At 42.7% G+C, this 72089-nt stretch overlaps 3 protein-coding genes and 1 long non-coding RNA gene across 5 annotated transcripts; 3 read left to right on the plus strand and 1 right to left on the minus strand.

Moving 5' to 3' along the window:
• Window positions 1-10526: 10526 nt before the first annotated feature.
• Window positions 10527-18440, minus strand: LOC105894125 (isocitrate dehydrogenase (NAD(+)) 3 non-catalytic subunit gamma). 2 transcript variants are annotated; one of them, XM_031565671.2, is made up of 13 exons: window positions 18269-18440; window positions 17717-17767; window positions 17110-17115; window positions 16593-16690; window positions 15977-16092; window positions 15809-15869; window positions 15580-15712; window positions 15227-15360; window positions 15012-15114; window positions 14466-14612; window positions 14281-14375; window positions 13657-13717; window positions 10527-11613 (listed from the first exon to the last, which is right to left on the minus strand). In XM_031565671.2, the coding sequence occupies exons 1-13, from the start codon at window positions 18344-18346 to the stop codon at window positions 11512-11514; spliced, it is 1185 nt and encodes a 394-aa protein (XP_031421531.1). In that variant the 5' UTR covers window positions 18347-18440; the 3' UTR covers window positions 10527-11511. The 2 variants fall into 2 exon arrangements, with proteins under 2 accessions (XP_031421531.1, XP_012676053.1); XM_012820599.3 differs by lacking the exon at window positions 17110-17115.
• Window positions 18441-20077: 1637 nt separating this feature from the next.
• Window positions 20078-42245, plus strand: fam120c (family with sequence similarity 120C). The gene is made up of 16 exons (XM_031565644.2): window positions 20078-21510; window positions 22164-22410; window positions 22899-22981; window positions 23272-23400; window positions 23729-23831; window positions 24324-24397; window positions 24708-24988; window positions 25457-25703; window positions 27644-27815; window positions 29566-29815; window positions 30913-31027; window positions 32945-33154; window positions 33794-34028; window positions 34705-34843; window positions 35031-35097; window positions 36197-42245. Exons 1-16 carry the CDS (start codon window positions 20995-20997, stop codon window positions 36515-36517), a joined length of 3189 nt encoding a protein of 1062 aa, XP_031421504.1. The 5' UTR covers window positions 20078-20994; the 3' UTR covers window positions 36518-42245.
• Window positions 28850-29538, plus strand: LOC116220265. The gene is made up of 3 exons (XR_004163522.2): window positions 28850-28973; window positions 29029-29303; window positions 29359-29538. It is a non-coding gene; the product is annotated as an uncharacterized LOC116220265 (long non-coding RNA).
• Window positions 42246-44545: 2300 nt separating the features above from the next.
• Window positions 44546-48424, plus strand: hsd17b10 (hydroxysteroid (17-beta) dehydrogenase 10). The gene is made up of 6 exons (XM_012820603.3): window positions 44546-45323; window positions 45955-46119; window positions 46594-46758; window positions 46990-47118; window positions 47275-47383; window positions 47669-48424. Exons 1-6 carry the CDS (start codon window positions 45300-45302, stop codon window positions 47857-47859), a joined length of 783 nt encoding a protein of 260 aa, XP_012676057.1. The 5' UTR covers window positions 44546-45299; the 3' UTR covers window positions 47860-48424.
• Window positions 48425-72089: the final 23665 nt, after the last annotated feature.

Consider the following 72089-nt stretch of genomic DNA (forward strand, 5'->3'; position numbering starts at 1 on the left):
TAATGCACTTCAATTCAGGAAGTAGACATCTAGTTCCTCCCAAGCCCTAATGGCTGGCCTGCATTTTAGCTCTATTCGCTACTTTCACAATGTTCTTATTCTGTTTTATGTTCTCTATGTAGATTATTTTAATTATGTTTTTGTTCCATTTGATGGACGTTGTATGTTCTTTTAATTCTATTTTTATTTCTTCCTTTGTCCTTACCTTTCCTTTGGATGTTCCTTTTTCTCTTATTTATGCAAAGCATATTAAAAATGCGTCTCTGTGTGTGAAATGTGCTATATAAATAAACTTGCCTTGCCTACTGGAGGTGTGTGTGTGTGTGTGTGTGTGTGTGTGTTTGTGTATGTGTATGTGTATAATGTATGTCTGTCTGCTTGTGTTGTATTACCGTTTACTGCTTACACAAAATCTTTACATGTCACATGATTTCTGAAACCTGTCACTCAAAGAGCAAAACCCCACACCAGATCTGCAAAACTATAATGTAATTCAGAACTTTTCAGCAAATGAAAAATGACACTGGTTGTGATGTTACCAAACAGGAGGCTGGGTACTCTGGGTCTCTTTTTGTTTACAAAGAGTAGAAAAGGTCATTTTATGTATTGTGTATGATGCGTTTCCTCACTGAACCCTTGAACACACTGAAATGCTGCTTTGGTAATGCACTTCACAGCAAAAGGTCTTTGTTACTGTAACAACCCTCAGCCGCCTAAGTGGCCATGCATTTATGTGTTGACTAAATATACTTCAGTTTGCTGTACTGAACTTTCTTACATAGCAAACTATTTTTTTATGTTGTACATTGTAGCACAGAGATGCATAAGGGGCACCCTCTATCTGCAATGCTTCCGTCTACAGTGCTTAGGAAAATGTGTGTTTAAAATTGTGTGTTTATGTATTCAATCTGTTGTTACCAGTTTTGTGGTGCACTTTAACGCTGAGGGGCCTTGTCTGGCAGAAACGGCAACGCCATGTGCATGGTTGCTCACTTAGATTCCATGACATCTAACGCTATTTTTATTGCGATCGACATCGTCCATTTCACGGAGTCCCAGATAACATAGGAGACATATTGTGTGTGGCGATGCAAAAGAATGATCTGAAGCTTTTAGGCTCCTGCGACAGCATATTAGGTTCGTCTCAGGTAACTGTGGCATTCAACGTTAATTCGATTGAAATTTTATCCTTGGGCTTTGGCAGCGATGGTTTGTGATCGGTGCATTCAAATGTGTGTGTGTGTGTGTGTGTGTGTGTGTGTGTGTGTGTGTGTGTGTGTGTGTGTGTGTGTGTGTGTGTGTGTGTGTTGCCAAGCCTATAACCAAAATCCAAGCCTTGGGGGAAAATGTGATTTATCGCCCAATGATAATTCACCTGCCCGGGTGGAATAGGCTGATCCTGCCAGCCGCTTATCGTCGTTTGAATGCAGTGTTGCATTTCTCAGGAGATTTGAGGTGTTTTGCATTTTGTGTGTGTAGTTTTATCAATTGAATGTACAGTTTTAAATAACAGGAGTATGTCTATGTGTGTGTGTGTGTGTGTGTGTGTGTGTGTGTCTATATGGATAGGACTGTTTTAAGACGTTTCTAAAATTGAAGACTGCAGTTCTGCTGACATTTGACCTGTCCTGCTTTTCGACAATATTTGGGACATGTCTGATGAATATTACATGAGTCTGTCCAAACGTCTGTGTGTGTAAACCAGTGGGAAAAAAGGAGGACAGGACAAAGAGGAGAAGACAAACTGCGAGGAAGGAGAGGAGAGAGAGTGAGTTTTTTTGGGCAGGGTTCCTGGAACATGGAGCTGAACAACACTGAGAAGGATCCCCAAAGAGTCCCATGCTGACCTCAGTACGAGTCTCTGCCTGGAACGGAACTAATTCCAGGGTTCTTCGTCTGCGTTACGAATGGTCCCCTCGGTCCCTTGTTCGTTTGGCCTGTGTTAGGAGACGAGGGATGAGAACATGGGAACAGTGAGGGAAAGAAAAAGGTAGAGTTTGTTTACATACCTGTGGATTTCAATCCATTTTCATCACCTTGCTTGTGTGTGTGTGTGACTGTGTTTGTGCCTGAGGATTTCTACGTGTTTATGTGTGTGAGTATGTGTGTCAGTGTGTTTGTGCATGTCTGTGTGTGTGTGTGTGTGTCTCTGTCAGGGTGGGTCTGTGTGTGAGTGTGTTTGTGTGTGCGCGTGTGTGTGTGCGTATGTATGTGTCTGTATGTGTGTGTGTGTAGTGTACACGGCAAGAAGAAGAATGAGTCTAGAGTGTCTCTTTGGAGAGATGCAGCTTAACGGAGATTTGGCAGAGTTAGGCGATTAACCTGTCATCAGAGGCATGCAACATTCCACCTCCACCACTTCTCCGCCATTTATTCTGTCCATCTGAATTCCAACAAGGACTTCTTCTTCTTCACACTGTCCTTCACCTTAAATGCCATCTCTACTTTGGCTGCTGTGACAGGTAACCACTGGAAGACCCAAATGATGTGTACTGCCTCACGGTTAACTTTTCAAAACTCAAGATGCCTGTGTCTTTCAAACGCCAAGTCTGCTTTTCTCATTCAAATGTTGAATGATGTCCACAGATGATGTCTTTCTCTCTCTCCCTTTCTTTCTCTCACTCTTTCTTTCGTTCTTTCTTTCTTTCTTTCTCTCACTCTCTCTCCCTTTCTTTCTCTCTCTCTCTCTTTCTTTCTTTCTCTCACTCTCTCTCCCTTTCTTTCTCTCTCTCTCTCTTTCTTTCTTTCTCTCTCTCTCCCTGTCTTTCTACTACTCTCCCTTTTTTCTCTCACTCTCGCTTTCTTTCTTTCTCTCACTTTCTTTCTTTCTTTCTCTCACTCTCTCGTTCTTTCTTTCTCCCTTTCTTTCGCTCACTTTTTAATATAGTTTGCTCAGGGAGTATTCAGACCCCTTCACTTTTTTTTTTACATTTTGTCATGTTGCAGCCTCATGCTAAAATCATTTCATCTTCGTCAATCTAGACTCAATAACCCACAGTGCTGAAGTGAAAACAGGATTTTCCGATTTTTTTTGGAGCAAAAAGTGAAATATCACATTGAAATAAGAATTTAGACCCTTTACTCAGTACCTAGTTGACGCACCTTTGGCAGCGATTATAGCCTTGAATCTTCTTGGGTATGACACAAAAAGCTTTGCACACCTGGATTTGGGGATTTTCTGCCATTTTTCTCTGCAGTTCCTCTCAAGCTCTGTCAGGTTGGATGGGGCCTGGGATTGGGTTCAAATAAGTGCTCTGGCTTTAGCCACTCAAAGACGCTCAGAGAGTTGTGCCTAAGCCACTCCTGCGTTGGAAGGAATTGTCCTATTGGAGGGGGAACCTTTGGCCCAGTCTGAGGTCATAAGCCCCCCCACCCCCCCACAGCATGATGCTGCCACCACCACGCTTCACTGTTGGGGTGGTATTGGGCAGGTGATTATCGGTACCTCATCCTCCAGACATGACGCTTAGAATTGAGGACAAACAGTTCAAGCTTAATTTCATCAGACCCGGGAATCTTATTTCTCCCAGTCTGAGAGTCCTTTAGGTGCTTTTTTGCCAATGACAAACAGGCTTTCCAGTGTCTTACACTGAGGAGAGAGAGGCTTGCGTCTGGCCACTCTGTCCTAAAGCCCAGGGCCCGTATTATTCACAAAGCATTTTTATCTTACCACTAAGAAAAACACCTTAGTCGCACAAAAGGTTTCTAACTAAAAAATCTAAATCCTATTTACAAAGCTGCTGAGGAAGGAAAAAGGAGAAACCCCAAGCTTAGGGAAAGGCTCCATTGCTGTGGCTCAAGTCAAGTCTCATGCATGCGCTCGCCTTCAACGGCCCACGGTGATTGGCTGACAGGCCTGTGCCGCTGAGTAGGGATGCGCTTCACAGCCTGCCGCAAAGAAAGATAAATGAAGAAATAAATATGTGACAAGCTACACATTAAATAATGATGCTATTAATAAATATGCTACCAACGTACAGAGTATCTTTGCACCGTTTTCAAAATGCATCTGTATGATGACACGTTTGTGCAGACAGGAGTGAGTTCAATAAAATGTTACGTTTGATTTCTTTTCGGTACTGACTAGGTTGTTTCGGTTGGTTGGTTGGTTATGCATTGCATCCCTCACAAGCTCTATAGTTATTTCCATGTGATTGAGACGGTATCTTTTCAGTCATTCTGCATCTCATCTGCATCAGTCATTTGGACTCTTATCCCACCCCCACACCCTAAGTCTGTGTTACATTAACACACATTACATTGCATATTGCTCAATCACATTTTGCACTCTACTTTCCACTTTACTTTTTTTTTTATATTCATTGTCTATATATTTGTATCGTATATATTGTGTTTTTTGGTTCTTATGTGTAGTACTTTTCTTATGTGTAGTCACATCAGCAATAAATCCCATTCTGATTCTGATTCTGATTCTGCATCTCCATTTTAAAAACATTGCACCATGGACTGATAGAAACGGCTGTGTCTGTCCGTTAGTTTGGGAGTTGGTCTTCGTGAGTTTGTGAGACCTCTCAACATGCTTCTTAGTTTCTCCAAGACTGAGGTGCTACTTTTTGACGAGTCCCAAAGGTAGGACTGACATGCCCATTATTTTTAGGTAGCCTTTTTTTTGTAGCCTTCCCCAGATTAGTTTCCCTCAACGCAATCCTGTCTCTGGGTTCTGCAAGGCAGTTCCTTTCAACATTATGGCTTGGCGCAATCCTGTCTCTGGGTTCTGCAGGCAGTTCCTTTCAACATTATGGCTTGGCGCAATCCTGTCTCTGGGTTCTGCAGGGAGTTCCTTTCAACATTATGGCTTGGCGCAATCCTGTCTCTGGGTTCTGCAGGGCAGTTCCTTTCAACATTATGGCTTGGCGCAATCCTGTCTCTGGGTTCTGCAAGGCAGTTCCTTTCAACATTATGGCTTGGCGCAATCCTGTCTCTGGGTTCTGCAAGGCAGTTCCTTTCAACATTATGGCTTGGCGCAATCCTGTCTCTGGGTTCTGCAAGGCAGTTCCTTTCAACATTATGGCTTGGCGCAATCCTGTCTCTGGGTTCTGCAGGGCAGTTCCTTTCAACATTATGGCTTGGCGCAATCCTGTCTCTGGGTTCTGCAAGGCAGTTCCTTTCAACATTATGGCTTGGCGCAATCCTGTCTCTGGGTTCTGCAGGCAGTTCCTTTCAACATTATGGCTTGGCGCAATCCTGTCTCTGGGTTCTGCAGGGCAGTTCCTTTCAACATTATGGCTTGGCTTTTGCTATGATATGCTTTGTGAGCTGTGAGTGACCTTGTGTGTGGAAACATCTCAAAGATGATCAAGAGAAATGGGGAGCTGTATAATAAATAGCCTTAACATGTTACTAATAGGCTAATATATAAGTTTGTGCTCGAAATTGATGAGGAATATAAGTATATAATATTCAGTAAGTTAAAAACATTAGGCTACTTGAAGTTAAGGTTGAAGTCAGGTAAATTGGGACATGACGTGCAATTCATTCATTATTATTTTTTAATTATTATTATAATTTGTATTATAATGGGAGCGACAGTGGTACAGGAGGTAGATAAGTCGTTTAGAAATCAGAAGGTTCAATTCCCTGTCGAAGCGTCCTTGAGCAAGACACTGAACCCCTAATTGCTCCTGATGTGCAGTGTGCCATCAGTGTAAATGTAAAAATGTGTATACATCCTTGTAAGTCGCTTTGGATAAAAGCGTCTGCTAAATGACTAAAAAAAAAAAAAAAGAAATGGGAGGCACCTGAGCTAAATGTCAAGGGTCAAGGGTCAAGGGTCAGAACAAAGGGTCTGAATAATTATGTCAATGTGATATTACATTTTTTTTTTTAACTTTTTCCCCCCTTTTTTCTTTGTCATTATGGGATATTGAGTGTAGATTGATGAGCGAAATACTTCCTGAATGCACGGCATCTACTGTAAACCCTGAATATACTGTGTCAAGACGCACGTATAATATGTTAAAAAAAATAAGCTAAGTTTCATGTTTGCCCACAAGGTCACAGGTCACAGAGAAGGCGTTGAGTGGGTCTGAGCCTGTGTGCTTGTGAGTGTGAAGAGTAAAGAAAGTTTACAATAACAGTATCGTTCCCATGTCCTTAACCCTCCTTGTCTGACCCTTGTCTTTGATCTTCTCATCTTTTCCCTTCTCCATTGCCTCTGTAACATCCCATCTCTCTGTCTCTCCCCCTCTCTCTCTCTCTCACACACACACACACACTCTATCCCTCTTTTCCTGGCAGACGTAGTGCTTCCTTCCACCCAATTGCTTCCTCATTAGTAAAAAAGCTCAAATTAATCTGAAGAAACGGATGTTGACGTCTGCTCTTTTGAAGTCTTCCCCAGTCGTCCTGATGTCTCTATTTTTTTGGTCTTTCTGTCTCTCCCAGACTTCGTATAACCATAACGAATTCAAAATAAATTCCTCTGTTATGTGTCTCACCCAGAGATTTACGGCAGTCCATTTTTAATGATCAGAAGCCAATAGACTAGCAATACAAAATACTACTATGACAGTTATCACCAGCACCACCACTACCATAATAATAATAATAATAATAATATTATTATATATAATTCATTTTTGTGCTGATATTATATAACATAACATAACATAAGATAATATAATATGTCTGGGAAAATGTATGGTTCGTAGGTCTTTCTTGAAAAACAAATTCTGGGAGGACCCTGCTGGGGTGTTGAGATGGCCCAATCAGTCCAGTGGAACTTTCTGCAGCCTTCTGATGAGCCATAAAGCAAAATATAATATAATGCAATTACTGCCCCTCAGCAGTTCAAGTTGTGGGAAGATTAAGAAAATGCAGAGGGTTTCTGCACCGATGTGAGTGACATACTGTTCCGCCATTCAAACCCTTCTAAATCTATCTTCTTGGAACCCTTTTCTTCCCTGTAATTTGGTTATTGAATATTTGTTGCAGCCATTCTACGGGACCAAATAGACTCATAAATATTCTTTAGTCTGACCCGAATAGAAGCCCGTCCAAAATCCTCACATCCGAGATCCCCTGATAGCCACCCTTGCCAAATCTAGACAACAGAAAATATGTGGTGAAAAAAAAAAATTAAAAAATTAAAACTTCATGTCTCCATCAATCAGGAAATGAATTTGAGCCTTTTTGTTTTACTGGCGTCATAAAGATGATTGGTGGAGGACTGCAGGCCTGATAGCATGTAGTCATAGACATCTGTGGAATTAATTGCTTCCATATAGTTACAACAAAGCAATTATGTCAGTGAAGTATCTAATTTATGAGGGTAAGTATACTATGGCAGCTGATGTCCTACAAAGGATATCCTATATAGTCAGTGGTAGAACTTTTCTGTAATTAAAATGCCTTGTTTAAAGAGGCAAAATGTGAAAAAAATAATAATAAATGTCAAAGATAATGCTGCATTCTGAAAAGAGAATATTCCTTAAAGCAGCATTAAGGAGTTCCAAAACTAGTAAGCTAACTACCTAAAAGGCATGCAGAAACCTTGCAAACACCACCAACAGCTCAGCTGACACTGATATAAGTTTGCCAACACACTAACTGGTGTCTTTTGGCAGTATAGCTGGCAATGTCATGCTGTGAAAGCTTTTCTTGCATGCGTGTTCCAGCCCGGTACACAGAACTACATAGGGCATATCCTGGATGTTAACCAGCCGTGTTTTTCTTGTTGTAATTCTGCTTTCATTTTCATTAAGGAAAAATACATATTACTAAGGTAAATAGGCAAAGTCTATATGAGTAAAAAAAACTGTGTAAGTACTTTTTGAAGGTTGAAAATGTTCTGTTTTAACTTGGGTTATAAACACCTGTATGCAACAATTAAATGTGGCAAATGCATCAACAAACAACCCCTTTCAGCCCACAAGAACTTACCAGAAGAACTGCACACACACACACACACACACACACACACACACTTTATTACATTTCAGCCTTAATAAGCATCATGAGAAGACGCCCTTGTTCAAAACCCACCACTTGCTGATTACTTTTGCCACCGACGCAATTAAGTAGAAGTGCCTGTGAGTAGAGGGCATACTATTGTGCTATTGCCCCTGAGGGGAGACCCCGTGGCAGTGGTGATGCCTCGCTCACTCTGTACCGACACTCTTTTGTGGTGATTAACATCGTTTCATGGACAGCGTGTTCTGTGTGGTTCAATGTTTTACCAGAGGAATGTAATGTAATGATTCTGAGGTATTGTTTTAGCGTCGCAAAACGTCATTAGGGACGTTACGATTGCAGATATGATGCAAATAGGTTCTGAGAGGCACAACTGTGAAGTCTGGCAGACTATGATGAATGACAGGGCGTTACGTCAACAGCGAGGCACGAGGAGATTAATAGAGTTGCTAGAGTAAATGATTCACTTTAACTCTTTACACTTTAACAACACTCTTTTACCAAAATAAACATGTTCTATGTCTTAAACACAGACCCAGACACCCGCAAACGTATCAGGCGCTATATACATAAAACACATTTTCTGATGGTTTTAATGACAAGACACCCGCAAACGTATCAGGCGCTATATACATAAAACACATTTTCTGATGGTTTTAATGACGTCTTAGATCTAATATTGGGTAGGAATGTCAGTATAACATGCTGTTCTGGCAGTTGACATTGAGAGGTGTCATGACAATTACCTTAATAGTCATGTAATACCATTAAACATTATCGTTATCAGTACTCTTTCTCTTTCAGTAACTTTCACTATTTTTACTATTTCAGAAGGGTTTTATTACTTTTATTCCTTTTCTCATGATTTTAGTAATCAAGAAGCCTATCGGAACATCAGGTTCTGATACGATGTTGATCATTATTTAACTCCATGTATTGCTCTTGCTGCTTGCTTTTATTGATTTTATGTAAAGCACTTTGAACTGCAACTCTTGTATGAAATGTGCTATATAAATAAAGTCTTACTTACTTACTCTGATAACTCTCCTCATGTCAGATGCCATAATATTTATCTCATGACAACAAATGACTGGATAGTTGACATGCCTTGATATGTTCATGACATTGTTATATCACTCTTGTGCCTGAGGTTTCAAGAACAGAATGACAGTGAATGCCATTTAACAGTGTGTCTTACATCCATGTAAGAGTGATGTGTATGAAACCTTTACATCCATGTAAGCATGAATGTGTCTTACTGTACATCCATGTAAGATGATGTGTATGAAACCTTTACATCCATGTAAGAGTGAGTGTGTATGAAACCTTTACATCCACAGGTAGCCGTCCAACTACATGCCCGCTGGACCCCATCCCATCCAACATCCTTCAAGCCATATCGCCTGCCGTCTTACCGGCAATAACACTAATGCTTTAGTGCTTAATGCTTCATTTAATTCTGGAACATTTCCTTCTCTTTTCAAAGTGGCTCGGGTAACGCCGCTGCTCAAGAAGCCTTCTCTCGATCCCACAGTCTCCAGGTCGTGCCGCTTTGCGCTATACAACATCCGCAAAATCAGGCCGCACCTAACCCAGTATGCCACCCAGCTGCTGGTGCAAACCTTGGTGAGCTCCCGCCTTGACTACTGCAACGCCCTCCTAACGGGCCTGCCGGCTTGCGTGGTGAAACCACTACAGATGATCCAGAACGCGGCGGCGCGTCTGGTGTTCAACCAACCGAAAAGGGCACACGTCACCCCGCTACTCATCGAGCTCCACTGGCTGCCAGTAGCTGCTCGCATTAAGTTCAAGTCACTTATGCTTGCCTACAGAGTGCTTACTGGTTCTGCTCCCACCTACCTAAATGCTCTTGTAAGGGCAAATGTTACACCCAGGCAAGCACGGCAATCCAGACTATTTTCATTTGTAGTTCCACGTTGGTGGAACGAACTGCCTAGTACTACCAGAGCAGGGGCGTCCCTCTCTAGCTTCAAGAAGCTTTTGAAGACCCAACTCTTCAGAGAGCACCTCCCCTCCTAACTGGCACCTGACTAGCGCTTAACTTGCACTTCAGCAGTTACATTCCTGCACTTCTTTTTCCTTTTTTCTAATTCTCATGTAAAGTAGTATTTATTGTTACACAATGCTTTTTATTGCTCTTAGCTTGACTGTTCTCTCCCTTGTACGTCGCTTTGGACAAAAGCGTCTGCTAAATGACTAAATGTAAATGTAAATGTAAAATGTAAATGTAAGAGTGAGTGTGTATGAAACCTTTACATCCATGTAAGAGTGAGTGTGTATGAAACCTTTACATCCACGTAAGCATGAATGTGTCTTACTGTACATCCACGTAAGCATGAATGTGTATGAAACCTTTACATCCATGTAAGCATGAATGTGTACGAAACCATGTAAGCATGAATGTGTATGAAACCTTTACATCCATGTAAGAGTGAGTGTGTATGAAACCTTTGTGAAGATCACTGCTGACCTCTACTGGTAGGATCACAACAAGCCAAAATATCTCCTCACTTTTTTCATAATGACAGATATTTAGAAGTACTATCAGTGTTACCTAATGATACAATCATGGCTTCATTTTTTAAACAGTTTATTGTAGCAAGTCTTTATTTTCTAAGACTTCTAAGAATCTTTGTCCTGAGAAAATACAGAGTTTAATGGAACTACAAAAGGACACACACAACAACTACACGCCATAAACACAGGGCATTAATTAATGGCCAAACAATAAAATATCTTAGCAACTGTTCTGAACAAAAATTAACAAACTTATACAGTATAAGACTAGCGAATGATCTATGTGCTCGATGTTTCCTCGATCTCTGAGGTAATTTTATACTTGAAAAACTTTTTTTAAACGCTCCATGTCAGTTTGACTTTGGTCGGGTCGTGCTGAATCTGCTGAAAACCTGTATACAGTATCTAAAGGACGCAACAGCAGACCCAGGGGCTGAGTGCAGTAAATTAATGTCTTAATAAACACAAACTTGACATAACTAAAGCATACAAGCTTTTTTTTCCCCTTTTCCCTATTCTTCAGGATTACCATCTTTCACTTCCATCTCAAATTAATTTGTGAAGTTTTTATGCTACTATGAAACTAAAATGTTTAGAATATTTTTTTAATTGTCATTTTGCTTTTAGAAATGGAAATACAGAGAAATTCGCCACAATATTATGGCGATCTTACAAAAACAAATACCGCAAAGCATTTGCTTACTCTTCAAACCTCTTAACAAACTGCAGTAACATAAGATATTTTAGCCTGGAGGCATTGTTAAACTGCCTAGTGGCTCTCTAGAAAAACAAATAGGATAAAAACAACTTGAACATGCATTTTCACAAAGTGCCAATTACCGTGGAGCTTGAATTGTCCTTAGTCCTGCTACCACCAACATGCACTTTCATCACTATGTGTAGCAGCACATGTTGGGGGAGGCTTAGGAGACGGACATCTATTGTATTGCACCAATTAACAGCATATACCTGCTGCTGGTCTGGGACCGGACTGGACTTGGTGGGGGTGGGCGGATGGGTTAGGTTGGGTTCAGAGGTTTACTAGGGTTCCATGGTAAGAGGCCCTTTGCTCTCGATCTCCCTCATGATGGACTGGACCACTTCAGACGTGGTGCCCTGACCTCCCAGGTCTGCTGTGTGAAGCTTTGGAGTGTCCAAAAGAAGAAAGGCAAAGTGTTAGACAGTGGTACAGAGAGAGTCGTTTAGTAATCAGAAGGTTGCTAGTTCGATTCCCTGTCGAAGCGTCCTTGAGCAAGACACTGAACCCCTAATTGCTCCTGATGTGCAGTGTGCCATCAGTGTAAATGTAAATGTAAATGTGTATACATTGTAAGTCGCACATATGTAAGTCGCTTTGGATAAAAGCGTCTGCTAAATGTAAATGTAAATGTAGACAGACACTGTGATAGCATTACCGTACTATCCTATTGAGATGGGGTTAGTAGCACACAGGGAGCCGTGCTAATGTGGCTAATTGCTATCGGCTGTGATTTGAGTCGAAATCTGAATCAGTGAAATTGAAGACTCTTTAATGAACTGCATATGTACATGTCTGTGAAGGTTACAGTGTCATGCATCTCATACAAAAGTCATAAAAACAACACCAGGCAACACATCCTGTGCGAATTTACATGTTGGTGAAAATGTCCTTGTTTCCTGGGAAATTTCTTGTCTTTTTTTTTTTGTATGTGGGCACTGGATGAGGAACCTGTTCTATTTTGGCCAACAAATACTAGCCACAAAGGCTTAAAACTATGCCTGAAAAAATGTGATTAAGCAGGACACATGGGATAATACAAAAACAGCAACAAAGCATAGATTTACTAGATGGATTTCCCTGCAAAACACTCCTAATCATCATAGTAATAATAATAGTAAGTCCTAATTGTGTGAACAATTAAAATGTTTTATAAAATATATATAAGCTATATATAAATATAGTTGTCCTATGGTAAAAACTACGTAACAGACTTATGTCTTCAATCCTAATCCAGTTAGAAAAGATGGTATTGCCAGGGTAGGGCATGGATAAACATGGATCACAGTCTCTCCAGGATCTTGTGAGGATCTGTTGTGATTGTCCTTTTAGTCGGTACTAAATCCACTCTACTCAAAGTTGACAGTTTTTCCCTCTCAATTGACAGCTCCATAGTTTCCCCCTCCCCCCAGGTAAAGAGTCTGGGTGTCATCGTCGACGGCTCACTCTCCTTCAAATCTCATATCAACATCTCCACCCGCACCGCCTACTTCCATCTCCGTAACATAAATCGCCTCCGTCCCTCCCTCACCCCCCACACCACCTCTATTCTTGTACATAGCCTTGTCACCTCCCGTATCGACTACTGTAATTCTCTCCTCTTTGGTCTCCCCCAGAAATCCCTCCATAAGCTCCAACTGGTCCAGAACTCAGCTGCCCGTATCATCTCCCTCACCCCCTCTTTCCACCACATCACCCCCATCCTACAGCAACTCCACTGGCTTCCAATTCACTTCCGTATCAACTTTAAAATTCTTCTTCATACTTTTAAAGCCATCCACAACCTTGCCCCTCCTTACCTGTCTGACCTCCTTCACACTGCCACCTCCACCCGCTCCCTCAGATCCTCCTCTTCCATCCACCTAACTGTCCCCTCTGCCCGGCTTACCACCATGGGGAGCAGAGCTTTCAGCCGCTCTGCTCCCAAACTCTGGAACTCACTCCCACCTGACATCCGAAACATTGACTCCTTCCCTCAGTTCAAATCCTCTCTCAAAACCCACCTTTTCAGGATTGCATTCTCACTGTAGTTGCCATGCTGTTTTTACTTGCACTTTTAATTTTAATTGTTTTGTTATTTGTTTGCTCCTGTTTTAAATTGTAAAGCGTCCTTGAGTGACATGAAAGGCGCTGTGAAATAAAATGTATTATTATTATTATTATTGTTGCAGCCAAAAGTGACTGAATTTGCTGCAGTAATTGCTGCTGCAAAATCTGTGGTTCAAATTGTGGTGATTTTGAGTCCAATAAAATCAACTGCAAATAATGCAGAAACTCCATGACTTTGCAGGGTTTTTTTTTGCGGTAATGAGTGAAAACTGCAACCCACAACTGCAATTGCGGAGAATTCTTGAATTTGTGTGAATTTGTGAAAATGCAAGGGTTTAGTTTAGCAGTTATGTGATAGAATGGCTATGATGCGCTCATACCCGTGTCTCTGACAGAGTGGTGTTCACAGCTTTCCGGATCATGCTAGCATATGCATGAAGCCTGAAAGGAAGACATGAAAAAACTCAAACAGGGAACTTAAACAGAGAATATACAGATGACTTTGTGATAGTCTTGGTTAATGTCAAGCTGTCATTACAAAGACATCCCAAACTATGTGAACTTTGCAGTATACATGACATAATTGAGAGAATGACACTTAATGACAACAGTCATAAACATTCATAAAGACTCCTTTATGTTCATGTCAGTCTTATGCACACCCCTTCAGGTAAAGTGTCATAATATTAAAATATTTTGTATATGAAAACCATAAAAAAGCAGCAGAAATCATGTAGACAGTCGTGCTTTAACCATGACAACAAGTATGTAGTAACAAATCATAGAACACTATCTGCTGCTGCTTATTTCTCTGAAATGTTCGAATATTATACCCAGTAATCATATAAATATAAACCCGTTTTTATCTAAATCAGTTGTGATGTACTGTATAAGTGTGAGACAAATAACTTGTCTTGAACATGAGAAAATTGCCTCCCTCTCCAGTATGACATGAAAGTAACTTTCTTGTACAGCGACCGACACAAGGACAAATAAGGACTTACTCCAAGTGATCGAGCATCAGACAGCCAGCCAGCAGAGTCGCAGTGGGGTTGGCGATGTTCTTGTCAGCGATGCTCTTCCCCGTGTTCCTGGTGGCCTAGAAATCAAAGGCGGAACATGGGCTCTCAGAGGATTCCACACTTCAAAGCGTTGAACTCCGGCCAAATGTCCTCCCCGAGTCTCTTACCGTTTCAAAGACGGCGTAGTCCTTGCCGTAGTTGGCGCCGGGTACCAATCCCGGACCCCCGACTAAGCCAGCGCACACGTTGCTGACCACGTTCCCGTACAGGTTGGGCATCACCATGACGTCAAACTGATGGGGCTTGGACACCAGCTGCACGTATGGGGGAAATGGAAAGGATAAGTCTAAGCCTGGGCTAATGAAAGATTCAAGTTCACAGTTCAAGATTCTGGTGAAAGGTTGTCGATATTTGAGCTCAACAGCCAATCAAATTACACCCCTTCCTTCCGTGCTCCTGAGGTGACGTGCTGTATGGCTGATATAGGTCATGGCTAGGGCCGAACCACTTTCTTGTTTGATCATTTACAGAGCCAGGACTGTGTACAAACACACAGAATGGACAGCTACAGACGTGAGGAGCAATTGGCTGAATTTGATAAAAAGGTGTACTGGATTAGAATCACAAATCCCATTTCCTCCTGACATTTATTGGCTGAAAGTCATGCTGTAATGATTTATTTGTTGTTGCATTCATACATTTGTTTTGTAAACCTGCATGGTGGTGTTATCAACGATCATGCTGTCAAAGGTTATGTCTGGATATCCTGCTGCCACCTCGTTACAGCACTGGAGGAACAGGCCATCGCCCAGCTTCCTGTGTGGGGTTTTAAAACAGCAGATGATAAGCGTGTCTCAGATCAAAGGATACAATCTTTCCAGTCAGCTGATCTTCACGGTAAGAGTAGGAGCTGGGCAGAAATACTTACATGATGTTGGCCTTGTGCACGGCTGTGACCCTGCGGCGACCTTTCTCCCGTGCTAAGTTGAAAGCGTACTCAGCGATTCTCAAGGACTTCCTGCGAGTGATAATCTTCAGACACTCAACCACTCCGGGTACACTCTGAGAGAGCGAGAGAGAGAGAGAGAGAGAGAGAGAGAGAGAGACTTATAAAGAAAACGCGCACACACACACACACACACACACACACACACACACCACACACACACACACACACACACAGACAGACACACACACACACAACACACATGCACACACACGCACGCACGCACACGCACGCACGCACGCACGCCACACACACACACACACACACACTCCTACCTCATGCTCTAGGCTGCTGTACTCTCCCTCTGTGTTTTCTCTGATGATGATGATGTCGATGTCTTTGTGTCGAGTATTAACACCAGGAAGGGAATGGCAGTGCATCACATTGGCATACAAATCCAGATTTGTCCTACGAAAAGAAATCTGACTTCCATCAACAGACAATGAATGGGCAGACTTACAAAAAATACTTACAAAAAATACATGCCAGTCAACTAAATCCTACCGAAGCAGATTGTTCCTGGATTTGTGAGAGGGCGGTAAGTTGTGATTGGTCTCTATGTTACCTAAAAATAAGAATCAACAAAATTAGGGAGTTAGACTAAGTGGAAGGTGTAAGATCGGTAAGAAACGGCAAACGCACACACCAATACCCTGACTCTCTCGTGCCTACCCTTCAATGCCACTCCGTTCCGCTTGATGGCAGTGATGGCATTGTTGATGTCATCCTCAGAGGTTACCGTGGAGTCCACTTTCACAATCTCAAAATCCACAGGCACGCAGCAGAACCTGTGGGAGAGTGGTGAACAGAAACCCAACAGATGAATAACTCAGTTCAGTGCCTATATAGTGTGGTCAGGTGTAGCGAGATGGACTCAGTTCAGTGCCTATATAGTGTGGTCAGGTGTAGCGAGCTGGACTTTGTCTCCCAACAGCTTTGCAGTGCTATGACCACTGTATTTCACAACGAGAGGCTGTTTTGATTACTAGTTACGCTATTCAAGGATAAATCAGATGTCAATGTCTGGAAAGGTTAAATGTAACCACAATGTACAGTGTTACTTGATTACAATGTAACCCCCCCCTAGAAACGAGGCCATCCTGTTTGTGCTTCATTTGTTGCATATCAGTACAGCTGGTTTGTAACAAACCACAATGTACAGTGTTACTTGATTACAATGTAACTAAAACAGAGTTACACAAAGGTGATATGATGCACCCCCTGTCCTGATAAGTTGCTCCAGATTCAGTGCTAGAGGGAGCTGGCATCAGGGCGCGATGTGTCTAACCTGAAGAGTTCTCTGACGTGGTTGAGCAGCTCAGGTCCGATGCCATCTCCAGGAATCAGTGTGACCGTGTGTCTGCCGCCATACTTGGCGGGAGGAGGCTGGTGAACGGAGAGAGAACAGGCTGACACCTCATGGGACCCGTTATGACACGCAACACCCATCACCTGTGACTCACCTGTCCCGACATCACTGCACACTTCAGCACACAGTCTAGCTTGAGATAGATACACATATTCAATCTAAACATGCAGAAGGTTAAACTAGAGTGAAAGTCAGTTGCTTTACATCCCAAACATGTTTTAGGTCCTAAGAGGTCGTGACCTTCTCGTTACCACAACCTCTTAGCACAACATCAATCTCCAAATTGTATTTTTTTTTTTTGCACAACTTTCTTTTTCACTCTGTTTAATGCAATACAAGTATACTAATCATATGTTATCTATGAACTATGGGACTATAACTTCTATCCAGCTGGTGCTAGTAGAGGGGTCTTCTTCAGTAATATCCTAGTACTTACAATAGCCTGGCCCATGTTGGAGGGATTAGAAAGTCAGAGGGAGAGAACAGGGATGGTTAATCATTGGGGAGAGAACAAGACATCCCTAGTCTTGTGTTAACGGCTTATTCATGCGTGGTAGACAGTAGGAAAGGGTGCCTGTTTCAATTGTGGAGACATTCATTGTTTCCCCTTTTGACACAAAATTGCAGGTGGGATTGGATTTTGACAGGGGACTGTCTGGCTGGGGGAAGTTAAATGGTTAGCCCCGTTGGCAAATTTGAGGTTTGGATGGAAACAGCCAGTAAGATAATTAGATGGATATTGTTAGTAACATTAAAGAGAGGGTTCATCTTGTTTTGATGGTTCAAGATGTTCAGATACAAATAAAGGAACACCTGTCCAAGGACTGGATGACGTCTAAGTACAAAATCTGGTGCTTCACGTTATAAACTCCATGACATTGGATATGAAGCTATAATATTGAGAGAAACAAAAATGACCAGAAATGTTTAATAATATTTACATATTGTCAATATGGCATTCACACAAAGCCATAGTGCCATTACAAGCTGTCACCTGTCCACCTTTGCGTGTGAAGTGTTTGTTTGCTGAGGGTGGCACTTACGGTGTAAGAGGACTTGGTCCTCTGGCCGCAGATAGAGGCTGGTCGGAGTACCTATGAGTAATAGTAGAACAGGAAAGACAACCGACCAATGCGATCAAGTTACAAGCAACCAAACTGGCTTAAAAAAGGAAATTATCTCCTACCTTCATGCATGACAGACCGAGATATGTGTAGATATGATCACCCTGACACCTGCCCTCTAGAAGTCATATCTTCTACACCAGAGACGTGGTCTACACTCACCTGACCTGTTTAGATTAAGCGTTGTAAAACAATCTATCAGTAGTAACGTTATATTTACAAAGACTTGATAATTTACATTAAACACTTTCGGAAACAGACTATCTCAGCGGCTCAATAAATGGTTTAATAATTGAAACGTCGCTAACAAGCTAGCGTTGACCTTGCATGGTTTAGTTCGCTGCAGGATGAATAGCATAACGTTACTTCGGCAGCCTGCAAGGTTTAGCAACCACCTACGTGAAAAAGTGGCTGAACGAACACCTTCATTATAAATCACAGGAAATGCAGAACATATATTTGTATGCTTACATTGTTCGTATTTCGCATTAATCCGCCCCATGTCGGTTTTAGTAACCGGGATACTGTCAACACTGTTCTGGGAGACATTTTGTATCCAAATGTATGAAGTAGCTAGTCTATCAGTAGCCTAATGCCTTTGCTACGTGCACGATGGAGTGGGCGGTGTTCCTGATCGCAAATCAGCCAAACAAACTTCGTCCTGGTTGGCGTTGCGTTCGATTCCATGCCACCAGTCGACCAGGATCAGTGGTCAAATCAGGATTTAAGCCGCTCTAGACATTTGTCTGTAGCGACATCTATCGTTCGCTAAAAACATGGCTACAATGTTCGTATGCCAGAGACAGGTATGAGATTAGAAAGGGTTGGAAAACAGTAATTATTTCGGGCCTTCTGTTTAGAAAATAGTGCGGAAGGGGAGAATAAGCACAGTTCCAGGGCAAGCACAGTTCCATCTTAATCTTCTTCTCACTACAGCATGCTTTGGAGGGCCACAGACAAGCTGTCATAGGCCATAGGTCATAGGCCATATTTCTCATATTTCTTTTTCATTATTTAAGTAGGCCTAGGGTAAAAAGCAGGAATTTGGTCTATCTATAATGTTGTAATAAGGGAATAAATGGGGGGAAAGCAAAACAAACAAACAAACAAACAAAAATGGAAATACAGAAAGAAATGACCCAAGATAATGGGGATACTTTCATAAAACTGTCCTTGTTCTGTAATACATTTCTTTCTGATAGAGAAATTGTTAGAATCAATATTCAAAGAGGAAGGAGAGAGAGATAGTACGGTTTCACACGCTGAATAACACAAGGCTAATTTTCCACACTGACAGATGGGCAGACTATCGTCTAACATTGTCCAGGCAGAATGTTAACTGATATGTGGGATAGACACCAGGACAGATGAACCCTCTGTCCGTTTTTTCATCTCCCACTATCTTTCCATGCAAAATGCTGAGTCTGTGACAGAAGTATGAGACCTTTGAAAGCAATGCATAGTCCAGCAGCTGTTGAGCTAATAGTGCATTGTTGAGCCACAGAAGAGGTGCCGTTATCAGGCTTCTTACAATGTTACAAAACCATTATTGACAAGACTTGTTATCCATCTCACTGTTGTAAAAGAAAACCAAATCCAAACACCTGTAGCCTAAATGGTATGTGATTGCAGAATATAACACACCCCATTCCAAGCCCTTTTCTTCAACCTTGTATCATGCATTAAAATGTCAATGCCTTGAATAAAAGATGTTACCTGGCTGTGGTGGAGAGCTTGTTAACTGTAGGGTTTATAATGCAAAAGACTAGTCTGCATCCCTTAACAATATTGCATGAATGAAACCTTTGAGTGTGACGTAGGACCAGGGAGGAAGCATCACTGCTATGGTGTAATGGGCCTATGACTTGTCATAGCTTGTATTTCAAATGAATCCTGATAAACAGTTGACATCTTAAAATAAGGTAGAATTAATGTTTACTCCGTTACTGAGGCTTGCCAGCTGTTGTGGCCAGGTTGTGGTAAAGGTCTCTAATATAATTAGGCTAGCCTGGAAGAAAATACTTTATTTTTAGCTAAAATATTATGTATATGGCACCGACAGCCTATTTATTTGGTTAGTATTGGAAAAGAAAAATGTTTGATGTTGATGTCACAAATCAGTGCCAATGCCTTGGATTTAAGTGTTTCAACCTAGCTGTCAGTGTGGTTACTATCTTGGTACTTGAAGTTTTCCATTAGACCACTTATATATTCCTAAAGGAAAAATATGGGAAATAAAAAATACAACTCCCAGTTCCAGAACCTCACCCCTCCCACTCTCCTCCTCTTGATACCTCCTCCCACTTTTAGTTAGTCCGCGAGGAAGTCGCAAGATGGCCGACGTCGCTTGAAAGTATGTTCCTCTCCTCAACATGAAGTCGTGAGTGAGAAAGAGAGCGAGGGAGACAAAGTTGGGGTTTTATTTTTATTTTATTTTAGTTATTTTACTTTATTTTTTCTTAATCACCCATCTCATTCCGCATCGCGTCTGCCCCCAATTTGTCTTTGCTAGCGAGCTAGTTGACGCGTCAATCACGCCGGGACCTTAGCTAGCTAACCAGCTAAGTTAGCTAGCTAGTTTGTTACTAGCTGAAGGCATTTACCTAACGTTAGCTAGTCAGCCTTCAACATCATCGTTGTCGATACACAAATGGTTAAATAGTTTTCTTTAATATCAAGATTATCGTACTATTGTAAACGACTCAGCTATGTTTGGGAACAAATGCGTATAAATTGCTTTTCAAATGTGTGACCAGTTTGCTAGCAAGTGGGATTATATTTGTGGTGTTTGAGACATTGTCGAAACTAGCTAGCTTGCGCGCCGTTACTAGTTATTGTAACACTGTTGTGCAAGTTTGTATTTGTTCGGCTAGCAACACTGTAATTGATCGAACAAGTTTAATCTGGTAGTTGTGCTATAGTCGTTCTGGCAGCCCACCAAAATATATCGAAAGGAATGGACACACCATTGCACTCTTACGACCAAATTTGAAAAATTGCTACAGTTATTCAGCTGTAGTTGGCAAGGTACTGGTCAACGTGTAACTGGCTGTCAAGTTTTGTGACATAGTTTGCAAATCGTCGTAAAGGTATTCTTTGAAGAAGACAAGCATTACTACGTCGGTTACTGCATCTCCCACTTCACTTTGCACGACCGCACATTTGATCGCTTGCACAGAATTTAAGTAAACATTGCAATGGGAATTCAAGGTTTCCAGGAGTATCTGGAGAAGCGTTGCCCAGGCGCTGCTGTTCCCGTAGACCTCCTTAAACTCGCCCGAACAGCAGCCCGGCAACCCCCTCACCACCACCATCACCACCACCATCCCCATCACCCAAGCTCTCTGCCTCCGCCACCCCCGCCAGCTCGGATTCTGGTGGATGCCGACTCTGGCCTGCAACGTCTGTACGGCGGTTATCAGACAGATTGGGTATGTGGAGGCGAGTGGAACGCGATGCTCGGTTATCTGGCGGCTCTCTCGCAGGCCTGCTTGTATCAGGGAGGCCTGGAGCTGGTAGTGATTTTCAACGGCACACTTGGAAAAGATCGCTGGCCGGAGTGGGCGCGGCGGTCGCAGGGGCAGCGGCAGACTGCGCAGCTCATTGTCAACCACGTCGGCAGCAAGGCCACGCCGCCTCCGCGGGCCTGGTTCCTGCCCCCGGCCTGCCTTAGCCACTGTGTCCGCCTCGCCATGTTCCGCTTCCGTGTGCGGGTAAGTCCAATATGGCCATCATGCCTCACGATAGTTTACCCAGACTCATGTGTGAACACGAATACAAGTGCATACCCTATGAGCTGAATACTTTACCCATTTTTGGTGTGGGCTGTGTCCATGCAACTGAGGCCTGTATCATAAACACATGCATGTATTTCTATTGCTGATTTTTACCGTAACCAGTTGCATGTGTAATATAAATAATCAAAGTGCATTTACTTAGTCGTTTCACCGTATGGTTCAGTATATTAGGACGGTGTGATGTTTCAGAAGTGTTAAATCAATAATCTCTGCTCAGGTCGTTATTTTTTTCACCTGAATTAGCAAATGCAGCAGTGCGTTTATGTGTGTTTAATATTTTCGTCAGATTTAGCTGCTGCTGGATTATTTGCAATCTGTGTTCTTTGAATCCCAGCCCTCCCGCATAGGCCATTAATAATCACACTTGCCTATGTTGCAATCTAAACTGATGCATTAAAGTATTTGTAGACTAATTGGTCTGCTTTATTACAATCATTTGCAGATGTTCTGTCCATTTTGGGTACAGAAGGTAGAACTAGTGTCTGTTTATTTGTTTTGATTCAGTAACTGACTCCCACCTAATCTGATCTTTTTTTCTTCATGTTCATCTCTCTCTCTCTCTTCTCCAGGTGGTTCAGACTTTGGAGGACCACCATCAGGAGGTGCTGTCTCTGTACAGGGATTACGGTTTCCACGGCCTGATCGCACAGGACTCTGAGTTTGCTCTATGCAACATCCCAGCCTACTTCAGCTCACACGCCCTCAAGCTGTCCTGGAACGGCAAGAACCTGACCACTCACCAGTACCTGCTGTCAGAGGCTGCCAGGCAGCTCGGCCTCAAGACCCAGCATCTGCCAATGTTTGCTGCTTTGCTCGGTAGGCATTGTTATGTGCAGTTAGTCACATCAGGGGCGACAGTGGTACAGGAGGTAGATAAGTCGTTTAGTAATCAGAAGGTTGCTAGTTCGATTCCCTTGAGCAAGATAGGATTGTTATGTGCAGTTAGTCATTTGGCCCAAACTAGCTGACTAGCGCTTAACTTGCACTTCAGCAGTTACATTCCTGCACTTCTTTTTCCTTTCTAGGTCGTTTTTCTAATTCTTATGTAAAGTAGTATTTATTGTTACACCATGTTCTTTATTGCTTTTAGCTTGATTGTTCTCTCCATTGTACGTCGCTTTGGACAAAAGCGTCTGCTAAATGACTAAATGTAAAGACACTCACAAGTGAAATACAATGCATGTAAAGCAGATTGCCATGAGAAAGGCATAGGTTTAATGCAACGGTGTATTTGATTGGTTGTTGTTAGTTTTGCAGGTTGCTGATTGCTTCAGTTAATGTTGTTTTGTTTTGTTTTGTTTCAGGTAACCACATTTTGCCAGATGAGGACTTAGCTGCCTTTCATTGGAGTCTGCTGGGCCCAGAACACCCTCTTGCCTCTCTCAAGGTGCGATTCTGTACACCCTCACAGGCAGTTATTCTGTCAAGCTCACATTTGGGGAGGCCATTTTTTTTGCTAGGCATCCTACATATTGTTGGTCCAGATGCCGATTGGTGTTTTTATTAATCTTGTTGACTTTCTCATGCTTTTGAACTCCCTCTAATGCCATGTTTAGGGGGTTATAGGGCAAAAAACAGTGCATGATTTTGTATTTATTTCTTTGCCTGTCTTTGTTGTATTCTCAGGCTCACTTTAACCTTGAGTGTCTCTCTCTCTCCCTCTCCGTACTTCCTCAGGTGAGGGCTCACCAGTTGGTTCTCCCGCCTTGTGAAGTTGTGATCAAGGCTGTGTCAGAGTATGTAGCTTCCATCAAAGACCTAGGGAATCTGGATGCTGTGGCTAGGGATGTGTTCAAGCAGTCCCAGGTACACCCCCCCCCCCTCGCCTCTCCACCAAGCCTCCCAAACACTCAGTTCTCATTACACTATAATGACAAATTATGACTCGCAGAAAACGACACACATAATTGACAGTCCAACAATAATCACACTGCTGAATCAGAATCAGAATCAGGTTTATTGCTAAGTCTGTGCCCCCATGTGGATGCACAACTGGGGACCATACGAAGACAGTTTACCACATAAGAGGCATATAAATATACACTTTGAAAATCGGAACACAAATTTACACAGAATACATAAAAATGCGGGCAGTCACTGACGGCAGTATTCCCCTTTCTTTCTTTCTCTCTAGTCCCGAACTGAGGATAAGATCGAGCGCTTTAAGAAGGCAGTGGAGTACTTCTCAATGGCCAGTAAACCCAGACCTCCTTCAATGGGACCATGTCCTTACCCCTGTGAGTATTTTGTACTGTAGTGTCTGAAAGAGGATTGATTGATTGATTGATGAGGAGAGATATATATATATATTATTTTTAATCATTTCAGTTAGTTTCTACTCGTTGACTGTATTTGCCCTCAGAGTAAAGGCATGTACCTCTCTAGCCTGCGCACCGCATTGCCCTTAGGTCATGTGACTCCCTTTCTTATCTGTCATTGGTGCTGCTTCTGTCCAGGAATGATGTGATTGGTTCTTGATTATGAAACCTTTGTAGAGGAGTTTGCATGTTCTCTTACTGATGGTCAGGGCCTCGGTTCTCTCTCCCTCTCCCTCTCCCTCTCCCTCTCCCTCTCTCTCTTCTCTCTCTCTCTCTCTCTCTCCCCCTCCCCCTCTCTCTCTCTCTCTCTCTCTCTCTCTCCCCCTCCCTCTCTCTCTCTCTCTCTCTCTCTCCCTAACCCACCTGTCCCCGGCTGACTGCTCATCCTCGCTCTCCGTGTGACGGGTTCAGTCCCAGGCTTCGGACCTGGTCAGTTTGGTGGGCCTCCTGGCCACATGGGGGGCATGCCGCCTGGAAAACCCCCGGTGAGTCTCGCCTCTCCTCGCCTCTCCGCTCCTTACACAGCCTCATTACATTATAGGGGTTGTTCTTGGTATTTTTATTTATTTTTATTTTTACGTGTCACCCTGATTGGTTGGGTCATTGTCTTATTTAAATGAATGGATGTAACTTGTTTTTTTACCTGATGTATTTCTGTGTTTGAGCTAAATTTAGAAGTTTGTTTTTAGTCATTCCTGTTACTATATGTTGAATACATTTACCTAGTCTGTATTCAATACTCTTACGTAATGTAATAACTGTATATGTTCTGAACTGGTTTATCGGCTGTCCTAGTTTGGCCCGCCTCCGATGCCGGGTGTCAAGATGCCTTATCCCGGGGCGCCCTACGGACCTGGTTCTGGACCCGCCCTGCTATTCCAGAACCCGCCTCCCCCTCTACAAGACTGTAACGATTCGCTAGTTGGGAAAATGGGCTTTTCTGATTGGTCAGCTCCTTATGATTCCACTCAAGGTGGCAGCAGACTGCCGAATCACCACACAGCTGCTCCCTCGGGCACCTCCCCCTCTCCGTCGTCCTCCTCGGACGGGGAGGAGCCAAACGACACCAGCACAAAGTGAGTTTGCCAGGACTGTCAGCAGCACCTTGAGAGTTTGACACTGCGGTGATGGATGATCTATCACTACAGTGGTTCTCAATCCTAGCCAATCCAATCTTTGACCAGGTTCATTTCTGAATTCCTACCAACCGTTTCTCTCTCTCACTTGTTTTCTGTGTCGTCTCCACTGTCCTCTCTATATAAAGGCATGACAAAACAGGCAGGAAAACACTCCAAACCTTAAACCTCTTAAACAGGTGTGCTTGCAGCAGGGGTGAATGTAAGACATGACCCTTAGAGGGTGAGGGATGAGGGATGATGTAGAACTTGACGAAGCAACAGTAGCTGTTCTTTGGACAGGACATTAATGTAATAATGTAATAATGTAATAATGTAATGTTTTACATTGCAGCTAGGCTGGTCACTTCCTTAACCTGTATTTACAAGCGAGTCTCTCTTGTCCCGCCCCCCCCCCCCCCCCACCAGTCATTTAGCGGACAAAGGCTCCAGGTGGGAGGAATCCTCTGGACGTGGGGGCGGGGCTTCAGGTGACGGTCCCCACGGCAACGGGAGCGGGCCTTCTATTCCCTCGCTGCTCTCCATGGCGACACGCAGTCACATGGACATCACCACGCCCCCCCTGCCGCAGGTCAGTGCGGAGGTGCTGAGGGTGGCGGAACACAGGCACCGGAGGGGACTCATGTACCCCCAGATCTACCACATCCTCACCAAGGTAACCACCACCGCCACACCACCACCACCACCACACCACCACCACACCACCACCACACCTCACCACCACACCACACCACCGCCACACCGCCTCACCACCACACCACCACCACACCACACCACCACACCACCACCACACCACACCACCACCACACCACCACACCACACCGCCACCACCACCACCACACCACCACACCACACCACACCACACTACACCACCGCCACACCACCACACCACCACACCACACCACCACCACACCACCACCACCACCACACCACACCACCACCACCACACCACACCACCACCACCACCCCACACCACCACCACACCACCACACCACCACACCACACCACCACCACACCACCACCACCACACCACACCACCACACCACCACCACACCACCACACCACACCACCACACACACCACCACACCACCACCACCACACCACCACACCACCACCACACCACCACACCACACCACCACACCACACCACCTCACCACCACACCACCACACACCACACCACCTCACCACCACACCACACCACACCACACCACACCACCACACCACCACCACACCACACCACCACACCACACCACACCACACCACCACACCACCACCACCACACCACCACCACCACCACCACACCACACCACCACCACACCACCACCACCACCACATGCCATTTATTTATGATGATGAAGGTTGGTGAGCCCTTCGCCCATTGACAGTGTTAGGTGGAGGGATACTGTGTGTGGCTGCCAGTGACAGTGTTAGGTGGAGGGATACTGTGTGTGGCTGCCAGTGACAGTGTTAGGTGGAGGGATACTGTGTGTGGTTGCCACGGACAGTGTTAGGTGGAGGGATACTGTGTGTGGTTGCCACGGACAGTGTTAGGTGGAGGGAGACTGTGTGTGGCTGCCAGTGACAGTTGTTAGGTGGAGGGAGACTGTGTGTGGCTGCCAATGACACTTGTTAAGTGGGTGGAGTTGGGCACGACAGTGGTAGAGAAGTCGTTTAGTAATCAGAAGGTTGCTAGTTCGATTCCCTGTCGAAGCGTCCTTGAGCAAGACACTGAACCCCTAATTGCTCCTGATGTGCAGTGTGCCATCAGTGTAAATGTAAAATGTGTATACATCCTTGTAAGTCGCACATGTGTAAGTCGCTGTGGATAAAAGCGTCTGCTAAATGACTAAATGTAAATGTAACGAAAGAAAGAGTTGTGCTTGACGTGGTTGGTAAAGAACACAAGGCGGCAGCAGTTACCAATGGGAGCGAGGATGGTGAGGGAGGACGTGTTGTACCCCAGGAGTCCTGCCTGCCTACTTTGATTTATAGCGTTACCAGGGAAACCAGCACAAACTCCAGCCAGAGACGCCTACTATAGACCGTCAGACGGTGATTTAATATCTCCCCTGTGCACATACAGAGTGCTGGAGGCTGGGAGTGTCTGCTGCATGGGGATGTGACCCAGGGTCACAGCAAGACATTTGAAGGCCTACTTGTTGGCTAGCGCTGGGAAATTCTTAGCCTTTATTAAGCAGTTTGGCAGTGGCTCTTCAAACCTTGGCATTGTAGAGCATTCCAATGGCTTACTTCAGCCTTTCATGTCCCCGCAATATGCAGAATTGTATTGATCATTTTATTGATAAAGCATTTTGACCAACAGTCAGAGTCTGTACTGTAACCCTGGCCTTGAATATACAGTGAAAATGAGTAGAACTGTTCTCCATCTTACCTTTTTTTTCTCTCTCCGTTCTCTTTTTTTTTTTATTGCTTGATGCATTTGTTTCTTATTTCATTTCTTCATTACATTTGCCATCTCAACCCTTTTCAATCTGCTTTGGTCTGTGTCTCCTCCTGTTCCTCCCTCTCTCTCTCTCTCCCTCTCTCTCTCTCTCTCCCTCTCTCCCTCTCCCTTCCTCTCTCTATCCCTCTCAGGGGGAGATGAAGATGCCGGTGTGTATCGAGGACGAGTGCAACCCCGACCTGCCTCCTGCCTCGCTGCTGTTCCGCTCGGCCCGGCAGTATGCCTACGGTGTGCTCTTCAGCCTGGCCGAGACCCAGCGGCGGGCCGAGAGGCTGGCCATGCGCAAACGCGCCCCAGTGGAAGGTGAGGGGGGGAGGGGCGCACAGTGCCAGGGGAGAGTGAAAGGAATTATTTCTATATCCCAAATGTATCGGAGACTCAGTCAGATTGTGATGAAAAACCAAGTCCAGGTTTATTCTTTCAATGGTGCGCACCAGAGGAGGAAGAGAGAACCAGATTTCACTGAGTGTGTTCACCTAAATCTCCTTCACTGACTGTCTCTTGCAAATCACAGTCTTTTAAACTCTGGGAAAGCAAAGGATGGGTGGATACCTAAATGCTAATTAGTATCTGTTTTCTAAGTCAGGGGGGCGGGGGAAGCTGTGAAGGCTTTCTCACACCTCATGTTAGGCCGGGAACAGAATACACATGAGAAACTTTAGAATAATAAATACTAAAATGACCAGTAGGGTCAGATTATATTGAATTATTTGCCTATGGGATCATCATCTATTAAACTTGATTATTCAAAATGTCGGTCCCTTCAAGAGAATGTGGTGTGATAGATGAATGATCAACTGATTGATTGATTGATTGATTGATTGATTGATTGATAGTTGATTGATTTCTGTATTCATTATTGATTCAGTTGTTGATAATAGATGAGAGTAGAGGTGAACTGAACTTTAGGCAGTAATAGTGTTTGATAATAGATGAGAGTAGAGGTGAACTGAACTTTAGGCAGTAATAGTGTGTGTGTGTGTGTGTGTGTGTGTGTGTGTGTGTGTGTGTGTTTGTGGCTGAGCAGGAGATGGTAGAAAGGCCTCCATGAGCCAACGTGCCCCAGTGGAGTGTGGGGTCAGGTGGAGGTCATATGGAGGTCATATGTTATGGGTCAGGTGGAGGTCATATGTTATGTTATGTTATGTTATGGGTCAGGTGGAGGTCATATGTTATGTTATGGGTCAGGTGGAGGTCATATGTTATGTTATGGGTCAGGTGGAGGTCATATGTTATGTTATGTTATGGGTCAGCTGGAGGTCATATGTTATGTTATGGGTCAGCTGGAGGTCATATGTTATGTTATGTTATGTTATGATTCTGTTATGTTAGGTTGTTGTGCGGCGTCTTGGCACAAGCATTTCAGTGCCCAGTCTGACTCTGTTGTTGTTCTGTGCATCTGACAACAAAACACTGGAACTTGAAGGACACTAGATCTCAACACTGGGGTGTGTAGGGGAGGTTATAGAAATGTGACATCGGACACTAGATCTCAACACTGGGGTGTGTAGGGGAGGTCACAGAAATGTGACATCGGACACTAGATCTCAACACTGGGGTGTGTAGGGGAGGTTATAGAAATGTGACATCGGACACTAGATCTCAACACTGGGGTGTGTAGGGGAGGTTACAGAAATGTGACATCGGACACTAGATCTCAACACTGGGGTGTGTAGGGGAGGTCACAGAAATGTGACATCGGACACTAGATCTCAACACTGGGGTGTGTAGGGGAGGTTATAGAAATGTGACATCGGACACTAGATCTCAACACTGGGGTGTGTAGGGGAGGTTATAGAAATGTGACATCGGACACTAGATCTCAACACTGGGGTGTGTAAGGGAGGTTATAGAAATGTGACTTATCGCAGGTGAGAACAGGTGGAGGACAGTAGAATAGAGGTAATAGTGACATCGGTCAAGTTATTTATTTATTTATTGATTGATTTATCTTTATTATCTTGCAGTAAAGATTTGGGGCCAAGAGGTTGAATGTTGAAAGTTTCTTTTTAAAGTTCCGTGCTTCTCTCCCTTCTCCTCCTCGGCTCCACAGTGCCCCCGGTGATCGTGAAGGAGTGGTGCGCCAGCAAAGCCAAGTCAGCCTTGACCCCGGAGCTGGTCCCGGCGCTGTGCTTCCGCGAGTGGACCTGCCCCAACCTGCGGCGCCTGTGGCTGGGCCGGGCCTCGGAGGACCGGAGCCGCCGCACGCGTGCCTTCCTGGCCTGCATGCGCTCCGACTGCCCCGCCCTGCTCAGCCCCGCCCTCGTGCCCTCTCACCTGCTGCTCATGTGCTGCGTGCTCAGGTGACCCCCCACCACCACCCGCTCTCGTTCTCGCTCTTGTCAAACACAGAGTCTGATGCTTGTTTCACAGACGTATTGCGTTGTCTACCCCTGCTGTGAGGATGACCCTGGTCAGAATACACAGGCCCCAAATTTCATAGGTTGCTGGAATTTTTCTAGGGCTTTTAGACAAAAAATGTTTAAACCACAGATGGTCCACAGATGCAGAACTCTGGGGTTATAAAACCTCATTCTGAGATTCTTTTGAATGAAGGGTGCATTACAAATAAAATAAATTATTATTATTATTATTCATTCCCTGACACTATAAGACACTAGAACTCTGGAGTTATAAAACCTCATTCTCTGACACTATAAGACACTCTAGCAACAGGTGGTGAAACCCAACGCTGCAGGTTTGAGTGCAGTGTGGGACTGTGCACAAGGCAAGATTCAAAAAGAACCTAGGCTACTAGTCACCTAGGCTACTTATTTCTTCCAACACATAATTCACGTTAATCCTCTAGGTAAGGAGAATATAGCCTACAATAATATAGAATCGCATTGCGAAAAGAGATTAAACATCAAACATCAAGTCCTGCGGAGACTCTGATTTCACAATGGTAGCCACAGAAATCGTTCAGCCCTAGCAATAAAATAAAAGAACTGCCAGAGCAAGTGTTCAACAACCTTGGCTGTACCTAGCTTGCTATGCAAACGTAGGACCAGGGGCCAACCAATCACAGCAAAGGTTGTACATCAGGTTGTGTCTATTTGTCCAGGTCCAGGTTTCTGTGTTATATTTTGGGTGCGTTCAGATACCCTTTTGATTCTATAGAGTCTGATTAAGGGCACTGATATACACAGGAACAGTTTTTTCCCCCTTGCTGTCACTCTTATGAACAGTTGACAAATGATTATATTTTATTATTATATATTATATTTATTTATTTTATCCTAAACTGTTGCATGCATATTTTTCAGTTTAAGTACATTGAGAGCAATTAAACCCAGAAAAAATTCCTTGTATGTGGAAATGTACTTGGCCAATAAAGATGATTCTGATTCTGATATGTTTGGCCTTTTGTGCTGATGGCTTTGTTCTTGCTGTGCTGCAGGTACATGATGCAGTGGCCAGGGGGAAGGATCCTGCAGAGACACGAGCTGGACGCCTTTCTGTCCCAGGCTGTCTCCAACCAGCTTTACGAACCAGATCAGCTCCAGGAACTCAAGGTAGGACCCGCAGCACAGCTCCGTAGTTCATGTCGTTAGCCATTAAAGGTACAGTCCACGAGGAGCAATTCGTTTGAATTTGATCAAAAGTATGTTTTGGATTAGAACCGCGTACCGCTAGCCTGGATGCCAGACGAACTTAGCCACGCCCACACATTTTTTGGTCGGGAAGTTCGGTCTGGTGTCGCTCCGTTGGGGAGAAATTATCTCCTCACAAAAATCTGTGAGGAGATAGATAGACCAATCAAATTGTCAGGGCGGGCTTTATACGATGATGGACAGATGATCAACCCTAACGTAATCAACCACGTCACCAAATAGCTTTTGGGGTGAATTCGTTTTCAACAAACATGGCTGCCGTTGGAGAGCTGAAATGTGGAAATTCGAGTCTGTTTTAGAAGACATTGACAGCACATTCATTTTGAAAGAGGAACAGAGAAACGCGATCAAGGCATTTGTCGATCGAAAAGATGTTTTTGCCGTCCTTCCTACGGGATCCGGTAAAAGTTTAATGTATCAGCTGGCCCCATGGTCTACATTATGGTCATACTACGTTGCTCTGATTGGTTCTAGATATATCCAATTGAGCGAAGAGGCATTTTTTTTCCTGGTTCGGTATCAGACTCATATTCTGACTAAAATTATGAGTATGACATCGTCAGGCTAGCGTACCGCACCTTCACACCTTTTCTTGATCAGGGATGTTTTCCATCGTGAAAGCAAAAGTTGACATTTTTGTAGATGTCTTTGGTTTTGTTTACAAGTTGAAAAGACGATCTGCTAGATGTCCTTTAGATTGTCTGTGACTATTGTCCAATACTGTACACACTACACAACTCTACTAGGAGTGCGCTAAGATTCTCCCAACTGGATTCAACCAGTACTTTACCAATAGTCCAGGCAAAATAGCGTTTTACGACAGACTAATTGTAAAATAATTTTTTTCAGCATAGATCATTTCTAGTATGTTGTTCTGGACACCTCATAGAAATGATCTATGCTGAAAAAAATAATTTTACAATTAATTCTATTTTTGGCTCCAAAATGGGTTAATTTGCCTGGCCTACAACAGACACGTTGTGTACATTGTGTAATCGTCTGAAACAGGCCTTTATGGATTCAGATGTATATAGCAGCACCTCAGTTCAAGTCGGGCATTAAATTGTTCGCATCCCAGGGGTATCATAAAATCAGACGGTGACCTTTTTGTAAATGTCAGTACTCTCTTCATACAGGTGGGGTCTAAGACTGACGACAGTAGAAGGTCAGGTGCAGGAAGAATGAATCTAGTTTTTTGTTGTGATTTCCCAATGTGCTTGGGGGGGGGGGGGGGGGTTCTTGATCTTTTACCAAGGAAAATAGTCCAGTCTGATTCTGGATAATGAAGTCTAAATCATGACTTGGCATTTATTTTTCTACGCGAGTGAGGCCATTGATAGCTGTACTCATGGCTGACTTATAGATTTGGACTCCCCCACTCCCTCCTTTGGTCTGTCGTCTGCAAGGGAGAGAAGGTGGAAACTAAAAGGAATTGCCTGCTATTCAAACCTCAACTCTCGCTGTTGTAAAAGCAGAATGCCCTTAAAGAGTTCCACGGTTCATTCCGTTAATCATACCTCAACTCTCGCTGTTGTAAAAGCAGAATGCCCTTAAAGAGTTCCACGGTTCATTCCGTTAATCATACCTCAACTCTCGCAGTTGTAACGGCAGAATGCCCTTAAATAGTTTCACGTTTATTCCGTTAATCATAAATCAACTCTCGCAGTTGTAACGGCAGAATGCCCTTAAATAGTTTCACGGTTCATTTCGCTCGCCAGAATGGCAGTGATGCAGACGTTTTAACGTGGATTTCTCTGTACTCACGTATTGTCCTTCGGTCCTGTGCTGATTCCATCTGTGTGTGTTTGTGTGTCTCAGGTGGAGAAGGTGGACAACCGCGGAGTGCAGCTGGCCTCGCTGTTCATGAGTGGCGTGGACACGGCCCTGTTCGTCAACGACGTGTGCGGGCAGCCGTTGCCATGGGAGCACTGCTGCCCCTGGGGCTTCTTCGACGGGAAGCTGTTCCAGAGCAAACTAGCGCGCGCCACGCGGGACAGAGCCGCCCTGCTGGACATGTGCGAGGGTCAGGTAGGTGCATCACCACACGGGAGAGGAGGTCAGGGCGTACTCCCAACAGTGGGAGGTGTTGAGATGCTTGTCTAGGCGTGTATAACAGCACAAAGCCCCCACAGTTTCCTTCTGTTACTGTGCCTGTAGAATGATCATGTTTTTTTGTTACTTACTTTGATTGCAACTCTGCTGTCTGACATGATCAGTAGTGACTGTGTAGTTCTGAGTCTCAGCTGGAAGAGTTTGTGACTACCAGCGCCAAGAGCAAATTAGTTAATTATTGACAAACCCTTTTTGTGTCTGTGATTCTACTCGTATGGAAGTTTTTAAGTTAACAACAGGTGGATGCACTCTTTGGTTACTTACTCTCTTCTCAAACGCAATGTTTTCTCCATTTTCTCTGTCTCCACCTACCCCACCCCACCCCACCCCACTCCACTCTCTCTAACTCCACCCCCACCCCGCCTCTCTCTTCCTCTCTCTGTCTCCACCCACCCCACCCCACCCCACCCCACTCCGTTCCACTCTCTCCAACTCCACCCCCACCCCGCCTCTCTCTTCCTCTCTCTGTCTCCACCCACCCCACCCCACCCCACCCCACTCCGTTCCACTCTCTCCAACTCCACCCCCACCCCGCCTCTCTCTTCCTCTCTGCAGGAGGAGTTGGTTTCACGGGTGGAGAAGATGCGTCAGGCCATCTTGGAGGGCATCAACCTGTCCCGGCCCCCTCCCCCTCCCCCGCCTATGCCCCCTCCCGCCTTCCTGCCCCCCACCATGGTGCCCCCTTTCTACCCCATGCACCACCACATGTACCCCCCTCGCCCCCTGGGTGCCATGCCCCCTCCACACCACCCTCACCATCCACACCAGCACAGGCCTCGCGCTTTCCCAGGTCAGCAACCTCTTCTCTTCTCTTCATCTTCTCAGTCTCAAGTCTCAAGGGTCCTCTGTGCAACTTTGATGGAAATAAACAATGCGTTGCTTACATTTACCGGCTACCAGCTACATTTACATTTACATTTAGTCATTTAGCAGACGCTTTTATCCAAAGCGACTTACATATGTGCGACTTACAATGTATACAAATTTTACACTTTAGCTAAAACTAGCTAAAACTATATATGTCTGTGACAGCCACTGAATATGTCGACATCCTTCCCTACCTGATAAGATGTTTGCCAAGTCATTTTTCTTTTTTTACAATGATTTGAAAGCCACGTCGTTTGTATCCAATAGCAAGAGAACAGGAAGTCTTTCAGCAACTCCTGTTCCATAATTTATAGACAGGTGATCTGGTAGCTGGTGAGCTAGTTGTTACCTACACCTACCCCCACCCTCTCTCTCTCTCTCTCTCTCTCTCTCTCTCTCTCTCTCTCTCTCTCTCTCTCTTTCTGACTCTCTCTCTCTCTCTCTCTCTCTCTCTCTCTCTCTCTCTCTTTCTTTCTCTCTCGCTCTCTCTCTCTCTCTCTCACACCCATAAAACCCACATTTCTATTATCTCCCACTTTTCTATTATCTCCATAAGCACACTAAACCTGGCTGCCCTACACTCTGTCTGTTCCCAATAGGTATCCAGTCCATACCCCCCCAGGGGGGCAAGTTGGAGATAGCGGGCATGGTTGTGGGTCAGTGGGCTGGGAACAAACCAGTGCGTGGAAGAGGGGGGTTCAACATGCAGGTGGTGTCGGTTGGAGGAGGAGGAAAAGGGTATGTTGACTCTGAACGGATTAACGTCTGCGTTTGCATTACATATTCCTCGTTCCTAATTTGTATTTTGTTTCTTCTTCTTCTCGCTCCAAATTGAGTTCGTTTGGAAGTGAAAATGATTGTCTTGTCGTTGCGGTGTCCTGCCCTGCCCTGCCCTTATTTTGTGTCCTTGTGTCCCATTATTCAGGAGGGGTAAAGAGATCACGCCAAAAGGAAGGGGGGGGAAGAAGCCACCCACCACCAGCAGAACACAGGTATGCATGGATCACACACACACACACACACACACACACTCACACCCACACACACCCACACACCCACACTCACACTCACACTCACACTCACACCAAACCCACCAGCAGAACACAGGTATGCATGCATGACACACACTCACACACCCACACACACACTCACACACCCACACACTCACTCACACTCACACACACACACACTCACACACACACACCCACTCACACACACACACACACACACACACCAAACCCACCAGCAGAACACAGGTATGCATGCATGACATACACCCACGCACACACACACACTCTCTCACACACACTCTCTCTCACACACACACACACACACACACACACACACACACACACACACACACACACACTCACACCAAACCCACCAGCAGAACACAGGTATGCATGCATGCATCCCCGACCGCTTGCCATGTTATCTACACACAATAGCTTGTTTTTCCCATCCGTTTCAATCGGATGAACATAAAGAATTGTGCTTAACCAAGGTATATATATATATGTGAAGTGGCCACTGATTTATAACCATGTCAGAAGAGGTTGGAATGGACTGTATAATAATAATAATAATAATTCATTTAATTTGTAATGCACTCTTCATTCAGAAGAATCTCAGAGTGCCAACATATTAGAAACTAACTATAATAATACAATAAAATAAAAATGAGTTAACATAGGCATAATTGAAATTTGTATGTATGTATGTTTTGGACTGGTTATGGGTGTGAAATTAGTGAGTGAAATACAGTACACAATGGCATGCTCATCCCTTCTTGGCAGCATCTAAACACCAATGCAAGTAATAGAAGAATCACCCTCTCTACTCAACATCTATACACCAATGCAGGTCAAAAAAGATGCACGTTGTCACATCACCCTCTGTTTCTCAACATTTGGAAAAGGAAGTACTGGAATTTGTACAATTGCAGTAATTGGAAAAGGTCACTCGTAGGGATTTCATACTTGATGAAAGACTATTTGTGTTTGTATAGTATCGTGATTTGGATCGATCATGCAGTGATATGAGTGCCTGTTGGTCCGGTAACATGAATGCTGATTTGTTGTGTCTTCCCAGACCCTGTCATCATCATCGCCACCCCCCGGTAGTCCCCCGAAGCTGACGGAGGAGGAGGACGACGACAAGGAGGAGGAGCCATTATTGCCCCCCGGCGGACCTGCGGACGATGCAGAGGGGGGGGCACCCCAGCAGCTGAATGGCAGCTCCCCAGGAACCACCGTTGGAACCCAGCCCCTGGACCGGCCACCTCTGGCCCAGCCAATCCAGTGTGCCTTAGCCAGTAGAGACAACAACCAATCAGGAGATGGGGTTGAGGTAGAGGCCCCTTGTTGCCTTGACGACTGCCCGTCTGAGGGTGCACTACAGAAAGAGGAGTAAACAAAAAGAAAAAAAAAGAAAAGATAACGTAACGAAAGCGAGCGACAGCCAAGGAGAGAGTGATGCGTGTTAGACTGCCTTTCCTTGCAAAAATCCTAAAATCCGAGGGGCCGCAGTAGTCACTTTTAATTTCCCTTTTTTTTTCGGTTTTATTTATGATGCTACGTTCGCTGGAGTCCACCACACATTGGGGTTTTGAAGGAACGAGGAGTGGGCCACCTGCCACCTGTTTATCCAGCGATTTGGTTTCCTTGCTAAGCAGTGCTGTCCCCCCACAAGACCTTCACACGCATTGTGCTCTGAATTGTACAGCCTTGGGAGACGTCCTCTGCAACACCCCCCCCCCCCCACACACACACACACACACACACACACACCCCACACCCCCTGCCACCGCATCAGTGTGCTCGCATTGTGACCAGCTCGCAATTTATTACTTTTTTTTGTAATGCTTGTTAAGTTCCCTTAACATTGTAGACAAGTCACTGTCAAGTTTCAAGCGTACCGTTGCCTGAAAAGGCTACAGTTGCCCCCTTTTTACCCAAAGCATTGTGTGTGTTTTTTTTTTTTTTTTTTAATTGTGGGTGTCTTTCTAAAAAGAAAAAAAAGAAAAACTCACCCACTAAGGAAATTGCCACGTGAAGTCTAAAGTGCATTGTTAAAACGTTCTTGCTTAGAGCGGTACAGGACTTGCAATTTATATCGATTTATATCCGCTTTTGTGCTGCACGAGCAAGAATCGCTCCCAGTTGGTCGCCTCCTCTCTGTCTCAGCCTGCACTGTGGACTAGTGTAAGTGACCCTCTGCTGGCTGCTCTGAGTTGGTCAAGCATAGTGTGTCATTCCTCCGTCACCCTGTGTGTGTTCGTGTGTGTGCTGCTGTACATTCCAACTCAGAGGCCAGTCCCGTTCGTAGGGTATCTGATGTGCTATTGATCACGGAGGTCATCTTTGACAGAGAGACTAGATTAGGGATCGGGTTTGGGGTGGGAAAAGCACTACAAGCCCCGTCCTTTTATATCCCCTCTGAGCAGCCGCCCTGGGGACAATCCTCCTCTCTGTGTTGTTGTTTTTGTTTTTTATTTGATTTGATTTTGTTGTTTTCTTCTTCCCTTTGCCTAGCGTTGCACTGCCACAGCCCTGGAGCACTTTGGCTGGTACCAACTCTGTGCGCTGCTCTTAATGGAGAAACAACAGAATCCAAAAGAAACAGAGAAAGCACCTTATGGCACCCCCCAAAAAATATATATATATATATGAATTATGCAAGCCCCCGGCCCCCCGAAATCCAATATTATTTCAAATTGCTGTTCCCCAAAAGAAAAGATTGAATGATTGTATGTTAACATATAATGGCACTTATTATTTATTTATTGTGTGAATTAGGACTGTACAGATGCTTTAAAATTCTTTAAAAGAGCCCCCCAGCCATTTGCTAGTGAGTGTCGTTTGACAGGCCGACGGCCCCCCCCCCCCCCCGCCCCCCTCAAGGTTTTTTGACAGTCAGACTGTCCAGAAACGAATCCCCTTCCGCCCCCCCAACCCACTCCGTCGTGTCTGCATGACGTGTGCATGTAGTCTGACCCATTTGAATGTGAGAACAGAGCGTAAGCCAAGAAGCCTAGCTTTGTTTTAAAACCCGTCAACAACTCCTCCCTCCTGTGTAATTCTCCGATCTGGCTTAACCAACAAAACAAACAACAAACAAACAAACAAACAAACAAACAAACATTTGGAGGCGTCTATGAGTTAGAGGAGAACCACAGTGGAGACGGAAATTTAAATTAAAAAAAAAATTATATCCATTCGATGTCATTGTAGTTATGTAAGTGTATAGAATACATAGATTTATATATATATGTACACCCAGTGTGTGAGGCATGGCAGTGCTCTCATATGATGTAGTGGAGTCATTTTTATCAATGGTTGGGAATACAAAGTGCCCCTCTTGATCCGTTTAGAGGCCCCATCCGGAGAATCACTTGTGTTTTGCCAATGACACACCATCTGCAATCCGTTGACTCTCTTTCTTTTGCCCGTCAGTCAGCGCTTGATTTAAAAAAACAAAACGAAAAAAAAAAAAAAAAAATATTACAAAATTAAGATGAAAGTACTCAAAGTGACGTTTGTGATATTTTTATTTTCATCGCCGTTGAAACGACTTCCCCTGTGCTTGTGCCTCTCCATACTCTCGTGACCATGCGCTGTAGCTCAAAAACAAGTCCGAAAACAAAGCACTTAAACTAAAGCTAAACATTAAAACCCTAGACACTTTTAGTCCTTTTTGGGGATGTGCCCTCCTTGGCAGAAAAGAAACGTTTTTACTTAATTAACATCCCTTGGTTTAATGGATTTTTTGATGTTCTTTTTGTTTATTGTTGAGTGTAGAAACAAAAGGAGCAGACCTACATTATGATTTGGAAAGTCACTTTAAGCGGACATATATCAGTGGATTTTAGAAAGGTATCTATCAAGTATGCAGCATGTAGTATAATCCCCCGGTGAATTAAACATAAAATAAACAAATTCGCAGAAAGGCAAGTCACTGACAAGCACCTTATCTTGTTACAATATTAAATAATCTATCTTGTGCCACAAAAATATATATGAAAAGCTATATAAAGCAAGGTGTGACAGAAACCCTTAATATTTAAGTGTTGATGTATATTGTTAATGCTCTCTCCCCCGTTGGATGTGACCCTTCCCCATGTCACGTGTTGCTACACTGATACACTTTAAAAAGCCCCTTTCAGTGTATTCAATTGATGAGGCAAGAGTTTAAATAAGGGTTTGCAATTGCTAGGTTTTTATAATAGGATTTAAAGATTAGAAATAGTACAAAAGTCTATGATGTTTCTTAGAGAAGGAGCTTGTATATGACAGTACTGGACAAACGTCACAGGTCTGTAGTAAAGGAGCCAGACTAAACCCTAGACAATAGCTTGATGGACTGTATATTAAGACTAGTGTTGTACGGTATACACACAAACCTAACTGCGATGAACTTGGATCTTAGGACAGGATCTTTATTGCATTTCATTGTGAAATGGTGTACAGCAGTGCTTGAGTGTGCAAATGGATGTTTTCATTGTTCTTCAAGCACATGCGGAGACCACACAGACACACACATAATGAAACACACACACACACACGTGCGCACACACACAAAGTTCAGTTCAGTTCCACTCATCATGTTATTCTCTCGATTTTGTGACAAAAGGTGATGGTGCGTTTTCAGTGAGTTCTCTGAATGCAGGTGATTATTGGTGAACATTGGACACATATACTGACTAATTTAATCTGGAAGTAGAAAGATGTAACATGCTCCTTCAGTTTGGGAGCACAGACACACGTACACCTATACAGACATGTACACATTTGGTGTTTTGCGCATAGAGACACTAGCTAGCATAATTTTAAGAAATCACATTCACTTACACAGGTGGTGTATTGTCCAGAATGTTGTCATTTTTTGTTTTAGTTGATTATTTCAATGTTTAATTAGTGATTATTGTTATTATGTTTTTGGATTTCAATTTATCCTTTCCCAAAACTTCACTTCTTTCTTTTCTTCATTTCCTAACATTTTCTCCCCATTTAAGAATTTGTTTCTAACCTGCTCACTCTTGAGTTGAATGGGAAAAAAAAAGAAATTGCTTTCATTTACATGCTAAAAATTGGCATAATAATAGTAGAATTATAGTAATATGGTGTTAGTTATTGCGTTCTAATCATTTTAACTAGCTTTGATGTGTCATAAACAGTTACCCCCATATCCATATACCACCCCATGATTTATTGAGTATAAGCATTTGTAGCCGAACATCACACTACCACCCCTAGCATTTGGACAGTGCACACCAGTGCTTGGTGATTGGATCATGGCCGTAATCCTGAACGACTCGAGTCCACTTGTCCTCACTCACACAACATCCTTCCACTATAGCACGGTCTGTCACTTAAGCCAGTTTGAAATAGTGATAGTTCTATCTTTCTGTCAGACCCCACGTCACCCTACTTGTGATGCCGTCTATCTATTTACTCTTATCTTTTCTCTGTTTCCATTGGTATATCCAGGCCTGTCTTTCCTTGACTCAGTACTATATCCTTAACCCACTATACTAACAGTAAGAGTAATATTAACATTGATAACCAGTCTGTATGTAACCGTAGCCAGAACATGGGAAAAAAAAATGTATTTTCAGCAGAACAAAAATAACATCCCTCTTTTGGTTTTTCGTTCAGTTGTGCAAAATGCTTTTTGTTACTATTTTGTAAAGTTATTTACAAATTGCTACTGTTCCTACAGTTAGTAACCAGATACGCTTAGCAGATAGATATTTTCAAAACTGTAATGATTGCAATTTTTCCTTATTTGTATTTTGTATGGTATTGTTTCTGACCACTTCACCACAATGATGTAATTATCGCCCGGCTAAATTGAGATTCCCATTTGTTTTGTTTCTTTAGACCATTTGCGAACATCTTTTTTTTTTTTTTCAGCCTTGAATATACTAAAAACTATATTCAAGCTGAACATTGCACCCTTGCACAAAGCAGACTCTCTACAACTGAACCAAAGTGCATACTTTTCTTATCCATTGATGTCGGCCCAAAATTAGATACGTTTCTTTATTTCGAAATATATATATATACACACATATATTTACATTTATATAGAGATGTTAAAGACACATTATGGGTCCATGACAAGAAACCGAATGAAGGAAACTTGTGATGTTTGCATCTTTTTGGTGAGAAGTGGCCAAGTCTTGTATCGTCCAATTTCATTGCTAAGAATAAGATGTTTTTATTTTATTTTTTTTGTCATTATCCACTTGTGTGAGTGGACACAGGTCTCGATACAGACAAGTCCCAACATTTGCCTCTCACTTGCTTATCAAACAATGCCCTCCGCTCTAAAAGCACACCTACATTAATGTCACACACACATATTCAGTGCCGTAAAACATGCCCTAAAGTTGTGCTTAGACACACACACATACACACTCAGTGAGTTGAGCAATGCCCGTTCTTTTCTGTAGTTGTGTGTCTGGAGATGTTTTTGGTGTAGCCTCACCCTAAACACCCCCCCCACCCCCAATCCTGACTGGGTCCTAACACTGCAGGAGCAGCTTTCTGCTCTGTACCTGCCTTTTCAGATTGTAAGCCTAAGATGAAGTGTTGTGTTGTACAATGACTCACCCACCCACCTTCCAGATGTTCATGTGGTCTTTGCCTCATCACAGCACCCTCCTCCCCCTCCCATGTTTATTTTTGTTGTTGTCGTTGTTATTATCATCATTATTTGGGCGGATAAATTAGCATATGACCCATTTGTAGGCAACACATTAAGTCGTCTGTAATTTGGAAGACTGATTCGTTCATCTGAACTGGTGTTCTGATGTAAGTATCAAACTCTACCAACAAGCTTGTGTAGTGAGGAGTAATCTCATTGTCATCATTATAATTATTGCTGTTATGATTCAGATTGATATTAACAAGTCTCATTCTTAGTGTAAAGAAAGCACCAGATGGCTTTGGAAAGAAACTTTTTTTTTTTATTATTATTATTTGTCTTGCTGTTGTGGTCTGATTTCACAGTGGATGGGGAGGAAAGCCAGTAGGTTATGAGGGAAAGAGAAAGAGAGAGTCAAAGTTGGCGGTCTTGTTTGTACGGTTGGGAAATGACTTACAGTGCTGAAATAAATTTTATTCTTTTAGTAAAATGTGTGTGTTCATTTTGACTCTTAGTTAGTCGTTTGTGTGCGTGTGGAAACGTATTCTCGTTATAGTGTATTGTTTCGTTACATATTTTTGTAGAGAATGGTATCATATTAGCAACATGTCTTCTGTTTAACACTTAATATACACTTATCTAATGATTACCAATCGGCAAATTCATTTCTGATCGTTATGTTTTTGAGTATAGTAATATACAGTTAAGAGAAACGTACTCCACTGTCACTTTTAAGAAATCGCACTCCCCTGTTTAATCTCGCGACAATTCACGATCTGCGGGTGGGTGGAAGATGGCGGAAACAGATTTTACGTTAGCAGATGCGAAGACTAGTCGAGAGACTGCGTTAGAGTGGCATCTGGAAAGATGCTTGTAATGATTCAGCGTCTGACTTGATGTTCTGGTTGAGTAGTATTGGGTGGTAATATTACGTTGGCTTTCGTCGCCCCAGATTCACTAACGAATTGTTTTTTTTTTCCATATTGACGGCACAGTAGACCGCCATTTTTAATTTCTCGTCTTTCTGTAAACTGAGCTAGCCAGTGATAGTTAGCATGGTGAGCCAACGTGCCAGCTTCCAAATGTACAGTAAGTGAAATGCCTTGCCTTGACGCTTGAAAGATATATCCATGTCGCGTCCGTTATTTGTGCGTGGAAATACTGATGCCAAGTTAATTGTTGTCTCGCATAACTGCATAATCGAACCGTGTCTGATTAGCGGTCCGGCTAGCAGTAGCAGGTCATTTCTAGCCAGGTAAGTTAGCCAACAGCCAACCGCAAGTTTGATGAGTTGGCAATAAGAAGCAGGGGCTTGTGAGTTGTGCAGTCTCAAATAAAAGCTCGCGGTAAGGTCTGTATTTGTTTCTTTGATATAGAGGAAAATAGGAAAATGTTCAGTTAGCACAGCGTTAGAAGTTGCAACAAGCAATACCGACATCGTTGGCTGTCCATGATTTTGAATGGTTATGTATGGTCAATAGCTAGCTACGCTGGCTAGTCATGACCTGCAAGTTAACATTAGACTTCTAAGCAAAAAGTAGAAGACTGTCTTATTTGGGTAAAGTCACTTGGCATTAGTAAGTCCGTTGATTTTAGTTTTTACCGGAAATATTATGTCGCTCTATTATTCGCTTACCCTAATTATGGCTATGTTTCGGATGCCCTGCGTCATGTGAGTTCCTGAGGTGACAGCGACTGGTGCTAGACAAGGTTGAGATAGACTTAAAACTCACACAGTCTGATTTTGTCTGTTTGGCGTTGAATTGCATCCTCATTAATCATGATTCTCAGGTTGTTTATATGAGATGTTAGGTTAATGGGGCCTTTCCATGAGGTTATTAGCAAGTTGAAACAAACCTATTCTATATCTTTGAGCTGTGGTTTTGTGTCGCGTTCTTGTGTCCTATTGCTTATTTATTGTGACAACAGGAGCCATATGTTCCTGGGTCTGGTTTCACTCCTGCGTTCAATCAACCTTCCATACTGCAACAGTTTCATAGAAGGGGCTTGATTGCTTTTGGTGTCCACCGAAAGCGAGAAGAAAGGGTGCAGTCATTAATTGAAACATGAAGGGACATAATTGTAACGCTTTTAAGACAATTAACTGTCGCTTACTGCATAGCATATACGTCTAAGAATTTTGTATAAATCTGAAAATGGAGGACCTGCAAAGAATTGGAAGGTTTGCTTACTTTATCTTTTTTGTGAGCTCCTAGACAGAATGGGATTGTAATTGCAATTTTGTTTTGTCTTTTGTTACCGTTGTTCACCCTGAGAAACTACTGGAAAGAGCGACTCAGCAACTAGCAGAGGAAGTTGAGGTAAACTCAGACTGTGTGAAGACATAGGCTGCAACATTTACATAACGGTTGATGTAAGCGCCATCATGGTATTTGTCTGTATCTCAACTGTGTACTGTATACAGTCTTTCATTCCTGTTCGTTCTCTCTCTCTCTCTCTTTTTTTTAGAGTCAGGGGTGACCGCATTGGGATCTCAGCAGGTAAAGCTCTGGTTAGGCCCCAACATATTTCTCCCCGTGACAAATGGCATTCGAGGGCTGGACCAACGAAGGGCACCTTGTGGGGGGGCTGTGGGATGAGGTAGTAGTTTGTATAGTTTAGGATCACACCAGATCTGGGAGATAACTATACAGTCTACTGTCTTTCCTACGGCCGCCATGTAACAAACAAACAAACAAACAAACAAACAAGGCTGACTTCAGTCCACAGCTGACCATAGGAAAAAAAAGAAAGAAGGAAGAAATCCGAAAGCTGGACTTTTTGCAAACCTCTAGCCTGTGTTTGTGTACTTATGTGACTGCTCAGTGTAGTAACTGTATTGCTGTGAAGCTTAATGGGTTTCAATATTTTTTATGGCTTTGCTGTGCTGAGGTAGTAAGTTGTGTTGTTGGGGATTTGATTTGATTCGCCCCCCTTACTGGAGATAACTATACAGCTTACTGCCTTCCATAGCAGAGCATCTTTGCCTCAGCAAGTACAAATTACCATGATTTATTCTCCCTTCACTCTCAAAGATGTACCTTTTGATTTGGCATAACCTTAATGTCTTCTGAAGCACAGTTGAATGATGCCCAAGATGTCCCCTTGTTTGCAAATAATAAATAAAACAACATGTAATGTCTGCCGTTTGTCCTGATTGAGATTGCACAGTTCACATATTATTTATATTATTCAATGTAGTTCAGTATATTATTTATTCATATATTGTAATGACCGCCATGAGTCTTGTATGTATGTGAGAAAATCATTTGAATACTTGATAAATACACTGTTGAGTAAGTATGCACAAGTTGGAAACATCAGAAGAAGAGCATGAAGTTGTTGCCCTAGGTGACCTTTTGTGTCATTAGTTATTTCAATCCTGATTGGATGAACTTTCCATCAATCTTTCGCATTGGAGTCAATGACCAGAGGGGGCGTTTTACATAGCAGGATTTCCATTGGTTAAGCACTTGCGGTAGGTTCAGTGCTACACCAGTAATCTTACCAATCGACGCAAGTGACTTGACGTTAGCGTGTGAACATGGCGAACATCAGGAGTGTCAAGGTGAGCCCGGTAGTTTACAAATTGTAGAAACCTATAAACGTCGAAGAAACTATATGTATGAGCCAACCACAGTAACATATGCCGTTGTGATTTGATCTTGTTTAAGAACGCTGTATTTGACATGTTGAAACAATAAGTTGGCTAACGTTATCCAACTGATGTTAGCATCAGTACCTTGCAGTTAGCCAGAGATCAACTTTTATTCACTGCAGGAAGGCTTTCACGGTGAATAAAATGTATAATAAGAGCTTAATTGGCCGCTGACCTATGTTTGCACGTATTAGATGAACTTGGCATGACGACACTTGTCATTACTTAGATATAGCGCTGGTAATGGACTAGCTCATGTGATATGGAATGTACAGCCAGCTATGGACTTGCCTGGCGTAATGTGTTTAATGCCAAATAGGTTTTTGGAGCTAACTAGCTAGTTGGCTAACAATGGAAAGAGGAATCTCATCTCATCAGTGAACATTGTATGAAAGAAATATTTAACTTACTGACGATTTTTGTGTAATATTAACTCCACTCCAACTAGGCCTGCAACTGCATCACAAAAAGTTTGCATACTTATTAATCAGCTTCAGAGACTTAAAACGGTGCAAGTGATGAATGTCCTTGTATCTGACAGGGCATGGTTGGACTGGTCACCGGAGGGGCCTCTGGTTTGGGCCGGGCCACCGTGGAACGTCTGATAAGTCAAGGGGCTAGCGCAGTGATCCTGGATCTGCCTGGTTCGGACGGACACAACCTGGCCACTAGTCTTGGCGACCGATGTGCCTTTGCCCCAGCTGATGTAAGTGTCATTGATGATACGACAGTAGAAACTTTGTGGTCGTCTGCCTCTCCGTCTATTTGTCTGTTTGCCTCCGTCTATTTGTCTGTCTGATACGGATTACAAGATTTGTGGCCCTAGATGTACGTTTTTCTTGGTGCTAGCGCCCCCTGAAGTGGGGTAGAGTCAAACGCACTTTTTGGGCAATAGCTCAAACAGTTTTGCCAAAAATTATGAAACAACCTTTAATTTTTCTCATTCTCAAGAGGGGTTCATTTTTTGTCATTATCATAACGTTCAGTGAAATAATCAGCACAGATCTTATATCCTCACAGAAGCCAGAAAATAATTATGTTTTGACAGTGTTTGCTGGATTAACACTTCATGTTAGCCACTGCTCCCTTCAGAGCATGTGGTTCATTGCCTGATTACTAGACATGTCTTCAATTAAGATGCCCTCCAGTGTGTCCTTGACTATAACCTTGTGCAACGCAGGTTACGTCGGAGTCAGATGTGCGTGCTGCCGTGTCCCTGGCTCGCGAGAAGTTTGGTCGTCTTGATTTGGCCGTAAACTGTGCTGGTATCGCTGTTGCCGTGAAGACGTACAACTTCAAAAAGGACATTCCACACAGCCTGGAGGACTTCACGCGCGTCATTACTGTGAGTTGCTTTCCGTGGATCATTTCTGTTCCATGTGTGTTTGTATTCGATGCATTGCTCAGTCATGTTTGAGAAGGAATCATGTTATTTCTCTGGACCTTAAATGTGGACTGTTTGCATACGCTTGTGCTTTAGACTCGTTCCTGTTTCCAAGAATATTGCTGCCGGTTCACATTTCTGTTCCTAAAAGGCTGTGGTGTGTGTCTATATTGAATCATTCCATTGTCTTAGGTGAACATAGCTGGTACCTTTAATGTTATTCGACTGGCTGCTGGTGAAATGGGGAAAAATGAGCCGAGTGCTGATGGGCACCGAGGCTGCATAATCAACACAGCCAGCGTAGCTGCCTACGATGGACAGGTACGGTTCGGACATCGTTTACCTTTCCATTATCTCGGTTACGAAGTGTGCATAATATCTGTTTTGCTTTGGTGGAATGTGCTTGGTCGGATCAAACTGATACCTTATCTTGTGTGGGTTAGATATTCTCATGATCTGTTTACCTGATTTTCCCAGGTGGGCCAGGCTGCCTATTCTGCGTCCAAAGGTGGCATCGTGGGCATGACTCTACCCATCGCCCGTGACCTCGCCCCTATGGGGATCCGTGTGGTCACCATTGCTCCTGGTTAGTTTGACAGACATGATGTACATACGGCCTGTGTGAGAAAGTTAGAGGAAAAGTCCTTTGTTTTTAGGCGAGCTCGTAGGTACCATGTGTGCTTATGTGGTTCTTTTGGATCAATATGTTCGTACCTCAGCTATGCTGTGCAATAATAGAATAGAACTTTCACAGATGTGCTCAGTCATATTTACCATTGTGCGATCAGGCACTATCACTTGCTTCTTCTATTTTTTCTCTCTCTGGGTTTCATTGAAGTCATGACCTCATGTCTCTGCTCCCTGCCTGCAGGTCTGTTCTCCACGCCGCTGCTAGCTGGTTTGCCAGAGAAGGTGCAAAGCTTCCTGGCTCGTCAAGTGCCCTTCCCCTCCCGCCTGGGGGACCCTGCGGAGTTTGCGCACCTGGTGACGTCGATCACAGAGAACCCCATGCTCAACGGGGAGGTGATTCGTCTGGACGGCGCCATCCGCATGCAGCCCTAAGAGACCCTGGAGGAGGGAAAAGGAATCCCAGTCGCCAGGGGAAGCGTTTGTGTGGGTGTTTTATTTGAATGCGCGCGGTACATGAACGCTGTCAGAGACACGGATGCAGAAGTGTGAGGTGCTGGACCATTGTAAATAATAAATTCAACAAGTGGTATTAAAAAAGAAAAATCAGGCACTAGGACAGATGTACTGAAGCAGTGGTGGTTTGACTCTAATTCCTTTTTAAAACCACTTCTGCTCAGAATGCATTCAGAATGCATTATGTAGATACTGTATCGAAACACTCCATGTCTTGTGGGCATTTGACTGCGGTGTGCTGTGCTAATGTTCCTTCTGAAGATACGGGGTGTTTCATTTCTTGAAGTGCATTTACTTGACAATGAGTTTTAGTATTTGGTAACATAAAACTGTGTGTCTGTCCTCTGAATGTGGCTCGTTTGCTTCTCACTTTTTGTAAGAGTCGCATCGTAAAGGAAAACCTTATCAATTCACACCGCTGGGAATCAGGGACTGTCATGTGTGTGTGAAATGTGAAATAAAAGCAAAGATGAGATACCATTGACATGCTCTGAAGTGTTCATCTCGTGTTGTGAAGTGCACACTACACAATAGTTTTTTTTGTGCAGTTTTGATGAGTATTGAGACACCAGGATAGAACACCAAATATGTATCACAGTGAAAATTTGATTGGAGCATCATCTTCAAAGTTTAGTTTTTTTCCCCCTGTGTAAAAAATGTCAACCTGTGTTCCAATGTAAGCACTTATGGAAGGCCAGAGGCCATCAAGGACCTTAAATGAACAAAAAGCAAATCTCTTTCTTCCTGATTTTACAGAGAATAGAAAAAGAAAGGCTTGTAGCTTCATTAATATTATGCTAATGAAGTTTCCTAGTGAAACTTTCTCGCCTGCTAAGATGGCCTACTAACTTCCTCAATGCCTAATAATCTTTCAAATATATTTTGTAAAAATTACTAAATAGAGCAAATACCAAATAAAGCATCATCGTAATTATTTATTAAATGTAATAACTTAAATATGTTGCACTATTAGTAGGCTACTGACAGCGTGTATTTTGTGTTGCATTCTCCACAGGATGGCGCTAGTATCATATCAGATGCATATCAAAGGGAGGTGTTAGGCCTATTTTGTCAGCGTACGTAAATACACTGAACTATTGAGAGTTGAGCATGTTGAGAGAGAGACACGGACTGAATGACGCATGGACCAGTGGAGAGAGGCCAGAATAGGGCTAATATGGTCCCTCTTCCGGGGACTCGCCAGGAGCCTGGCAGCGCATTCTGGACCAGTTGTAGGCGGGACAGGGACGAGTGACTAATTCCAGTGTACAGGGAATTGCAATAGTCTAGCCAGGAGGATATGAAGGTGTGGATGACCTTCTCAAAATATTTGAATGACAGGTGTAGGTGAAACCGGGGTTGTTCTATTAGTTTACTTAAATCATAAAATGTAATAATCATTAAATTGAGTATTTAATATTTTATAATTAAATTACTAAAATAATGGGAAACTCTAGTTGTATGTTATCACAATACTAACATACTAGGACCCTGAGTAGGCTGCTGACCATCTTGGACAATGACCACCACCCACTTCTACACAGTACTCTCAACGGACAGAAGAGCACATTCAAATCAAATCAAATCAAATCAAACTTTATTTGTACGGCGCATTTCATACAAGGAAGTAACACAATGCGCCTCACAGTAGGAAAGAAAAGGGGGGGGGGGGGGGGGGGGGGTTACACTTGTATAAAACACACAGATTTTCAAGAGATAAATGAATAAAATAAAATAAACGTACTAACCGCACTGCCACCGTAAAGGACTACTCAGCACGGTCATCGTCAAACTAAGCTACTGGGGGGGGGGGGGGTTACAAACACTTGTAAAGAGACACAGATAAGTAAATAAATAAATAAATGTTACATTAATGTTAAATAAATACATTTTACAAGTTACAAAACACTTATAAAAAGACACAGATTTTGCCAGAGATAAATGAACAGGAAATTACGTACTAACCGCACTGGCACCATAAAGGACTGCTCAGCACAGTTATCGTCAAACTAAGAGACAGCTGCTGGGGGGGGGGGGGGTACAAATACTTGAAAAGAGACAGAAATAAGTAAATAAATAAATGTTCCATAAATGTTAAATACATTTTACAGTGAGTGATAAGCGAGATCAAAGAGGTATGTCTTAAGTGCATGTTTAAAGGTTTCAACCGTTTCGGCCATTCTTAGGTATTCTGGCAGAGTGTTCCAAAGGTTGGGGGCATAGAAACTAAAAGCTGCTTCCCCATGTCTCTTTGTCCTGGCTTTTGGAACTGTTAGAAGTTCAGTGCCGGAGGACCTCAGGGATCTACTGGGTGTATACCTTGAGAGCATGTCTGTTATATATTCAGGTGCATGACTATGGAGTGATTTATAGACTAGTAGGAGAACCTTGAAATCTATTCTAAAACTAACAGGTAGCCAGTGCAGTGATTTTAATACTGGTGTGATGTGCGCTCTCCGTCTTGTTTTAGTGAGGACTCGCGCTGCTGCATTCTGTATTGTTTGTAGTTGACTAATGGCTTTTTTTGGTAGACCAGACAAAAGCGAGTTACAGTAGTCTAGCCTGCTCGTGATAAACGCGTGCATCAGTCTTTCGGTGTCAGCCTGAGCGAGAAACGGTTGCACCTTAGCAATGTTTCTTAAGTGATAAAAAGATGTTTTAATTATATTTTTGATATGGGTTTCAAAATTGAGATCTGAGTCAAGTATGACGCCTAGGTTTCTGGCTTGGTGCTTGGTGTTAAGTGCTAGTGTTTTTAAGTGTGCAGTTAGTTTCTCTCTCTCGTTTTTTTCACCAATGACTAATACCTCTGTTTTATCTTGGTTTAGCTGGAGAAAGTTTTGTGACATCCATACATTTATATCAGAAATGCAATTTACCAAACAATCAATAGAGCTGTAGTTGTTGGGTGTTACAGAAATATAGAGCTGGGTGTCATCTGCATAGCTATGATAGTCGATGTTGTGCCTCCTAATTACACTACCAAGGGGTAGCATGTATAGACTGAAAAGTAAGGGCCCTAAAATGGATCCTTGAGGGACCCCACAGGTCATACAAATGTTTTTTGAGCTGTGGTCTCCGAGGGCGACAAAGTATTCCCGGCCAGTCAGATAGGTCCTAAACCAGTTTAGGACCGGACCAGTGAGGCCAACCCAATTTTCAAGTCTATCAATAAGGATATTGTGATCAACAGTATCAAAGGCTGCGCTCAGATCCAGAAGGGCCAAGACAGATAGTTTTTTGGAGTCAGCATTAATCCTGAGATCATTTACAACCTTGACTAATGCCGTTTCTGTGCTATGATTGGAGCGAAAACCAGATTGGAAGGTGTCAAATGCACAGTTAGCATCTAGGAAATTATTTAACTGTTTAAAGACAATTTTTTCCAGGATTTTGCTTAGAAAGGGAAGGTTAGAGATGGGTCTAAAATTGTTTAGAACTGAAGAGTCTAAATTGCTTTTCTTCAGGAGGGGTCTCACCAGGGCAGTTTTAAGTTCTGATGGGAAAATACCTGTAAGCAGGGAACAGTTTATAATGGCTAGAATGTCCTTCGACACAGAGTCAAAGATGGTCTTAAAAAATTTGGTGGGAAGGGGATCAAGAGGGCATGTAGACGGCTTCAGTTGTGACACTATTTTGCTCAGCATTTCTATATCAGCCAGTGCAAAAAAGCTCATACTGTTACAGCATGGTGGAAGGGGATCAGAAAACAAGACATTTGGAATTTCTTGAGCAATATTTTTCCTAATGTTCGTTATCTTATCTCTGAAGAATGCTGCAAATTCCTCACATTTGGAGGTGGAAAAGAGACTATCATCTACTTTAGGTGCAGGATTTATAAGGCTGTCTATTGTTGAAAAGAGGACCCTGGAATTGTTAGAATTTGTAGATATCAAATTAGAGAAATGATCCTTCCTAGCATTTCTTATTGCTTTATTAAAGACTGAAAGTTTATCCTTAAAGATATCAAGGTGGACCTGTAGCTTGGTCTTTCTCCATGTACGCTCAGACCTTCTGCAGGATCTCTTAAGTTTAATAATTTCCTCATTTCTCCATGGAGCTTTTTGTTTGGCTAAAACCTTTTTTTGTTTCAATGGTGCTACAGAGTCAAGTGCTGTCCTTAATTTTGTATTTAGAGTAGTTACTAGATCATTAACACATGATGGCCCCGTATCTGGGTTTTTTGCACTAGTTATGTTCATCATTACTTTGAAATTCTCAGCTGCTGCAGAGTTAAGATAGCGTTTCTTAATAAAACATTCAGCACTATTTCTAGCTTTAGGTACCAGTGCTGTAAAGAAAATACAAAAGTGGTCAGAAAGAGCAAGGTCACAGATAGACGATATAACAGTTGTAAGACCCTTTGTAATAACTAGATCAAGGGTGTGGCCACGGTTGTGAGTGGGTTCAGTGATGTGTTGTGTAAAGTCCATGGAATTCAAGAGATTCATAAAATCCCGGGCCTTTGAGTCGTTCCCATTATCAACATGTATGTTAAAATCACCAGTGATAATAATCTTATCGTAGTTTGTGTGTATAATGGAGAGTAGTTCTGAAAAGTCTGTTAGAAAAGTGGGACATTGCTTGGGTGGCCTATACACAGTTACTGTCAGAACAGGAGGCTGGCACTTTAGAACTATGGCATGATATTCAAATGAGGCAAAATCATCGAAGGAGATGCTCCTGCAGCACAGGGCATCCGTGGTTATGGTGGCTGTCCCGCCCCCTTTTTTACCTGTTCTAATGGACTGAAAAAAGCTATAATTGGGAGGGGATGCTTCAATAAGAGCTGCAGACCCATTTTTGTTTAGCCAGGTTTCTGTTAAAAACATACAGTCTAATTTACGTTCACATATAAGATCGTTAATGAGAAATGTTTTCCCTGATAGTGACCTAATATTTAGTATTGCCATTGAAATATTTTCTGGATATAGTGGCTCACAGGAAGGAGGAATATGCCGGGGTATAGATAGAATATTTGCTGGGCTTCTATTGTTTCTATTGTATCTATGGCCTTTGTTTTTAACTGTGCGTTGGGTAGAGATTAAAACTGGAATAGGATTATAGGCGCATGCCATAATATTATATGAAGCAGCCTGTTCTGAGGTAGTGGTGTCATATATTGCTCTGTAGAAAACATTGACAGATTCAGATTCATTTTCATAAACAGTGTTATTAGAGTTACTACCTGGGGGGCATGAGTCTGTGATGTTTTCTACAGGATGTCAGTGCCTTAGGGTGGTCTTCATGTTGTCCGACAGCAGACTGGCTCCGATCCGGTTCGGGTGGAGGCCATCATGCTTCAGCAGGCTGGGCCTCTCCCAGAACAGGTCAAAGTTGTTAACACAGTCAATGTCTAATGAAGCGCAGGTCGCTCGCAGCCAGGTGTGGAGGTTGAAAAGTCTTGACCATCTCTCAGCGCCTCTCCGGTAGGTAGGGAGAGGCCCAGAGATGACGATCCGTCTTCCTGTGTCCATGAGGGTAGTGAGGAGGGCTGTGAAGTCTGCCTTCAGGACTTCTGTCTGTCTTGCTCTGATGTCGTTTGTGCCCACATGTACAATTATGGTGCTGACCTTGGTGTAGCCGGCGAGGATGCTTGGGAGTCTACGTTGAATGTCACGGACCCTCGCTCCGGGGAAGCAGTGGACCTTGCAGGGACCGCTTGGTGAAGGGGGGATGTAGACATCTCTGATCATGGAGCTGCCAATGACAAGGGTGGAGGTTGTCATGTCAAGCGGGAGAAGCCGTCTAGGGGATGCTGACTGTGTTGAGGGCCCAGGATGGGAAGCAGGGCGGCGTGGGCGATGCTGGATGTCAGTGTGATGCCGTTGTTTCTCTGGAGCCGGTCTGCGGGGGCGTTGCAGGGCGGGCTGAGGAGGGGTGTCATCAAGCCCAGGGGGCTCCTCCTCATTCATCAGTGTGGTGTAGCGGTTTCCCAGTTTCAGGGGCTGGCCTGGCTCAGTGTGTCGTCCCGACCGCCTTCCATCACGCTTGCTTCTGCCAGCTGTTCTCCATGGCTGGTGAGGAGTGGAGTTCACCGGCAGGGTGGGCTTGGTCCCCACCAGTGGCCAGGGAGCAGTGGTGTGGTCTGGGTTTGTGTTCATGCAGGGCAGAGTGGAATCGAGATGTCCAGTGTGTGTGTGTGTGTGAAGAGGACCCACAGATACAATGGAGTCAATGAACTGCTCATCCAGCTTGATCTGGTAGAGGTTCGCTAACCTGACTTCTAGTTCTACTACCTTCTGTCTGAGCAGGAGGCAGGAGTCGCATCCAGGTGCACCACTGAGGGAAGGCATCGTGGCGATGTCAGATGAGAGGCAAAAACTTGAGTTTATGTGTTTTGTTTGCTACGATGTCGCGGTGAGGTAGTCAAACGTTAAGCTTTAGCTGGTGTTTGCTTGCTAGGCTTGCTAGCTGTTCAGAGTCAGAATGAGAACAGGTAGTGTTAATTTAATTTAGCGATCTATACAACTCCAAGCTCACAGGAAGAAGCAAAAACCTACTGTTTGTAGGATAAAATTCTTCTTCTGCCTTCTGTTAAAAGAACGACAGCGCCTTCCGCTAACCTGCGAGTTGGCAGTTAAATTAATTGTAGGTGTCTTTCACCGCAAAAAGTTTTTTCCCCTAAGGGTTACCTGGAGATTAAGATGATAGTCCAGCAGAGAAATTCTTAAATACCGATGATGAATCCGTCGATAAAGAACGAGAGTCGGGGGTTTAATCCAGTAGAGGTTAAATTCAGTAGAGGTTAAATCCAGCAGAGTTTGTTTTGTTTTTTGAAAACTTTTGAAGATGGCCTCAAATCCTGACGGGGCAGACTCCTGTCACTGTCACTCTCATCGGACAGGCTGTGGAAGTCCTTTGATCCCAGGGCCATACAGCTTTATAACGCCACGCAGAAGGGGAGGGGGAAGGAGATGGACTTCTCTGCATGAGTCTACCTCAGTCTCCCCTCCTCTTCTCATCTCATTATATTCCATCCCACTGAGTCAGTGTGTTTACATGATGGTATAATTCGAATCTTTGCTTAGTCGGACTATGCTTTCTTTCAAGGGTAGGTGCTATTATCCCAATATACATGGCAGTGAATAAATCGAATCATTGGCCGAAAGCATGTCATATCCGATACGATAGGTGGCGCTGTTTTCATTACAACTAGTGGTGATACAGCCATTTCCGCTTGACCTCTTCACCACTACCAACAACAACAGTTGATTGAGCATGAATCGCGTCTGTTCATCGGTCCAGAAATGCGTGTTGCCTCTTGGGTTGTCCATCGCGTTGTTTGTTTGTTTGTTTCTGCTGGGCCAACGTGTTTATAAGTTACATTATTCAAAGGTGAAAGATAAAAGGCGAGAGAAACGCATGCACATTCACACACACACGCGCGCAAATAATGGGTTACAGCCAAAACGCATTGCCCTTCTGCCAGTTGCATCAAATTGTTTTAGTACTTCTTCGCTGTCGATTTCCAAATCTGTGTGAATATTCATGAGAGCAAGTCCAGTCAGTCTTTTGTCAGTCATCGTACTTCGTAAGATATGTCTTAAGACGCCCCATTGTACTGAATGACCGCTCAGCAGACGCTGTGGAAACGGGCAAATGTGCCGAACTTTCCAGGGCTTGATAAAGCTCACTGCATTTGGGCTGTAGCTCATTTAGCTGTTTCCAGCTCTATATCTGCATCGTCAACGCTGGGCATTAGTTGTCCGTACTCCGATTTTATAGTTTCCCCATTGTAATAAATATGCATTCATGATATTTTTCTATGACCGAGTTTGACAGGTATTGGTCAGGTAATAGCCGAGTGACAGCTGATTTGCTTTCTGATTTGACAATACTTATTCGTGGGTTTTTTCAGCGCCAGATAACCGAACAGAACTTAACTCAGGCTTGCCTCATGGGTACAATACCAAATTTCATCATATTTGATAGAATGAAGGACAAATTAGTTGTGAATACTATGACCGAGTTTGACAGGTATTGGTCAGGTAATAGCCGAGTGACAGCTGATTTCACAAGCATTAACTTTAAACCAGAATATTTTAACGTGCCGGCATAGTCGCCCCGTAATGCCGTGCAGCGGGCGCATACTGTTATACTCTATGTGATGCACTAGCTCAACGACGTTCCCTATATGTTCCTTACCGTTCTAATTACATGTCGTTGTTCTGTGTTGGGACAGAGCTTATACAGGTGGGTGACGGTAGCACAGTCTGTTCGTGGTAACTTGCACCAGGGCATAAAGCCCGTGCCATTGTGACAGTGTGTTGTGTTTTAGTGTTTAATAAAAAGCCATAACAAATATACCACGCTTCCGTGATTTGTTACAATATAATGGTCTTGCTTCTATAATGTATAAACACGTAGGTTACAGGGTGGGTGTGGCAGAGAGAGAGAGGGAGAGCGATGATGCACACGGATATATCAGATTTAGCGACCGGAGCAAAGTTATGTTGCTGTAACGTTGAACTCTTTGCAATCAATAAATACAGTACTTAATAGGCTAATTGATACAATATCTCCTCGTTTGAGTGTGGTTGTTTGAGTGCAATGGGAGTGTATGATCGTTATTGTCTATAAAGCAGTGTTTCTCAAACTTTTCAGACCAAGGACCACTTAGCCAATAAAAAAAAATTCGCGGACCATTTAACTAAATATCCCCGGAACAACATGCCTCCTACCCAAGACCTGGCGCCAGACAATTGTTAGCGCACACATGATTTTCGCGGGTGGGCTCTCCTTTTGTACGTACCAGTAGGCTAGTTATAGATATGACAATGCGCAAGGCAAAGCATCTGGAACCCTGCTCCATGCGTGACTTGGTTATGTTACAAACTATAGTTCGCTCACAGCCTCATACTCCCATCACACACTCAGACAGACATCACAAAACACAACGATGCGCATACTGACCGCAGTATTTCACTACCAACAGTAGGCTAGCCCACTGGCATTAATACAGCCATCCTAGTAGTCAACTTTTCATAATTAAGAGCTGTCATTATCCAACGTCACACAACACAGAATATAGCCTAGTTATCATCTTGCTGTCTCAGCGGGAGAAAAACACAGTGTTTTGAATGCAACTCCGCGGCGAGATAATTCCCAATGAGGCTGAACCACTTTCTCCTTGTCTATGTTAGAGGCTTTCTCATTTAATTTTCTTTTCATAGTTCCTGTCTTAAGCCACCAATCCATGACCTTGTTAATAGATTAGGCAACTCTTTATTAGATTAGGCTACTACTGGCTGTGTTCTCTTCGTTCTGAGTTGTATGTTAGAAATGTCGCAATAATTTACTTGTGGCCGTCGCGGACCACACTTCATCATATTTGATAGAATGAAGAACAAATTAGTTGTGAATACTATCACCGAGTTTGAAAGGTATTTGGTCAGGTAACAGCCCTTTGACAGCTGATTTGCTTTCTGATTTGACAGTACTGCTGTGTGTTTTAAGCAAATAAAATGTGGACTGTTTACAAGCGGGCACCTGCTATCGTTGATTATACAGTAAATACGTTGTGAAATGAAACAAAAACACATCACAGTTAAAGATGTATTAGTATTGATTGATTCACATCGATATGAATGGATGACATGACTAACAAGTAGTGGGAAATTAATATGAAAGTATTTGTTCGGTGAATTAGCGCGTTCTGTCCAAACAGTCGCAGTCAACGTTTTTGTCAACACTGGCACCACATAAGTATCGTAATTTGAACGTCCTTATACGTTTTTAAGGAGGGGTTGTAAAGGTACTCATATCTTCGGACCTCTTCTGTTATGTTTGTTCATAGTCAACAAGAATAAGCTTGTGAGACAGTCTGCAGGATATTCATAAATAAACGTGTCATTAGTATGAACAGTTGAGACAACGTAACGTCTCTTTCGTCTTCCGGGTCACGACCTGGCAGGGAGGGAGGGAGGAGGGCGGCGGGATCTCAAGCATGCGCAAAGACGCAAAGTCCAGTTCCTTATCCAATTCACCGTTACATGCCGCAATAGTCGAACTATCAACTGGATCGGATCGAGTTATCCAGGGGTGTTAGTCCGACTATGTGCGGTCCGACTACGATCCGACTAAGGTGCTTACATGAAACGGATAATGCGATTTCAGTCCGACTAAGGCAGTTATTCGAATCCATGTAACCACGGTCCATCTTTTTACTGGCTATACTAGCCCCTTGCACAGGCTTTACTATTTATATCACTTTGCACTATCCTCACACACACAAGCACAAGTACTCTATCTTTGCACTATCCACACAAGCACATGAACACTATCTCTCTGCACTCTTTGCACTACTTTCCTCGTGGACATCAACACTGACACAATCAATGCACACTGTAATATAGGGCCAGATCTATCCTGTATCTGTATACACCCCACTCCCTCTGAACATGTTCTCCCTATGTGTATTGTTTTACTGTGATTTATCTATGTATGTTTGTGAGTTAAGTGTACGGTAAAGGCTACTGGATGACCTACATTTCCCTCGGGATTAATAAAGTATCCAGCTATCTATCTATCTATCTACTATAATTCCATTACAAAGTCTATAACACTTCATGAAACAACCAGATAAGTCACTTGGTTGGTGAAAATGGCTTTCAGTGAATATTGGAACAATAACAGACAAGGCGATTGTTTAAGTCTAAATAAACAATTTATTAAAAGTAACAGTAATTAATGGCTAATACTAATCAGGTATAATCACATAAACAATTGAGTATAACAATGAGGAGTTGGGAAGTTGGGGTCTTCTGTTCAGGAATACAGAGGAGGCTACGTGAGTGTGTGTGTGTGTGTGTGTGTGTGCGTGCGCGCGGTGTAAAGGGGCTTTTATACTCTGTTTTAACGTAGAAACGTACGCACGTAAGATACATAAGCGCTGTTTTAAGCCCCTTGCGCAGTTACATAACACGTAAGTGCGTCCGCCAAAATTTGTAACTATCCAACAAAATCCTCCTAGGGCTCACGTACCCCGCAAGACTGTGATTGGCTGAACATCCGTTCAGGAGTCTCACATTTCCGGTTTCATAGCATAATACCGCCATTTTTAAAGGCCAAGGCAAGACTAGAATGTTTTTGAATCATGAATAGCCTGCAGACTGTCTCACAAGCCTCTTCTTGTTGATTATGAACAAACATAACAGAAGAGGTCCGAAGATATGAGCATCTTTACAAACCCTCTTTAAACACTTATAAGGACGCTCAAATGACCGCGAATTCATGGAGAGAATAGGCTACTATCCCATTCTCACAGGAGAAATCAGAAACAGCAATCTGAGCATATTTGTCAAACGCGATAGAAGATACTGCTCTGATATATTCCTATTCCATACTGAATATTCTGTTTAGATCAAAGGTTTGTTTTGACATCCCGTCATATTTCAGATGATAGTTAGGTGATAGGCTATACTGTGTTGACATTTAAAAACCGTTGACTGCGATTGTTTGGAAAGAACGCGCTAATTCACCGAACAAATACTTTCATATTCATTTTCCACCACTTGTTAGCCATGTCATCCATTCATATTGATGTGAATCAATACATTTCACCCCTGAGGCAAGCGATAGAATGGAGCCTGGTTTGCTCATATACAAAAGTTAACATTAACGTGAAGTGGAGTTAACTCGCGGCCAACACCATTGTATTACAAGCACTGACATTCACTCATGATGAGAAGGTACACCTGGCGATTCTCTCGCCTTCTATCTTTCATCTTTGAATAATATAACTTATAAACACGGCGTTTTAAAGCGCTGTGGCCGTCATTAAAATATGTATCAATAAACGAACTTCTGCATCATGTGATCTGTCTTTTTTCGCCACTGGTACTGGTACTTTCATATTCATTTTTCGCCACTTGTTAGACATGTCATCCATTCATATTGATGTGAATCAATACATTTCACCCCTGAGGCAAGCGATAGAATGGAGCCTGGTTTGCTCATATACAAAAGTTAACATTAACGTGAAGTGGAGTTAACTCGCGGCCAACACCATTGTATTACAAGCACTGACATTCACTCATGATGAGAAGGTACACCTGGCAAATCTCTCGCCTTCTATCTTTCATCTTTGAATAATGTAACTTATAAAAACACGGCGTTTTAAAGCGCTGTGGCCGTCATTAAAATATGTATCAATAAACGAACTTCTGCATCATGTGATCTGTCTTTTTCGCCACTGGTACTGAATTGCCAACCTTTGTATTTCTTGTAACAAATGTATTCATTTTCCTTTGTCCCGCTGCAATAAATACGCTTACTTCACTCAACATTCAGAAGGGAAAGGGAGATAACCCCGGAGTTAAGAATATAGATCACTTCGGCTCTGGAGCAGTAAACAAAAGTCTCCCCTGTAATCTCAGACTACGATCAGCAGGAAAGGTTAACAACAGGCTAATTAATAAAATACAATACTTAATAGACTAACAATCCCATATTTATTTGTTTGAGTGTTGTTTAGTGCAATGGGGGTGTATGATCGTTATTGTCTATAAAGTAAGGCATTTTCAACAGAAAAATCTCCCGTTCATCGTGTCCATTCGCGTCATGGGGTAGGCAAAAAAACGTTACTCCACCTACTGTTCTGGCGTTGAATCGCTTTGCAACAAGCACAACCCTTGGGGAACCTTAAGGAACCATAAACCAAAACGAGTCAGCCGATGCAAATGCGCGGTCAGCCGCACCAGTAGTTACAGAGGTGTAAATCTACCTTTAGGGGAGAAAGGGAGAGTAAGAGGGAGGCTGTGCGCACAGGCGAGAGAGGGTATGTGCGTGAGAAATAGTGCGCACACGTCTGTGTAGACGCTAACTAGATTGGGGATGGTCATCGGATGCGAGTGCGGTTCGGAGGCCATATTTGTCTGTTTTAGGCGCCATTTTAAGTTGGGGGTTGTGCACAGGATGTATGAGAGTGTGTAACGAGACAGAGGGTTTCTGAACCGAGGCTAGGCCTTTAACTCAATACAATATATTCAAACAGCACTGAAATCGTGATGTGGATGTGTATATTTTCAGATGGTGATGGAAAAGGAGTTAGAGAGAGAGAGAGATGGTGCATGTACGATATAACAGATTAGCAAAGTAAAACAAAGCAAGATAAACAGTGGCGGCGCCAGACATTTTTTTCTGCAGGTGCTATGGGGGAGCTCGGTGTTTTAGCAAGGGTGCTATGAAATGAGGGTGATAGCCTATGTGTCACAGGGTTCTCTACTACAACAATTCCCCACCATATCGTCTATCATCCGTTTACATGATTGCTCTCTGAAGCGTCTTTGGGGTCCATGAAAAGCGCTAAACAAACCGATTGTATTGTTATTATCATTATATAGGTTACTTCCGACTGACGCGCACATCTGCAACGGCCACCGACAAAAGGCATACAGCATGTTATAGAGTCCGCAATCCCAAATACTTAAATTACTTTAAAACACTAGGGCGTTAGGGTTAAAGTTGTGGTAGTGAGGGTTAAAGTTGGGCGCCAGGTGACCACTGCCATGTCAGACAGAGTGAAATTAATCTTGGAATAGCAGATAGAATGAACTAAAACAGAGTCAGAAATACGTTAAAAAAGTATATATTATTTCAGTTCACAATCATCAATAATCACATAGAACCTTATGTATACCTAGCACACAGACAGACTGCTTGTCCTAGGTTAAAGAGTCTCTGATTTTATTTTAAAGCAGCTCCAAAAAAATCCAAAAAAGAGGAAAAAGGCAAAAGTTAAAATCTTCGACAAAAAAGGGCATCTTCGTTGCTAATCAACCGCAATGAGTCTTCAGCGACACAGGGCAATCAATGCTTGCAACAAATCAGACAGCTTTCATTAATGTTACACAGCTAACAATACCTTAGTTACATTGTACTCCAACCACCAGACTGTTCCAACCAGCTTTTACAAAAACTCATTTGTTGGACTCCAAACATGCGAGGTGGATATTTCTGGAGTTTTGATCTTCTCGGACCATCCTGAGCGTTCATGCTAATTTCACTGATGGTTAGCACCCTCACCATGGTTAGCACCCTCAGTAGTGGTGGAGGGTTGACCTCCTTGACCACAACGTTCCTCTCCTTAAAAATCCACAACAGATACCGCTGGAATCTCTTATTCTTCTACGTCACTCTCGTTTCTTAATCATTCTTCCAAACGTGGACATTTAGGTAGCAAAAACCGATGCATTGTTGATGTTAACTTGAAACTACTACGCACTAGCTGGCTTTCTCCTTCAACTGTCCGGTAACGTCAACATTCACGCGTCAACAGTTATGACAGAATGATTGCTCTGTGTCTAAAACAATCTGTTAATTTCAATCTGTTATTATTTTCTTTTGTGAGTTAATATTATTATCACAATATAAATAACGTAGACTGAAATTAAATAACAATAATAAAATAAACCATTACTTTCTTGGGGGTGCTATGGGGGTGCTATGGCTAGTCCAGGGGGAGCTAGAGCACCACCTAGCCCCCCCCTGGCGCCGCCCCTGAAGATAAATCAAAGGTCAACGACCGTGAAGACTGTAAATTACAGATTGCACATTTAAATAATAAATTAAATAAAACAACAACAATACTTACTATGTTCAGTATTAAATATAAGAACTCACAGGGGTTGTACATAACATACATCACTCAGTTAGGTCTCTGCTTAATCTACTGTCAATGTCTTGACCTCCAGGGTTAACTGTACCTCCTGATGGAGTGGGGTGGTATTGCAATAGTATCTATATGAACCAGATAATCACGATACCACACAAACATAGATTAAACACACAAAACTAATCTCTGCCAAGATGTCGGCCTTACGTGAAACACTCTTGCTTAGCGATTGTAGGAGCCATTTGGGTTCATGTTTTAATCTTGTGTGGGACACTAGATGGGGCTCCATTTTAATTGGGCTCACACCATATAGGTGTGAAAGTTCATGCAGGTATCAGGTGTTGCTTGACTGAGGGAGAGCACACACACCTTTTTGACCGCTTCATTTGTATTTGCAAAGGTCTGTTACATGTATATAAGATGCAAGTTTGGATGTATGGACATGCTTATGGATTGGATCTTACTGTGAGAAATAAAGTTTGCATAATCAAATCAAATCAAATCAAATCAAATCAAACTTTATTTGTACGGCGCATTTCATACAAGGAAGTAACACAATGCGCCTCACAGTAGGAAAGAAAAGGGGGGGGGGGGGGTTACAAACACTTGTAAAAAAACACACAGATTTTCAAGAGATAACACAAACACTTGAAAAGAGACAGAAATAAGTAAATAAATAAATGTTCCATAAATGTTAAATACATTTTACAGTGAGTGATAAGTGAGATCAAAGAGGTATGTCTTAAGTGCATGTTTAAAGGTTTCAACCGTTTCGGCCATTCTTAGGTATTCTGGCAGAGTGTTCCAAAGGTTGGGGGCATAGAAACTAAAAGCTGCCAAGAAAGAGAACGCAAAATTGGAACTTATTTTACATCTAACAAGCGCGTCAATTAAGTGCTCGGTCAGCAATCCCTCTGGGCTTAAAGTATAGACTTAGCCCATACAGCGATCAACAGTGTTTTTGCAGTCTTCCGTTGAACAGCGCGAAACACATGTTTGAGGAAGATTTCCTTGTCCTCAGCTCATCAGCTGAAACTCGGGGAGGCCTTGTTGGACGTCCGATGGGTCTCGAAGGATGCAAAGTTAATGTGTCAACGTGGAAAAACGAAAAGGGTGCCTGTCGCCTTCTCTTACTCAGAAACTGTTGGGCTGGAGTATAATCAGACCGGTATAAATTTAGGTTGCAACTAAACGAGTCAGAGCTTCACATTTCTCTATCAAACACAAATATTAAACAGTTGTGAGTGTGTAATTGTGAAGATAAGTAGATAAATAATAATAAGAAACATGAACAATCTTACCTAGAATTATTTTCCTCTTCCTTCCAATATATATAAATACCACACACGTAGCAGCTAGGACTAAAACACCAGCTATGATACCAGCTACAATGGCAACAGTGCTTTGTCTTTGAAAACAATCAGTGTCGTAAGATGATGATCCTTTTCTTAGGACAAGTCCAATAAACTCACACCTACAGAGATCACATAAATAGTTACATTTTAGATACACAAGTGAATAACTTGGTATATAATCCTTGCTAAACTTGGAACATTCCAACTGAATGAACGTAGCCTACCGTGTGTGTGATCTGCAGGATGGGAATGATCCATTTGAGTATGTGTCGCCTACACAGTCACCACACACAGTATCTGTGGATGCTGTACCTGCATGGACAGAAAACACACATCATCCACTATGGACACTTGTTGATGGTGATGATCATTGTTAATACCACAGATGGATGGAGACTCAGAGAGAATGGTGTTCAAATGGGACCAAGCTTTTATTCTTTACAATGATGCGCATCAAGGAGAGAAGAAGGTTTCACATGAAGATTTACCCACCGCTCTAATCAGACACAGGTTGAAACAGACTAATATCAAGTATCCTACCAGGAGGACAGATAGGGGGTGTCAATCAATAGTTCCCACCCTACATAAATATGTATGACACGACTACTCTGATACAGAAACTGCCATGATGTCTGCTCACAGAGAAGGCTAATATGGTCCCTCTGGAGTCTGAGCTAAACTTGAGCTTGAATTTGAACAGTGTTCATTTTGTCAATGAAAATATCAGCATAAGTCTCTCTCACCTTGCAGGCGTCTGGAACTTTAGGAAAACAAATTCCACAAAGTTTGACATGGAGGACACAGACTTGACCAGAAACTATTCAGTTTGAACCTTATTCTAATTGGAAGACACACATGAATATAGTGAAGAATAATGAAAGAAGAATAATGATAGAAAATGGTGAATAATGATTGAGAAATAATGGTTCTGATTCATAACTCTTAGCCTTTCTTGTTTTCTGCATTAGTGTGTGTGTGTGTGTGTGTGTGTGTGTGTGTGTGTTCACCTCCTCTTTTAACTTTGCCATTCTGTCTCTATACGGTAATGTGAGGGACCGAGGTGGCCACCCGACGTTTTGGGATGTGGGCGACTGGACTCGGTGGTGAAGTCAGGTAAAAGGGTGCAGGTGCAGGAGATGGTGGCTTTCTTATAAAAAATAGATATCTATTTACACAGGGGATTCTCTTCATCAACCCCAAAACATGTTCACAAAATAAACAAACATAAATAATCAAAAACACAAACAGTACTCACAAAACTACGCAAACTCTAGGCACAATATCTTGACACAAGCTAGGCACAATAACTAGGCACAAATCTGTATTCACGCATCTAAATACAGCCTACACTTAACCTCACACCTTTCTCTCATGCCTGTCATGCCTCTCCAATCTCTCTACTCATGGAATGAGGCACCCTATAAATACCATAACACGATCTAATTTGATCCAACCATTGCCGTGGGGGAGCCCGGACCCAACCACTGTAGTGGGGGAGACCAAGTCTCTTGCAGGTCAACATGAGTGAAAACTCCATTTTGGTGCCACGGTGAGAAGGGGGTTGTCTTACCTGTCTGATTGACGTACTGCCCCGGTGAGCACTTTGTGTGTTCCACAGCTCCTCGGCAGCCATCTTTGATTGGGTCAGTGCAGTAGTGACCTTCCAGAGGCTCACAGAGTGTGTCTGAAGTGGAGCTGCACACCCTCTTCACTCTTAAACCTGCACCTATATTAGGATATACAGTTATTTATAAAGTTGATTGAAAAAAAAAACATTTCAATTGTATTCAACAGGTCAAAAAATGTACATAAATAATATACATAGAATGCACAAAAATTAAACTAATAAGGAAGGCAAACCGACACTGCTGAAATAGTTACAACAACACAACAACAACAACAACAAAGCTGTCTTTGTGAGCATTTCACTGGAGTTGTCAAGCAGGTGCCTTCCTTCATCAGTGTTTCATTGAATAAGGCCCAAGACACCTCAGAAGGCTCAACAGTTGTATCTGGCGTCCCAGACCCACCCCCTCTACAGTCATGAGAATATTAGCATCAGATAGGCCACTTCGTATTTATATACTGTACATATGTATTTGAACAAAACATATTCCCCATCTTTAATGTATGCATCTGTTCTCTGCGTTTTTAAGACATTTACCTATTTAACTTAACTTTAGCCAATTTAATCTCACCTTCTTTATAAGCCACCTCAACCTCCTGACCAAGGGCCTTATATTCTAGATTCATATTCTATAGCACAGTCCACACATTGCCCCTGCCTTACAGTGCTTCTCTTCGCTGTGTCCTGCCCAACATCAGCATGTGTGTTCATGGTCATTGGTGACTGACCAGCGTTTTTCATTTGAGGTGCAGCCTGGTGTGTGAGTTTTGATAGGTCCCTTTGCCTGCACTCTTTCTCTTTAAGCTTTTTTTCCCCCCATGTTATTTGAACTTTCTCTTTAATGTTTTATTTTTGTATGTGCTTTTAACTTGTTTTTACAGCACTACTAGTTCTTCTTATCAGCCCTCGCTTACGCACACACAGAAGGTACACTTTTAAGCACTCATACAGAGATAGAAACGTCAGCACTTAAGAATCAAAGACATACTGTCCCAGACTTCAGGCGACACAGAGACGTTGGTTGACAGAGTTTATTGGATTCAGCCAGAACAGGGAACACAGGGGAACAAACGGGAATAACACAAACGTTGCTCACTGGTAATGGAATAAACAAACACAAATGAAAATGGAATAAATGCTCAGAAGATTCTATTCACAAAAACACAATGCTCAGAAGTTTAAAGTCCATAAACACAACTCTCAGAAGATAATAATGAAACTAGGGAAAACAAACTAGGGAACAAGGAAACACAGGAACTAGGGCGAAAGCGCATAGAGAATATATGACCCTGAAGTTGGAGATGGAGTGGAGAACGAACACGGGTTGCTTATAGTCCAAAGCTTGAGTCTTCAGGGACAAGTCCTTTACGAAACAAGGTCAGACAAGGAAGTGAGGAGAGTGAGGAGTTTAAATAGTGGAGTAACAGGTGACGGTGATCAATACTCCAGTGATTGGGAATGTGAGCTGGGTGGGTTGTAGTCAGAGGGGCAGTGCCAGGAGCAGGGTTCAGCGCTGGCGTGACACATACTGAGACAGAAAAGCCATGTTTCAGCACAAAAAAGGCATATGATTTACACACATGCATCCATGATTATAGTCAGAGTTTCACATTTCTCTATCAAACACAAACATTTAAAAGTTGTGAGTCACATTTGTGAAGATGAGTAGATAAATAATAATAAGAAATATGAACATTCTTACCTAGAATTTGAGCTTTTCTTTTCCTCTTCCTTCCAAAATATTTAAATACCACACACGTAGCAGCTAGGACTAAAACACCAGCTATGATAGCAGCTAGAATGGCAACAGTATTTTGCCTTTGAACACAATCAGTGTCATATGAAGCTGATCCTTTTCTTAGGACAACAAGTCCAATAAACTCACACCTACAGAGATCACATAAATAGTTACATTTCAGATACACGAGTAAATAACTTGGTATATAATCCTTGCTAAACTTGGAACATTCCAACTGAATGAACGTAGCCTACCGTGTATGTGATCTGCAGGATGGGAATGATCCATTTGAGTATGTGTCGCCTACACAGTCACCACACACAGTATCTGTGGATGCTGTACCTGCATGGACAGAAAACACACATCATCCACTATGGACACTTGTTGATGGTGATGATCATTGTTAATACCACAGATGGATGGAGACTCAGAGAGAATGGTGTTCAAATGGGACCAAGCTTTTATTCTTTACAATGATGCGCATCAAGAAGAGAAGAAGGTTTCACATGAAGATTTACCCACCTCTCTAATCAGACACAGGTTGAAACGGACTAATACTGTATAATAAGTATCCTACCAGGAGGACAGAAGGGGGTGTCAATCAATAGTTCCCACCCTACATAAATATGTATGACACGACTACTCTGATACAGAAACTCCCATGATGTCTGCTCACAGAGAAGGCAGAAAATAACAGCATAACAGTCTCGCTCTGACCTTGGAGGCGTCTGGAACTTTCTACTACTTCTTTCTAAATTCTACTACCCCTGTCAGCAAGAACACAAAGTTTGACATGGAGGACACAGACTTGACCAGAAACCTTTAAGTTTGAACCTAATTCTAACAGGAAGACACATGAATATGGTGAAGAAGAATGAAAGAAGAATCATGATAGAAAATAGTGAATAATGATTGAGAAATAATGATTCTGATTCATAACTCCATCAGTGGCTAACATATTACGCCTTTCTTATTTCCTGCATCAGTGTGTGTGTGTGTGTGTGTGTGTGTGTGTGTGTGTGCGTGTATATTCACCTCCTTTTTTAACTTTGTCATTTGTCTCTATAAGGTAATTACAGAGGATTGTCTAACCTGTCTGGTTGATGTACTGCCCTGGTGAGCACTTTGTGTGTTCTGCAGCTCCTTGGCAGCCATCTTTGATTGGGTCAGTACAGTAGTGACCTTCCAGAGGCTCACAGAGTGTGTCTGAAGTGGAGCTGCACGCCCTCTTAACTCTTAAACCTTCACCTATATTAGGATATACAGTTATTTATAAAGTTGATTGAAAAAAAAAAAAATTTCAATTGCAATCAACAGTGCAATAAACTTACATAAATAATGCACAAAAACTAAACTAATAAGGAAGGCAAAGCAACACTGCTGAAACGGTTGACTTACTCGAGTCACAAACTGTGCAGGATGTACAGGACACCAGTCCATTGGGTGCATCAATGTAGGTAGATGACAGGCATGGAACACATGTCGTACTTTTGAACTCAGTGCAGTGTCTCCATACATAATAACCTTTAATGAGTAAGTAAGTAGTTTATACGTAAATCAAACATGGGTTTATCTCATTGAAGAAAGAAAGAAAGACATGAAGAAAGCTCTAACGAAGGAGCATGTCATGTACTATGACACAGTTACTACTGCTACTTACCAGGACCACACATAGGGCAGCATTCCTGCCCTATGAGATATTCAGCTCGACCACAGGCAGGAGAAACCCCAGACACGGTCAGCAGGATCATCAGAACTATAATCACCAACGTCATGGATGCATCTGTCAAACCAATGAAGAGAGAGTTTATTTCATTGCCCTCTTGATTTTCTTATTTCTAGTTTTATTTGTGCTTTTCTTTTTATATAACTGTAATACCAACTCCTATAAATGCATTAGTGTCAGATTGGTACAAGTTAGAACAGGTCGTGCGGAACGGTCATCAAAATAAGCTTTATTGGACTGGTATGTTGACACCTACAAAATATTTGGCTATGGTCATTTGTAAAACAATATACTGACATACGATATACAGATTAGGTACATATTACATCATATAAAAAGAAACAAGCAATATCCTGTGAATAAAGTGTGAAAGAGTATGCTGTTCTTGGCGGAATCTTTGATGAAATGTCCTGAAAAGTCCTGAGGGCATATTATACACGGAAAAAAAACGAATGAAATAGAATATACGTGTACCATGCCACCATTTACCAATAACCATAAGCAATGATAACGTCATCTAGACCCCCCCTCACTACTACCTTAACAGTTTAACGTAAACTTTATTACTTAACTGGGGTATATGTGTGAGGGGGGTGATCTACGTCCTACTTATCTGTGGTCGTGCCACAGAGTGTCTCGTAAAAATTCAGGGGGAGGGTTTTCTCATTATAGAGTTCTGTTTAAAAGGTTCTCTCTATAGAGCCAGTGTTGTCCCTTCTGGGCTCCTGTAGAAACATGGCGGCATGCCCGTATTAAGACTTCATGGTGCCCCTGGGCAACAGTGACTCTCTGGTGCCCACCTACCCCCACCCCGCAGAACACAAACCATACCTATCCACCGGGGTGTATTGGTCCTTGAGTAGAAATACTTTCTTACTGTACTCAAGTATTATTTCTGAGTATCTGTACTTTACTTTATTGTTTTTTTATACATACTTTTTGCTTAATACTGGTCCACTACATTTTCCATACATTGATGTAACCTATGTAAGGAATAATGCACTGGGAGCAAGTCAGTTATAAGAAAATAACCGTTCAACAGGGCGATGCTACCGTTTACCCCCCTGAAGTGCGGTTATTTTCCATAACTGACTTGCTCCCAGTGCATTATCCCGCTTATATCACAGCAAACTTGCCAAAGTAATTAATGCATATGCTGTAAATTATGTTTAATGTGAATTTATGTTATTAGAAATCATAACTTAATACAGTGCAGAACTATTGTTTTATCTTTTGTTGACCTTGATTTCAACAGGTATATTATTCGTCCAAAAGAATAAGAAAGTTTATACTTTTACTTTTGGTACTTAAGTAGGATGTACAGACTTAAATCTGCTATAATCTACACAGAAATGGAGAACATGGGCACATGTACAAAACAAATCAAGCTTTATTTATTTAATCGAACTCGCCCAAAAACAAGTCAGAAGCCTTCCAAGTAGCCTACGTCTTTCAACCAGCCTATATGGCGACATTAATAGCACTTTCTTAACAATAACCACTTTCTTATAGTTATCATTGTAATTATAGCACACCAAACTATGAAATCTGACATTACAAAAAGCAATCCAACGTTAGTTGGATTCAGTTATCATTAAACCAACTCACAGCACCGCAAATAAGCATTGCAGTTCACAAAGCTTTCCAAAACTTAAATAGCTAACAAGAAGTGATGACGGCTATCAAAAACATCGGCGAGGTTATGCATTTAGTGACACCCACGTACACTGTTCAAACCTTTGCAAGCGCAGTGAGTCTACTAACGAACTATCATTTCAGAACCATTGGGAGCAGACAGCACACACACACTTTGCCTTCTGAAAAACACTGTTCAAACCTTTGCAAGCGCATTTTTTTAAAAAGTGGCCGCATTTCTACACTCTTTATCTTTTTTTCAACTGTCGTTTTGCATTACCGCTAAATTGCTGCCGCTTCATCTTGATCGTTCTGTTGGTGCCTCTTTCGCTGAGTTTGTGCATTGTGTTTGGAACGTCAAATTGTGCTGACGTGGGGTCAGAATGAAAAAAAATAAATAATAATTTTTATAAAAAAATACATCGATTGCTTGGTGCCCCTGGAGTCTTGGTGCCCCTGGGCAGTTGCCCAGTTGCCCATATGGTTAATCCGGCCATGCATGGCGGTGCAACATGGCGGCCTCTGGAAGATGACCTGCTCCTACATATATATTAAGGGCTCATTCTAAGCTTATGTAAACATGATTCATAGTTACAGGCGTTTATACACTATCAGCAACATTACTATGAATACTATAGTCACTCTCTGCTTATAGATCCCCCTAAATCCTACACACTGTAGCTTTTATTCATTTCTTGTAAATTATCTCTCGCGGCACACCTGCAGTACCTTCAAGGCTCACACTTTGAGAATCACTGATTTAATCGGCCAAAAAATGAAGCAGAATTATCATTTACATGTATTCATTTAGCAGACCCTTTTATCCAAAACCGCTTGTAAAGTGCAGACTCATCTTCATCAATGTGTGTGGTATTAGAACCTTGTTCTACCAGTTGAGGTACAGCATCAGTTGAGGTTGACATTACAGTGGAACGTCCTTGGCTAACTTTTTTTTTTTTTTTTTTAATCCACAGGTTCTAACAGCTCAGACACAGAGTGTGAAGACTGTCCTATAGGGTCAGTACTCTACAGATGGAGTGAACTGCATTGCCTGGACTGAGTGTCTGTACTTGACACAAGCTTGTTAGAGTGTCCTTCACAGTCCTTCATCTTTACATAAAGGTGGCCACGTGCCACAGCACAACAAAAGCTTTGCTAATTTTAAGAGCAGATTTACATTTAAATGCGAGGATCCTGACAAAAATGATGGCCCAGTTAAAAACCTTTGCTGTCAATGCTTCAGTTAATTGCATATTCGCCAAATCCATAAATTCCTCACATGATTGAACTTTCATTTGGCTGATAGTAGGCCCTAACATTCCACTGACAACTGCTGAATAGTATAAAAGCTCTCTGTGTGATTTCCACCGCATTGAAAAAGCAAAAGATAGCCAGCCCAAAGATAATACATCATTATTCAGGTAATAAATTATTATTACTCAACAGAGTTT

Source organism: Clupea harengus, chromosome 4, assembly GCF_900700415.2.
Source record: "Clupea harengus chromosome 4, Ch_v2.0.2, whole genome shotgun sequence".
Classification (NCBI taxonomy): domain Eukaryota; kingdom Metazoa; phylum Chordata; class Actinopteri; order Clupeiformes; family Clupeidae; genus Clupea; species Clupea harengus.

Bases quoted from the DNA above. Each gene is read 5' to 3' on its own strand.
- LOC105894125 (XM_031565671.2), bottom strand. From the start codon at position 18,346: ATGTCTCCCAGAACAGTGTTGACAGTATCCCGGTTACTAAAACCGACA. The intron at 15,870-15,976 runs GTAGGCACGAGA...TCTTATTTTTAG, and splicing joins GAACGGAGTGGCATTGAAGG to GTAACATAGAGACCAATCAC. The intron at 13,718-14,280 runs GTAAGTCCTTAT...TCTTCCTTTCAG, and splicing joins CTGATGCTCGATCACTTGGA to GCTTCATGCATATGCTAGCA.
- fam120c (XM_031565644.2), top strand. From the start codon at position 20,995: ATGGGAATTCAAGGTTTCCAGGAGTATCTGGAGAAGCGTTGCCCAGGC. The intron at 23,401-23,728 runs GTACACCCCCCC...CTTTCTCTCTAG, and splicing joins ATGTGTTCAAGCAGTCCCAG to TCCCGAACTGAGGATAAGAT. The intron at 35,098-36,196 runs GTATGCATGGAT...GTGTCTTCCCAG, and splicing joins CCACCACCAGCAGAACACAG to ACCCTGTCATCATCATCGCC.
- hsd17b10 (XM_012820603.3), top strand. From the start codon at position 45,300: ATGGCGAACATCAGGAGTGTCAAG. The intron at 45,324-45,954 runs GTGAGCCCGGTA...TGTATCTGACAG, and splicing joins CGAACATCAGGAGTGTCAAG to GGCATGGTTGGACTGGTCAC. The intron at 46,759-46,989 runs GTGAGTTGCTTT...CCATTGTCTTAG, and splicing joins ACTTCACGCGCGTCATTACT to GTGAACATAGCTGGTACCTT.